The following is a 72,089-nucleotide window of genomic DNA, read 5'->3' on the forward strand; positions in this document are numbered from 1 at the left end:
ACAGCATGCCACCAGCTGATACATTTGATTTAGACTGCAACTCGCCTCCCTTGACTGTCATCTGTTAAATAGAGGCCTGAGTCATGGAATCGCAGCAGTGTGGTGGAAGTGTTCAGGAAATGACACGTTTAGTCACATTTCCTCTTCTTGTTGGTTAGGTGGGATCTTATGAACTGGATTAGCACCAGAGTCATCCAATTGCAATCCTCTGGCTTTGACAAACATCTGTTAAGTCCCCCCCACCACCACCACCCCACATCCACACACCCACGCCCCTCTATTCTGCCAACAGATTACTGTCAGAATGGAAAATCACAGTCATTTCTTTCTTTAACTTTGCCTTACCATCAGAGAGTATGTGTATTTGAGTGTAACTAATTACTTCAGATTGTCACATGGTGAAGGGGGCTTTGTAGAGCTCCCCACCTCCCCCTCCCCACCCCTACCTCCACCCCTATAGGTCAGGATAAGGGGGCTAAGTCCCCATCACCCCAAGGCCACCGTGCTATAAATGTAGCCAGCGAGGACCATTTGCTGGGGCGTTAAACCCCATAGGACAGGACTCGGGTTGCCGAATGCCGACCAGCTGCGTGACACTCGTCCTGCTCCTTGTCACCGTCCCAGTTTCCCCCGTCTCGCCGGCCACCTCTGTCCGATCAAGGTCACCCATTGCACGTTTCGGGGGTTTTGGCCTCCAACAACAACCCCACCCCTCGCCCCCGCCACCTCTGCTGTCAATCAACCACCGGGGCTAAATTGGGATTGGCCTCTGGAGGGTAGAAGTAAGGATGCCTCGCACCGAGGAGTAAATAAATAAACACAGAGGCCTAAAAGTACCACAGGGCTGTAGACTGGAGGCTTACAGGAGAAGGCACCTGCTTCTGTGGGTCAGCAGAAAGCCATCAGTCTGGCCTGGGAGGTCCCAGCCTGTCGGGCATTTTTCTCTGTCCTGAGGGCCATCCATTTTACTTGTCAATCACTGGGAGGCTTGGGTCAACGACCCGCCTGTCATTCAGTGTCAATCCAGTGCCATTGCGAATGGTGAAATGCACACTGAAATGTATCAAGTGCTATTTTTTTTTAACTCCAAACCCTTCAGTCACGGTTGCAATTGTAAGGAGATATACAGTCATTATTGGGTCATTTTTTTTTTTTAGTTACAGAAAAAAACAGCATAGTCTAGAATGCCAGTTCAGTGACCAACATTTTGAGAGACAGATACAAGCAAGATGTCCCACGAAGGGATCTGAAATAAATTAGTCTGACTGCACTCTCATGTGTGATTGTGTTAGACTCTTTCAGATATAACATTTTTCCAGGTCTCATCCGGCGGAAAAATGATCTATGAGCCTGTCATTCTCCTTTAAGCCTAATATTTATGCCCTGTCTGTTTTACAAAGTTTAATGAAACTCTGCAGATATGACCATGAGCTTTGTAATGTTTCCTAGGAAGAGAACCATGAATGTTTTTGTTTTATTTCTCTATGACTGTGAAAAAACGTCCTCTGGGAAGTGTCTGGGAAAACACTGATGTCATTGCAAATGTATTCTTTCTTTTAAGAACAATGAAGATTTCATAATGCCAAGATCACCCTGTGCTCTCCTCCTCCTTGTTGCCATGATGCTTTTGAGAAAAAGACACCTGATCACAAACCATTAATCAAATAATTCAGCACAATCTGTACAGTTCCCACACACAGGTTGTTGTTTGAATTGTAAATGTGCTGTTTGCATACAGATTAGTTATGCGAATAGCAGAAGAAAACATGTTGCACAGTGTATTTTTCTGTCTTAATTACATTTCTGTCCAAACTTTGTTGTCACTTCCCAATAGAATCACTGATATGAAAGAAAGGTTCTTTTTATAGTTTATGTTATTTAAATAATTGTTGATTCCGTATCCTACCATGTAATTGCTATCTTATCTATGAGACTAAACAAGGATCATGCAGTGCATACCATTTCACGGCCGTCTGAGAGTATACCTGTGACCCATTTAGTCGGCATACTTTGTGAAGTTGGGGCAGATTCTGTAAATGTTGTGGTATGTGCTTGTTCAATCGCCTGAGGCGGTGAGCCTCGATAAGCAGATGCTTCGAAAGCATCGCATGTCTGTGGGGATCTGGAAGGTTCGGTCCATCCACTGGCCACCCAATCCACTCACCGAGGAGAAATGAGGTTAGACTGCATTATGCATGAGGTGACATAACATTTCCACATTGTTTATTAATCTGCTATTTAGTCCGCTATGATAGTACAAAGCTTTGTTGTTTTCCTTCTTCATTTTCGGGCACCACTGCAGTGTATCATTCCCTGAATAATTTACTGGCCCGGCTGTTTAGCTTTTTTAGTTGCAGCGTGAAGTTTGCTTTGCCACAGCACACGCCACATGTGTCTCTTTGAAGCAAAGTCTGCCGAAGGTGCATCGTTTGGTCTTTATCGTTCCCCAAGGGCAGGTTGTGGAGGTGGTGGTGGTGGTGGTGGTGGTGGTGTTGGGAGAGAGCGCAGTGTTGGATTCCACCGGGTCAGGGATGAAATAGCAGTGAAAATAAATGGAAGCGTGTGCGGTGACAGAGCGGCTTTGAGGCAAAGCCGGGGCCATGGTATCCAGAGGGGCCCTTGCTCTCTTTATCCCCCCGGGGCTCTTTGGCGTGCCCTTTTACCAGAGATAGAGGTGCCCTGACAAATACGTTACACCACCCGCCCACCGACCCCAACACCACCACCACTGCAACCTGTGCCAAAAAACACCACCGCCAAGTAATGTTACCTCTCTCCTTTCAGTCTGTGGAGCGGGCCCAGGCTCTGGGGGAACCAGAGGAAAAGCTTTTGCAAACATTTAATCTGCTGTGAAGGAATTAAAATAGACCAGCTCTTGGACGAGGGGGCGAATGGGGGGGCGTGAGAGGGGATAGGGGGTTCAGGATAGGAGGCTTCAGCCGTTAGTTGCGTGTCTGCCGGTGACAGACTGGTGCAATTCTCGGACAGTAACCGTGTTTTGGCATGGCATCAAAGAGGAGTGGACAGCGCTTGGCCGGCCTTCAAAGAAGAACGAGTGAGACAGCAGCGAGGCTTTTGAAGTCCATTCAGCGGCCCGTGGAAAAATCCACCATCACTCCGCTCAGCTCATCTGCACTGCCATTGCACATACAGCACAATCTCCTCAGTGCTATGCAGGCCTACCTACATATCTACATCTGTCTATCTATCTATCTATCTATCTATCTACTGTATCTATCTGCCCACAAGTGTCTATGTCTGTCTGTATCTATCTATTTAGATAGATAGATTGCATGATGGATAGATTATGTATTTGTCTATGTACATACATCTATCTGTCATCAATCTTTTTATTTATCTATCTATAGATACATGTACTGTAGACATAAATACAGTTTATGTCTACAGAGAGGCCAACATATCACAAGTGATATGTGATAACTAATTATATGAAATGCATATCTTGTTGTGACTGTAGGATGCTTAACATGTGCAGGAAAGTGAGCCCTGCTCCTAGGTAGTTGTTTTCATGGAGAAGGTCACTGCTCATTCAGCATGTTTGGCTAATACTCAGGGGTCCACATGCCCAGAGAGCCAGCCACGCCGCAGCATAGGCTAGCATGCCAGTGTCATGCCGCAGCGTAGGCTAGCATGCCAGTGTCACGCCGCAGCATAGGCTAGCATGCCAGTGTCACGTCGCAGCATAGGCTAGCATGCCAGTGCCACGCCGCAGCATAGGCTAGCATGCCAGTGCCACGCCGCAGCATAGGCTAGCATGCCAGTGTCACGCCGCAACATAGGCTAGCATGCCAGTGTCACGCCTGCAACATGAATGGGACCCACGGACAGAAGTAAACAGCACACCCCGCTACTGTTTGTCATGTTTTCTTACTGGCGATGAACACTTGGTCACGCTATTACAGCCTGGCGTTTAATATAGAAGTGTTTTTCCAAACTATGTTTAAAAGTCTACCTGCAATCATCAGGGAGAGACATTGATGTATATTTTCATTTTTTCGGTGTTCTCTTTGATTAATGTAGGTCTGTTCTTTAAAATTTCCAATCAAACAAGGATTAGTTCTATCTGTTGTTAACTATGAAAACTATGTCATAGTTATTCTAATTGTAAAAGTCAAAACAAAGAAAAAAGTAATTCTAATTGTAAGCAAACAAGAAACATCATGATGCCTCTCCCTGTTCGGATTCTCAAAGCTGTGTTGGTGTCTGTGTGAAGCAGGAAGGAGTTTGCCTGCATGACAGACACAGCATGACAGGGATCACAGGTCGGAAGCCTGCGAGGCCAAGAGAGAGGTTCCCAGGAGGGAAAAGCTTCAACAAGGATGTTCTGGCCTTAGTTTTGGGGAAGAGGGAGTATGGGGTGCAGGTGGTTTGGGGTTTGGGGGGGGTTAGGGTTGTGTTGTCTGGATCAGGAGTCTGCTTGTCCTCAATGCACTTGTCTCAGATCCCAGTTGGAAGAGGAAGCGTATGCAGACGCCTACTTCAAGAGTTGATACAGCCAAGAGACAACGCAGAGTTAATCAGTCCACTCAATCAGATTAAAAAGCATTATCTGGAGTATGTTTTGCCAAGATCAAGCCCCGGCTAATAAAATCTGTCACATGATGGTCAGCAGAATTACTGTAATCCAGCCTCCAAGGAAACGCTAATAAATTGATGGCTCAGTAATAAAGGTAATACAGTTACCATCACTGTGACATTGATATAAAGGAACAAAATGATTATGATCATAAGCTTAGCATAAGCGGTTATGTTTTATATATTATTCAACTATTAATAATTCAGTAAATATACCAACATTTCCATTTACAATAAAGGATGCACAACATGCAGGCGACAAGAACATTTAGGATGTTTATACTTTCCCAACTGTACCCAAAACTTGGATGTGGATGTTTGCTCCTCTTGTATACATTTTGGTCTTTAAAAGTTAGTGGGTGGAAGGGAGGAGTCTTAATGAATGAGTGTGGCTCAATATTGGCGAAAGGTTCCCTTACCATTCAGCGACATAGTGCAGCTACAGTCACAACACACAAGACTCCTGCGCGGCACACAACAATGTGAAAGCACTCTTCCTTTCGGACAGGAAGTCCAGCTTCAATGTGCCTTTCCTGGCCACCGCGTTAAAATTAATAATTCAATAAATAAATGGAATATTAAATGGTGTGAGCGGAAACAAGCCCCTCCCAGCTCCATACTTTCCCACCGAAATCACCGGCAGACTCACACACATATCCCCTGGTTACCCCCCCCCCCCCCCCAAATCACACACACACACACACACACAGACACATGCTCCCACCCCACCCGACTTTCTCTAGTTATTCATTGGTAAGGAGGCACTGGCAGTACCTTAGCATGAAAGGAAAGCAGCTCTTTTAATTCATCTCAAAACCAGCGCCGTGACTGTCAGTGTGAGCTCTGGAGCTCAGGCACAATTTTTATTTTTTTATTTTTTTATTATGCCACGTGTAAGTGGACTATTTCTAAAGCCTGTAATGACGTGTGCTTCAGGGAGAGAGGAAGCTTTTCAGGGTCCTGTTACAATAAGTTATTAACTAATGATTCTGGGGTTTTTTCCCTCATAATCATTTACTTTTCTTAATAGTTGTGAAATGCCATCTTTTGTTACTGCTGACATTGGACAGAAAGGTCTTTGAACATCTACTGTAAGAATGTGAATTATGCAACGGTTGTGGGAAGTCTTTTTCTGCTAATGTAACCAGAGAGGCTTCATCTTTAAATGAGAATAATTTTATATTAAAGATCCACCTAGAAGCCACCAAGTCCAATAATGCTCCCTCTCTCACTCACTCCCCCCCTCTCTCTCTCACTCCCCCCCTCTCTCACTCACTCCCCCCCTCTCTCTCTCACTCCCCCCCTCTCTCACTCACTCCCCCCCTCTCTCTCTTTCTCTTTCTGCTGTCTGTGCCAGGATCATGCGAGTGAATCAGATGATGACCATTAACTGACCACAGAGACCACTTACACACACTCTCTCACACACACTCTCACACACACACTCTCACACACACACTCTCTCTCACACACACACACACACACACACACACACACACACACACACACATGCTCATCACCTCCGCCATGTAGACCTCAGCTCCCTCCCCTTAATCCACCTTTCAAAGTCCAGACTCCAGAAGTTGACATTAGTGTCAATCTAGCCCCCTTTTGTAAATGCTGAAATTTTCCATGGACTTGGACTGTTTTCCAGCAACTGTGTGGACTCTCTCTCTCCCTCTCTCTCTGTCTTAAACAGAAACATGGGCCAGGAATCTTTAAGGGGAAGACCTTGCCGTCACTCCCCATAAAAGCCATTGCCATTTCCTCTTCCAAAGACACTGCCTTTACTCACAGGGACACTATGGTGTCACTCTGAATCACACCATGTCCGCTGTTTTTCCCCCCCCTGATAAGTAGCCCACAGCATTAACAGTGTAACTAAAAATGAAATACAGCTAAACTATACTGTTCTTGCGGGTGTGGTCGTCTAGACATACGCACACTCCCGTGTCATATACATCGTAATGTATAGGGTGTTGGCAATGTATGCGGTGTGAAAGCATGCATTGGAGGAGAAGGTGTTAATCCCCTGCTGGGTCAAATGCGGTTCCTGCGTTCCCTCAAAGAGTGGCGACTGCTCCGTCATCACTCGGATATCAGTTAGGCTTCATAAAGCACAGCTCTGTTCCTGCAACACTCCGTGTGACGCACTGGCGGTGGAAACGAGGCCGCTGTGTTCCTCTGGTCATCTGCTTCTGTGGCGGTGGCCGCTGCGAAACCAGCAGAGAGAATCTGCTGCTGTGAATATGTTGTTGGGAAGACGTGTTGCAAAAACTAGAACTGGTGTAAATGAGCCACCGATCACAAGCTGTCCTAATTAAAAGTTTTTTCCTGGACAGATGTGAATTCGGGTCAGGTGTGTTGTCTCATAGGCGCTTACACTAAAAACAGCCGTTTTTTTTTTTTGCGTTTATGTAACCACACAAGTGAGCAACAACCACGACAACCATTTTCCAATCATTCACTGATTTTTTATTGAAAAAAAGAATAAAATAGCACGTACAATAACAATTACATTAATAATAATATCAATAATATTAATCATTATATAAAAATCTGTACATTCCATTGTTTCGCAGTACAATAGGAAGGCTGATAAAAAAAGTGACTGCAAAGAAGACAAAGATATTTACAACAAAGGGGATAAGGGTCGTGTTAAAACGGAGCACTTCTACAAATGAAAAATCAGTCATCAGTCTAGGCTATAATGCTTCTGGCTACCATCTTGTATGCATATAAAATTCCTTGCGGTTGTCCGCATATCTAACAGAACCTGGTTTTTGAAAGCCTTGAAATTCAGATTTCAAATGTCGTCCACCAACTGATTAATTAATTTAATTAATTTATTTGTCATCTCCACAATTTAAAGAGCTATGGAGAGGGTATGCTCTGATGTAGCATAAAGCTATAGGGGATGCCTTTGACATGATATGACACAATATATACATGATATCTTGGGGGAGATGGTTTTCACGTTTCAGGTTTAGCCCTGAGGTAAGCTGTCTGATTGTCCAGGCAGGTAATGAATAAAATCCAAACTATTTCTTCTTCTACACACAGTCAATTAGTTTGTTTGTTATATTGCTTGAAACTAAGGCCATTCAGATTGTAATATTCGAACTCCATGAACTCTCATGAAATTCAGCAGGCTGTGGAAATGTGAGTGAAAGAATATTAGTTATTTGGAAAAAAAATTTCTCATAAAAAAAAGTCTACAAGTATTTTTTGGTGTTTATGCTCAAAACCCCTCCCAAACATTCCCAATTTGCTAACCACATATCATTTCGCTGTGTAACACTTGCCAACTATGCAGTCTTTATAAGTTAAAGAGACACAAAACAGTGTTTCTGGAGTGCTTAACCATGAACACTTCTGTCAGCATAAAGTACGATGTAACACTGCAACAGGGAGCAACATGTGATTATCAGTTGTTGTCATTTTTTCACTGAAAGGGAAGGAGAGCTAACCTGTAGCCTTCTACACTTTCACTGATTATTTTAATCCTATATACATTTGGCTTTGAATATGAAAATATTAGAATGCATACATGTATTAGACATTCTTTTAAAATCTTTCCATTTGGAAATAAGTTGTATTTTTCTGGACTTAAGATGTCTACTTCTACCTGTATAACAGTTGGATGCATTATTACGAGAAAGAAAAGTAATACTCTTTGGCTTCAGTCTTCTATATTAAAACCCACAATATGCAACATAGCAGCACTTTTTATAAAACATTCTTTCACACATTTTTGTTTTGTTTTTTTGTCTCTTTTTTACCCTATTGGGTTTGTTGTTATCTGTGCTTCGTTCACTCTTAACTTATGACCCTGTCTGATGCATCATCTTCAACAGGTATGTCTCTGTCTATTTGACCAGCAATAACCAATATCACCATATTGAATCTAAATATCTACGGATGTCGAACAAAATAACCAAGATCATCATACCTCCATGAATGATTATATTTTCAGACATATTGTTCATAATTTGACCTTTGGTCATGTGTAAAGACTCTTAGGCAGGGATACAGTGGCTATCTCAAGCTCAGAAACTGGCATCCCATCTTCCTGTTTAGAGTTGATACTAACATATGTGTTTAAGGTATTTTGTGTGCACATGCTTGGAAGCGTGTGCAGTGTCTTGCTACATTAAATAATGTACAGGTTTACGGGATAAACCAGAAAACCTTGTCCCACCTTTTTCATATATTTCAGTCCTTAATGAGACCAGCCCATTATAAGAACACATTTATGCAACCTTTTTCAGTTAAGTTTTTTAAAAAAAACTGATGATCTTCGATAGTACTTGCAGACACATGATTGTTTTCCATGTATTTCCTGTTTTTCAGGTGTAATGTTTATCTTTGAAAAAAAAAGGTTTGTTCCACTTGGCAATATAAGCTCTGCTAGGAAACTGGTTCTAATAAAAGGAAAAGGATAAAATTGCCTGTGTGTTTTCCAAACAATTGTGTCTTTTCCAGTATCCCTATTGCCCCCAACACGACAAACAAAACAATTCCATATCTGAAGCCCAGGGTCTTAGTCATTTGCACTTTCCCTGGAAAATATGGAGAAGAATCTTCCACCTTCTGTGAAATAGAACGCTGATTCATAGAACTGAATTGCAGCGTTTATGTAATAATTAATTATATGTCAGAGCTCTGTCTAGGGGTCAATAAATGTGCAAACATGCTACGTAAAAAATAATAATAATAATGATAAAACTGTCTGTGGTTTCATACAACTGTATGAAACATTCAAAATATGCCCCAGTGCCTGCTGACCACAGTGGATGCTTCAGCTCAGTGTGATTCAGTAAATAGTTCCCTCTGTAAAATTACCTTTTTTTTCTCCACAGTGACACTGAAAGACAACAAATTGAATGAAGTGATCATAAAATACTTATCTTAATTGACATTGTTCTGGTTGTTGCTGGTCAGATTAACAAGATGACATGCTTGTGTGAGTGTTGTTTTTTTTTTTTCAAGTTTTGCTAGCCATCTCTCACCTCTACCACTATCTGTGACACAGAATCAACTGTCTAAACAAAAGTAGTTTTACAGATTTTTTTATAACTGCTTTTGCTCGTTTGCATGCTCTTCTGTCATGGTGCCATGTCTCTGTGCTGTATTTTGTTTTGCCATGCGTTTTCCTGTGAACCCTCTTATGACAGATAGCTCCTTCTCAAAAAAACCTTTATCACAGCAGTACCGTCAGCTTGGATCTCTCCACCCCCCCTGAAGGGCCCTATATTCAGCTCTCATTGTGCCTTTTTGAACAAAGGGTGTCTGCTTAAAAAAAAAACCTTCATCAGGAGGTCTGGGAAAAGTCATATTTCAGATTCTCGCCGCAGTGGCCGCGGTTCGAGAGGCAGAGTGGCCTGGTTGTGCTCCGACTCTGTAATGTTCAGCGAAATCGTATCCGTGTGGGTGCCCTCCAATCCCACCCCACCCATGTTCGCCTCCTCCTTCTCTTCTTTGTTCAGCAGGGCCACCTCGTTCTCGTAGCAGAAGGAGTTGGAGTTGGACAGGATGTATTTTTTCTCTGCCAATTCCCGCGCGCTACACAGAGGGGTGCTGGGCACCTCGTAGGTCTTGTGAAAGCGCGAGTAGTCCACCTTGTAGTAGTTCTTCTCCTCGAAGAGGACGGGCTCGAAGCGGTGGCCCCACAGGATCTCGCTGGCCAGGTAGGAGCTGCGGCACTGGGTGGTCATGGCCGTGGCCTCCACCATGCCCTCCAGGATGACCACGATCTCGAACTCGGACGTCTCCAGCTCCTGCTTGCTCATGTCGTAGAACGGGCTGTCCTCGTCGATCTCATGGACGATGGTGATGGGGGAGACGAGGAAGATGCGGTCGACGCCGCTGTCGAAGCCCACGTCAATGTCCATCTGGTCGAGGGGAATGAACTCGCCCTCGGCCGTGGTGCGGGACTTGAGGAGCTGGGCACGGACATGAGCCTCCACCAGGTGGCTCTTGCGCAGGTTGCCCACACGCCACATCAGACACAGCTTGTTGTCCCTCATGGCCACCGTAGCGTTGTGGCTGAACACCAGCGTCTCGTTGCGCTTCTTGGGCTTGGCCATCTTGGCCATGACCGCGCCGATGATGAAGGCGTCGATGATGCAGCCCACGATGCTCTGGAAGACCACCATGAAGACAGCGACTGGGCACTCGTCCGTGACGTAGCGGTACCCGTACCCGATGGTGGTCTGCGTCTCGATGGAGAAGAGGAACGCCGCTGTGAAGGTGCTGACGTTGGACACGCACCGCTGGCCGCTTAGTTGACCGCTGCCGTTGTCCAGGTCGCCATGCAGGATGGCCACCAGCCAGAAGATGCAGCCGAAGAAGAGCCAGGACAGGAGGAAAGCCATGCAGAAGATGACGAACATCCAGCGCCAGCGGATGTCCACACAGGTGGTGAAGATGTCGGCCAGGTAGCGCTGGCCCTTCTCGCTAACGTTGACGAACTGCACGTTGCAGTGGCCGTCCTTCTTGACGAAGCGGCTGTGCGCCGGGTGGCGCGTGTGCACTTTGCTCTTGCCGTTGCCGTAGCCATTGGGCACGGCCATGGTGGCCAATTTCATGCCGTCTTCCTCGGATGACACAATACTGTAGCGGTTGGGCCGCGAGCTTCCCATCACCTCTGTCGGGGAGGGCTGAGCTGCTGCTTCTGCTCTGGAAAACAGTCTGAGTTTCTGGAAAAAGCGTTGGAGAAACAGTTTTGAAACGCTCCCGGGGACCAACACAAGCAGGAAACAGTGGCGCAAAAAGAGCCGGACGCTAATGGCGTCGCTCTGCTCTCGCTCTATTTTTTTATCGGCCTGCGGTGAGACAGGAAGGTCTGCGGGGGGGGCGGAGGTGGCCAGCTAGTCCTCTCTCGTCCGTTCCTTGGGCCTCATCAATTGGGTGTCCTGAAGGGGAAGGGGGGGCGGGTGGAAGGAGGCAAGAGAAGACAAGAAGAGACTGTCAGATATTTGATGGAGAACACAAGGAGAAAAGAGCCCTACTATGTGTGTGTAGAGTGTTGGAGTCTGACGGAAACCTAAAAATAGCACTGATGAAACCGACAACAAACGTTGCGGGTGGCTATCCGGTGTGCCACATGATGCCCTCGTTTGGTTCATCTTTAATTAAGGTGTTACTTACTCTCACTTACTGACATCATGTTGGGGTTACCGAAAGACATGGAACTACTAAATACTTTTCTGGATGCAGACCTGTGAAATTCTTGTTTTACACATGTATAAAGGATCCATTCCTATCCTTCCTACCATTAGAGGGTATATACACAGAGAAATATACAGAGCATCAAACACTTAGGCAATATTTCACTTAGTTTTGATGAAACAGACTGCATTTGTCCCTGTTCTGCCTTTTCAACCCCCCTGGTGGGAGAGGTCAACACAAAATTGGCTCCAATTTCTCTCTGATAGTAAAACGTTTTTGTTGGCAGAGTACTGCTGACAAGATAATTTCCCATCATACTAAGGGTCACAGATTCTCAATCTGACCCCAGAGAACTTAACTTCAGCATTAGACAATGTCACATTAGACTCTAGGCCTCCTATCAGGACCACACATCCCATTGCCAGCAACAGCCCAATAACTTTGGTTGTTGTTGTGGGGGCAGCCGTGGCCTACTGGTTAGTGCTTCGGACTTGTAACCGGAGGGTTGCCGGTTTTAACCCCGACCAGTAGGCACGGCTGAAGTGCCCTTGAGCAAGGCATCTAACCCCTCACTGCTCCCCGAGCGCCGCTGTTGCAGGCAGCTCACTGCGCCGGGATTAGTGTGTGCTTCACTTCACTGTGTGCTGAGTGTGTTTCACTAATTTACGGATTGGGATAAATGCAGAGACCGGGATCAAAAGAGTATATATACTATACTTATACTATACTAATATGTGAACCTCTGCTTGCAGTGGCCTTTGAGCTGCCCAGAGGGCAGGGGTGACTTTCCAATAAGGTGACAAAGCGCCACATTGATAAGACAGGCACTTGCATCCGTGCAAAGACTAAACTAACGCCACGGCCAGTGTGTTTGTCACAAGCTTGGCCAGGCACTGCCAAGCTTATTGCCCACTGGTGCATTGTTAATGCCCATTTTCACATACCTTACTAATAACAACCAGCAAATCGCAGAGGGAAATGTTTTGCATGACTGTCTCCTTTAACCAGTGCACTGGTGCAAAAACCTTTTCCCCTCACTCCCGGCAGAAACAGAAGGGGATCCGGAAACTTTCCTTGTTTCCAGCCCTCTTTAGCTCTAGCCTATAGGGCTCTTAATGAGGCGGTTTAACAGAGTGTCGGTGCGACAGACACATCACATTCCATGCACAGAGAAATAAACTAATTGTTCCGTTGGGGGGGGGAATGCCTTTCAGTCGCAACATTACAACTTTATGGAATATAACCTTTTTTCCTGTTCTGCTAGTGACCTTTCAGAGTCTGATGTATGTAATTCACCCCCTCTTACGCATTAGTGCATAGAAAGCAGATATTAAAGAAATTATAACACACACAGACACACACACACACACATACACACACACACAGGCTATGTTCCACTGCGAGAGAGAGCGTATGAGAGCCAGAACTTGTTGACTTTCTGTTCACCCCCTGGGACCTAATGGTCTCTGCAGCATAATACTAGTCCTAGGAGGATACCCTGGCAGGCCTAAAACACAACTCATTAGAGCACAGAGTCTGTTCCACATGTCCTAAATTCAAACTCTCCTAGCAACCAGCTCTGTGAACACTCAGTATTGTTATGTATTTTTACTTCATTTTAAATAACTGAAAAGAAGACACAGACAGACAAAGACTGACTGTGTGAAATCCCTTTAGAAGGCTTAAAGGTATCCAATGACTTGGTTGTTCTATGGCTGCGTTCTTCGCCTATTTAATGGTGAAAATGAAATTATAGCACTGGCAGCTCACATATCTTAGTTGCTGAGTCGCCCCATTCAAAAGGGTAATGTTAATGTTCTGCAGAGTGAGAACTTAAAATTTGAAAATCACAGCACACACCGCTGCAAGCCAAACAGATTCCAAAGACATTTGCTGCAGAGCTGCAAAGCATCCTTGTTCTAGGCAACTGTTATTGTGGTCATGGCTAGTGTACTAAGGGAGACTAAACAAAAGGTCATACCTTTGTGTTCCTATTAAGCATAACTATCAGATTTCCATTAATAAACAGATAGGCCTAAGCACAGCACTGCATCAGTGCAATTCCTTGATGTGAAATGCATTTGGTCCTGTTCTTTTGAAAGTCCGGAACACAACAGAACATTGACTGATGATTGAAGTTTATTTTGGTTATTCTGCTCTAGGAAGAATGCTGGGAAAACAGTTACATAAAACGGTTCTATTTTTGTAAATATCTGTTCGTTTTTGAGACAAGGACCTGCATGCTTTTTACTTGTGAGGCTCCGTTGTAATTCATATTTTGACTCTGGATTTGCATAAATATGTCAAAAATAGAAAAACTGCCAACACAGACTTAGAATCTGATTTCATTAATAAAGCCATCCCTTCAACATATTGTTAAAATATTAGCATAAAACAGCGTGTGCTTATAGGTTTCTGACAATCAAATACTCTTTGCGGCTTCAGTGTTGGAAGTAAACTGGCAAAAATGAATGTGTAGAGTGAATGGAATATTTGATTGACAACACAAGGCGCAGCTCTGCATGCGCGAAGCCAGCAGCGTCATTTGTGCACGACAAATGGGAACAGGTGCGGTGAACAGAAACTGCAGCGCTATCTAAGTTTTGACGACTTTTTTCCATTAACATTCACGCCGGTGGTATGCCTCAACTATGCCTGAACTAACGTGATAGCTGAGCCAAGTCCGTACATCAGTGTGCGGACTTTGCGCGAGGATTTACCAAGATCACTGTGACTCCATCCAACATTCGCAGAGCGCATCCATCCGGCAAGGTTTTCAGATACGCTTCAGTGGTTACACACAGAGATTACACATCTATCCAAATACTTCTGTTTTAATTGTCGAAAGAAAAATCTGTACCTTGATAAATATCATTGCATATAAATCCCAATAGGGTGATATATGCTTCTAAACAAATATTCCCCTTGACATATTAATGTTGCAAGTAATGTGAACAGATTGCTTCTGTGTAGTATATTCACTCATTGAATGTAAAAAATAACTCAAAATGCATTATAGAGAATGCCCTACCTGTTTGTCATTTGTGGATCAGTAAGGATCGATATCGAGTATATCCCACCAGTAGGGTTGTTCCGCTATCCACACTATGTTTACAGACGTCTCATATCTGCCGTATTTTGAACTGGATGTAAGAGAAAACTAACTTTCACGGTTCTGATATGACTGCGCTTGACAATGTGCTTAGCCGGCGGGGTCCCCAATGCCATTTAAAGAAGGGCTTGCCCCGCCCGATGGCCTGTAGCCAACCAATCAAGTGTGAGAGAGGAAGATATGAGCGTTTGTTGCTGATACATCAGCTGCAGGAGCACTGGAATTGATGTCAAATAGTTATCTATGGTAAATAAATGACTGAGGAAATTCACCCTTTGAACTACAAAGACACAAGGCAGTTAGTTTTTTTTTAAATCTTAGATCAATTTAGCATTTACTTCCTGTAAGAATTGTAGTCAGTGAGCTTCATAATGGTTAACGTGTAGCCTATTTAAACTCACGATTTCAATTCGCAGGTTCAGATTAACAGCGATTGGATCATTGCCAAACTCTTATCGGCGTTTTAGTTCCATAATTGCAATTTAATGCGCATATGATTCACCATCATAATATCCTATAAATTAGGCTAGATATGCGCAAATAGCTCTCCATTTACATCTGGTAATATTTTATTTCCTGGTAATCTACAGCATACTCATATGCTTCATTGGCTTCATACATTCTGGATTTTCGGCTGTGTTGGAACCGAATGGTGAACTCTCCTCATTCACGTAGCCGTTATTGGTCTCTTGGGCGCAAGTAGCTTTTCTTGGCAGTCTATAACCTTACAGTTAATCAGGGGCTTCAGGTTATTCTGAACTTTAAAACAGCAAACTGAATACCAGCTACTACTTTATTTCTGATGGAGTAATCTCTTCCTGAGTTTGCATCAGCCAAACACTTGTTGAATGTCGCAATGCATTTTCGTAGGATTGGCTATGTTGTGTCTGAAGTAGCGTCTTTTTCAAGTGAACGAGGAAGATCGTTTTAAACACAACATTTTGTTGTCCACAGTAGCCCTTAACTTGCCTGACATTGTCATACAGTTTTGAATTCAACAGGGGACTACTTATATTATTGTCGTGGATGATGTCTCATGTAGGTTATTAAACAGACAGAGAGACAGACCTTGAGGCATTTGATCCAGCGCCCCTCCACTGTTAAACCATTTCTGTGCCAAATTTCTGTTTGGACACACAGCCAGTCACTCTCCGCAGCTGCGTGTCTGAGGATGCAATGACAGACCGCTACTTAATGGACCGAAGCCGCTTTCTCTATGAACCTGTTCCGAAATGCTTATTTTTGTTACTTTTTAAAGCCTTTCTATAAATAATTGCGGCTATGTTGGTAGGGCCATGGTGTGTGACTTCGGCGCTCACACCGTGTGTTTACTTTTTATGCCCAATTTGAGGGAGTGGGCGGGTAGCGCTGCTTATGACCACAAGGTGGAGAGCTAGAGACTTCACTCTCTCACGAACGGTTCAGCTGTGAAATTAGTGGAGTGAAAGTCCTACTACCAATGACCTCTGCTAACTACAATTAGACATAATTTCTGCGGTGTTGACATTTTACATTCTCCATTCTCTCTATGTGTATGTTCAGACCTGACCTCCTGAAAGATTCAGAAATGAGTTCATTCACATTAGCCTTTGTATCAGTGATTGTCTCTTACCACCTCGGAGAGGTACCACTGCATTGTCTAATCATTGTCTGGCCTACTTGATATTTCATATCTAGTTTGAACTTAAGCTTAAGTCTGCTCTTTTGCTCAGGTACTTAAGCAAACATTCAGGTCCATCAGGCATTAGTGTTGCACCCCATTTCATTAGAAGGCCCTATCTATACTTTGAAAATGGTGGTTTAATCAGGGGTTTATAAAAACAATAATAATAATAATAATAACTTATTTGTTATCAGTTGTTTTAAAAGAACAGTTTGAAGTTTCATGTTCTGTCATCTAGGCCCATTTTATTACTTCTAGTATTGATATATAAAGTTATTTCCACGACCATGCCGTTTTTGCCATATTAAGATACTTAGGCGTGGCATCGGATTTAAGAGTGCCTGTATTTATTCTCCCTGTGTGTGTGTGTGGGGGGGGGGGGGGGGGGGGGGGGGGCGTGCGTGCGTGCGTGTGTGTGTGTGTGTGTGTGTGTTGTCATTCAGGATGACAGCATGTTATGGTCACTCACTTGTGCCAATCTCACTCAACTGTTAACATATTTACTGTTATAGTCTCACTCTGAACTCGCCACATAGTTATGTTTGGCTAGAATCCATTGTTGACATTTTTTGCAGCACACTGGGTGCCCCCTTTAATATTACAATCTCCTCACACATAAGCAATTAAAACATAGTATGCACCTTTAAGGAGATTGTAAAATTAGTTTTACTTATCCCGGATGTCTACATGTATGTGAAACCACAGATGAAAGTTTACACATGACAATAAAAGTGCAATAGAATAAAACTACATAAAGTGTGGCATCTAATCAGTTCCTTTACTGTGGATAAATTATTTCTGGTAGGCCTACTAACTTATTCCTGAAATAGTCAAACAAATCATTTGATGCTTGACACACTTGTCGTGGTTGTTAAGAGCACCCTTGAATGACCTCATTGTCCCTCGGACGCATGAAATGGAAAATTCATTAAAATAACCACTAAAATAAATCAGTACATGGGACATTTTAGAAATATTTTTGTACAGGACCACTTATAATTCGTGCAAGATGTAGCCTGTTAAATCACATTTTTGTTGTGAGCCACTGAAGTTTGTGGTTGTAGTGCACAGCCACGACACTGTCGCATGATGCAATTATCATGCAGAGCAAGAAGTAAATATAGCACTTTAAACTCATGGGGATATATTAAAAAATAAAACTAAACATGTTATAAAATATGTATAAAAAGGTGGCATGGCTTCCTTTTCCTGTTAGTGTAAAATTATCTACGATATGTGCGTGCACGCCAAACTCTAGGCTACAATGTTTCATGAGTTCAGAGTTCGGGAGTTGCACATTTTAGTCTGACCTGGGTACCACTGGAAGTTTTCAAGCCTTAGTTGAAGTAATTGATGGTAATAATGTAATATTTCATGGTTGATTTTTTTGTGTGCATTGCCCCATGTTTGTAGGCTACTTGTTTTTTGTATGTTGGTACAATTGTGTTATTATGTTGGTTATACGGTTCCTCCATATAAATGCAAATTTCATTTTTACATTATGTTTGTCATAATTTAATTGCCTCTCTCTCTCTCTGTCTTATGTATATTGATAATAATAATAATAATAATAGTAATATATATTGAAAAAAAATGAATGGGGGGGGGGGGCTCGGGGAGGCCTCTGCCCCGGGCCCCAGATGACCTTAACCTGGCCCTGCCTCCCAGTGTTAAATTCAGTGATTATGAATACTTCACAACTTGTATAGTAAAGTGACATTCGATGTAGACTTAAGATATTCATGAATACCGGTATCAATATGTAAGATATCATAAATATTTACAAAGGCTGGAGAGAAAAACGGCAATGCTGCTTTGCGATTGTTGGACTTTTATTTTGACAAATTGTCATCGTTCTGTCTTCCACATTCATAAAATGTTTGGTATGAATATTGAGTCATGTCTCATGAAACAGTCATGAATGCTTTATGTGCATGTTTATGACAGCTGCTATGAATGTGTTATGAACTCACCCATCAAGTAAAGTGTTACCGATGTTTTTATACAAACAGGAAAAGGAGTCATACCACCTTTAGGAAAATACCCTTCAAGACCTCCTACAATGTGAATGCTAAGATTGAATGGAAACAAGCCACAAGCCAAAGCTAAGATGGATTTAATGGAAACAGGCCACAAGCCAAGCAAGGTGACAAACATGAACTTTCTACAATATTACTTGACACATAATGAATTAAATCTAGCCACATCATGATCAGTGTTGGGAGTAATGCGTTACAAAGTAACGCGTTACTGTAATTCCACTACTTTTAGTGGTAACGAGCATGTAACGAAGTATTTTTGTAAATCCAGTAATGCAATTACAATTACTGAAATTTCAAAGAGTTCGTTATTTGCGTTACTCTGTTGATCTTGAATGAACGACTGCAGACAAGATGCACATTTGCTGCTTTGTCTCCCGACCTTAGCTGTGTTTCCAGCGATTGTGTTTCATGTTTAGATTGCAGCTATTCTTTACAGTTAATAGGAGCCTCCTCACATTCCTCCTTATTTCAGATTTATGCTAAAACACACAAGAGTGCATTACGCTACAATTTAAATGGGCATCTTAAAAGCCTTTTCCCTTTCGTTTCCATCTCGTAAGCTCCAGTAAAAGCGCATTGTTGTTTATCTCCGCTCTTTTTCGCCTATTGCACAAAAGCCTCGTTATATCAATTTCTCATTCTTACAACATAGCCACGCCACAACACCAATAGTCTACGGTAGCCTATATATAGCATTGGCACAATCAAGCACACGTTTAACTCGAGAGGAAAATGCAGATTTCACTTACCAGATAAAGAAACCTCCAAATAGCCTACCGTAACAGCGACTTGAGTTATTTGCACAGTAGGCTATGTTTACATCGGAATTGACGTCCATGGTGTTATGGATTCATTTGTCTGCGACGGAACATGCAACTTCTCTCTGGAACACCTTGTCAGATGAAGAGTAACCTTCTGCATAGTGCGCGACAATCCCAAACTCTCGGATGCATTAGAACTTATTTCGGTAGTTCAGCACTTGTGCAGCGCAGGCTTTTCCCAAACTGGTGGTGCTTAAAATGCTATATAATACAACTGTGTTCAAAGCAGGATGATGATAACCTAAGGTTATGTGTGTGTGAGCAGACAATAACTGCTTTGAAAATAGGCCATTTAACATTGTTTCACATTACATCCCATTGAACGAATTCCATGTAGCCTACAGAAGGATTGCAATAATAATGATAATAATAACTTATTACTATATTGCAGAATTCAGTGTCAGTGCACCACCATGCATACTAGAAGGCAAGAAGTAGGCAGTGTACTGTACATATCTATCAAACCACCTAGATGGTGAGGGTGGCGCAAAACAAGGTCAGGGAGGCCATGCATTGTAGAATGTTTTGTGGTCGGAAAAAGTTTGAGAACTCATGCACAAGGCTATTGATTTGAAGGGCCGTTGAAACTACAATAAATAGGTCCAAAAATTAGGTTTATTGTGTGTGTGACTGTTCAGTACTGTTCATATTGACATTTTAAAAGCAGACTTAAAATAACTCAAAAGTTACTTTCTCTAGTTGTTACAATGTATGTGTTGTACCCGGACGTTTTTAGAGGGAACACCGGGATGAGAGTTGAGAACACAGAAGTTACGGATAAATCAGTTAAATGCAGTCCAGTGTTGGCGTCTTTATTATTGGTAAAACCCAGCATAACATGGTGGCAGCGGTATGAAACGAACGTTGACTTATGTCGGATGAAGACGGTGACTTGGAGGAGGAAGAAGTAGGCCTACAGTCTGAACACGTAGACACGCAACGACCTGCAAAATAATATGGATGCGTTTGGACTGAAACCACCCGCCAGTTTGGATTGGAATTCTACGTGCCTGGCGAAAGCTTGGAAGACGTGGAAAGATGAGTTCTGCCTGTACGTCGACATTACACTAGCAGATTCAGATGACAAAACGAAGGTAAAAGTCTTCAAATATCTGATAGGAGAAACTGGAAGAGAACTTAGCGGAACGCTATGGGCTACACTCCCGTCAGGCGAAGACGAGACATTAGACAGAATATTAGATCTCTTTGACAAACACTGCAACCCAAAGCCAAACGAAACGGTGGAAAGGTACAAATTCTTCTCTAGAGACCAAGAAGAAAAAGAAACCATTGACAAGTATGTCACTGATTTAAGAGTGCTTGCAGACACATGTAATTTCGGAACTGTTAAAGACTCATTGATCAGAGATAGAATTGTGTGTGGAATCCAAAATTCGCACGTGCGAGAACGCTTACTGCGCGAGTCAGATTTGTCACTGGAGAAATGCATGCGAATATGCAGAGCAGCAGAGCTCTCTAAAGAGAATGCAAAGACAATCGAAGGTCAACATATTGAAGAGGTTCACGCAGTCAGGAAAGCAACAAGGGATCAGGGAGCAAGACCAAAAGAAATAAAAAACTGCAGATTCTGTGGCAAACAGCACGAATGGAAAAAAGAGAGTTGTCCGGCATATGGGAAGACCTGCAGCAAATGCAAGAAATACAACCACTTTGCTTCGAAGTGCAAAGCCACAGGCACACAGGCCAAGCAAATACATAGTGTGACAGAGACTGACGAGTTTCAGGAAATACTTAGCCTCTATTCAGATGGACATGAGCACACTCAAGGAAAACAACTATTTGCAACTATGCTACTGGGAGAGAGGCCAGTCAGATTCCAACTTGACTGTGGAGCAAGCTGCAACATCATTCCCATACACCTGTTGAACCCAGACACCAAATTAGAGGACACACAACAACTCCTGGTCATGTACAACAAGAGCACTTTAAAACCCTTAGGCAAATGCAAGATAAAAATACAAAACCCAAGAAACAAGAAACTGTACAAACTTGAATTCATGGTGGTCGAAGGACACTCACCTGTCCCCCTACTGGGAAACAAAGCAGTACAAGGCATGGACCTAGTGAGGATACAGAAGGAGAACATCATGGCCATAGACGACATCGTCACACATTCACATAGTGATGAGAAACCGCTGGATGAAGCACACATCAGACAGCAATATGCAGACGTATTTGAAGGTGACGGCTGTTTACCAGGGACGTATGAATTAGAAGTTGATCCAAGCGTATCGCCTGTAAAGCTACCAAAGCGCAGAGTTCCGGTGGCACTGATGAACCCGCTGAAGGAGGAGCTAAGAAGTTTGGTGGAAAGAGGAATCATTATGCAGGTTGAAAAAAGCACAGATTGGATCAGCAACATGGTAGTGGTCAAGAAGCCGTCTGGAAAACTGAGGATCTGTATCGACCCCAGACCTCTAAACAAAGCACTGAAGAGACAACATTTCCCACTACCGACGATCGATGACATACTTCCAGACCTAGCAAATGCAAAAGTATTCACAGTGTGTGATGTGAAGAATGGATTCTGGCACGTGAAACTGACGGAACACTCAAGCTACACAACAACATTTGCGACACCTTTTGGAAGATTCAGGTGGATGAGAATGCCTATGGGAATCAGCCCAGCATCCGAGGTCTTTCAGCAAAGACTGACGCAGGCACTTGATGGGTTGCCTGGTGTGCGCATCATTGCGGACGACATCCTCATCATCGGCGAAGGCGGAAATGACGAAATAGCAGTGAGGGACCATGATGAGAAATTAAAAAGACTCCTTGAGCGATGCAGAACACAAAACATTAAACTCAACTTTGACAAACTCAGACTGCGACAGAAAGAGGTGCCTTATATAGGCCATAGACTGACATCAGAGGGGTTAAAGATTGACCCTGAGAAGGTCCGAGCTATTCACGAGATGCCCAGACCAGCAGATGTGAGGGGCCTGCAGAGGTTGCTCGGAATGGTCAATTACCTCGCTAAATTCTGCCCTCACCTGTCAGACAGCTGTGATGTCCTGAGGCAGCTGACCCACAAGGACGTGATCTGGGAATGGACAGACACACAGGAAGAGGCATTCGCAAAGGTGAAAAAAATGATCGCCACAGCACCCGTCCTGAAATACTACAACCCAAAGGAAGATCTTACCCTCCAGTGTGATTCCTCAGAAACAGGACTAGGAGCGGCACTCATGCAAGCAGGTCAACCAATAGCATACGGCAGCAGAGCACTCAAACCCACTGAAAGAGGGTATGCACAAATCGAAAAGGAGTGTTTGGCCATACTGTTTGGGATGGAGAAATTTCACCAATATACATACGGTAGAAAAGTAGTAGTACACTCTGACCACAAACCCCTAGAGACCATCACAAAGAAGCCTTTGCTCAGCGCACCGAAAAGGCTACAGAGAATGTTATTAAGACTTCAGAAGTATGAAATAGAAGTGGTATTCGTCCCAGGTAGGCTGATGCACGTGGCCGACACACTGAGCAGAGCATACCTGCCAGAATGCGCACCAGAGGGATCAGTTGAAGCTGAAATTGAAACTGTGAACATGATTCATTACTTACCTATATCTGAAGAAAGACTGCAGAGAATTCAAAAGGAAACAGAGAAGGACACCACTCTTCAGACACTGAAACAGAGGATACTACAGGGGTGGCCGGAAGCAAAAGCACAGGTTGAAGATGTGGTAAAACCATTTTTCTCTATGAGAGATGAATTAAGTGTGCAAAACAATGTCATCCTCAGAGGTGAGAAAGCTATCATTCCAAATAACCTGAGAACTGAAATCATGGAGAAGATTCACGCCTCACATTTAGGCATTGAAAACTGTCTCAGGAGAGCAAGGGAATGTGTGTACTGGCCCGGTATGCATGAACAGCTGAAGACATACATAGCAAAATGCAGTGTTTGCAGAGAGGTAGACACTCTGCAGCAGAAAGAGCCGTTACACTCTCATGACTTCCCATTAAGACCATGGGCCAAAGTGGGAACTGACCTCTTTACCTTCAACAACAAGGACTATTTAGTGACCGTGGACTATTTCTCGAACTTCTGGGAGGTTGACCGTCTCCCTGACACCAGGTCAGTCACGGTCATCCACAAACTGAAGGCACACTTCGCACGCCACGGAATCCCAGATGTGCTGATCTCTGATAACGGCCCGCAGTACAGCTCTCATGAATTCAGACAGTTTAGCAAGGCCTGGGAATTTGAACATGTGACATCATCACCGACATATCCTCAGAGTAATGGAAAAGCCGAGTCGGCTGTCAAGACAGCAAAGAGACTTATGGCAAAAGCCATGCAAGCAAAATCAGATCCTTACCTGGCCGTACTGGCTCACAGAAACACCCCAGCACAAGGATTCCAGGCCAGTCCCGCACAAAGACTAATGAGCAGAAGAACTAAGACACTACTACCGATGTGTGACAGCCTGCTAAAGCCTGCAGTAGTAGACACTGAGACAGCCGTTCAGGAGAACAAGCTACGACAGGCTCACTACTACAACAAAGGAGCCAAGCAATTGAGACCACTACAGGAAGGAGAGCAAGTTAGGGTGCAGACAGAAGTGGGCCGCCACTTATATTGGACACCAGCATCCGTGATGGGGCAAGTCAAGGACAGATCATACACAGTCAAACTGGAGAATGGGACCATCCTGAGACGGAATCGGAGGCACCTGAGACCATCCCCTAGGGTCTCACCCAAAAAGGAGGCCATCAGAGTGGGTGACCCGCAGGCTCCCAGACCCATAAACACCACACCACCCACTCCAGCCTCACCTGACCCACAGACGGCGCAGGATGTTATCACTACAAGATGTGGCAGGGTCATCAAAAGGCCAGCACACCTCCGTGACTTTGTTTGAATGGACTTTGTGTTTACTGTTGCTCAGTGTTTAACATTTCATGTTTTGTTTGTAAAAAAAAAAAAAAAGGAAGGATGTTACAATGTATGTGTTGTACCCGGACGTTTTTAGAGGGAACACCGGGATGAGAGTTGAGAACACAGAAGTTACGGATAAATCAGTTAAATGCAGTCCAGTGTTGGCGTCTTTATTATTGGTAAAACCCAGCATAACACTAGTAACTAATTACTTTTGATATACAGTAATTGGTAACGTAATTGAATTACTTTTGAAAGAAGTAACTAGTAACTGTAACTAATTACTAATTTTCAGTAACTTGCCCAACACTGATCATGATGCATTGTAACACGCTGTCTGTAATACACTGTAACACGCAGCCCTAGCCAGCCACGACGTCAAATACATTGAAACACGCAGTCTAGCGCACACACACAGCCCAACCACATCAAATACAAACAAGGGGGGTGTCGTAGCCGATAACGGTAACGTTGTCAGGGACAGGGGTAGTATGCCTAGACGTGGACTTATCACTATTTTGATCCTCGTTTTGAAAAAAGTGGACAGGGCGCCTGCAGGAATGAATGCGATGGTACGCACACACCCACCTAACTTTCAACGCTTTGATAATATTTGTCCCGGTTAGGTTCCTGCATTGGTCAGTTAAAAAGTAGCCTACTGTAGTAGGCTAATAACATCCACATGCAATATCTTTATAACAACAACGCCTAACAACGACCTATTTATTTGGACAACTTTGTATAGCCCTATAAAGGCTAAAGTTACCTAATTTTGTTCTAGCGAAGGCTACGTTGTATGGCTAAACAGTGGTAATGCTAGCCTACGTTTTGACAAGCAATAATCTTGCCTACCTTGTGCTTGCGGCTTGCCCATTTGAAATAACTCCTCTCGCTTTGCTGTCTCCATCCTTTCTGTTTACGTTGTTTAAAAAAACGTGTTATATCCATGATGAGTCTCGAGTTATTGAATTAGCTCATACCATTGTGTGCTGATAACCAGCATAGATAGTAATAGAAAACAACAAGCTAGCCTACAACTTCTGTAGCATGCCTGTGTATCTCTCCTGCTCAAACAAAAGGTGCGCGCGTGCATAGTTCTGCTTTAAGTTGATTGATAACGTTACACACTTTACAGAAAATTGTAAATAGCCTACTGGCATGAAGTTAATGGAATAGGCTACTGTGCAGAGTTGAGAAGTTATGGTAGCCTAGGCCAATTTGGTGTGAATACACGCACACAGGGGAAATTCTCTGTCGTTGTTGAGTAGCCTGGCTGATACGCACAGTGCGTACGGCCGTGGTTTTGGCGCGCCTTACCTGAGAACGTCTGGCTGAAGCTCTCTCTTTTTTCGAGATCCGCTTTCATATTTCCTCATATATTGTCTCATGCGAAGTCATTGTTGTCTGTGATAGAATGCATTGTTACGGGCAAGGACAGGTGACGATAAGACACTTGTTTTCTTTTTTAAATGTCCCGCGCCGGGGCCCCCTAGTGGCCGGGGCCCGGGGCAGCAGCCCCTTTGCCCAATGCCCAAACGCGGCCCTGCTGGGAGGTAAACTAGCCTAGGGGCCTACTGTACATTCAGCTGACCCGTATTTGTGTAACCTGGAACGGTTGGACATTCCCAGTAGCAAAAGATGAGAAATCATCTGCAAAGGTATCATAAAACAAATACATTTTTAAGAAACAAAAATTATTTGCTTGACCATGTTCTGTCTTTTTGGCACTGGAGTAGCCCATTGACTCAGATGTGACGTGATCAGGTAAGAGGTTTGGAACAAAAACGGCAACGCTGCTTTGCAATTGTTGGACTTTTATTTTGACACATATTTGTCGTTATGTCTTCCACATTCATGAAAGGTTTGTTGAGTCATGTCTCTTGAAACAGTCATGAATGCTTTATGTGCAGTTTATGACAGCTGCTATGAATGTGTTATGAACTCACCCGTCAAGTAAAGTGTTACCAAAACATCTATATAGATTTTGTCACATTATGTGTCAAATAATATTTCAAGATCTCAAGAGGCGTTTGCTATGTCATCAGTCTATGTTTCACAGTGAAGGCAACGTGTGTAATTTTGTGAAGACAAAGTGTGCAATTGTCTCCCTTGTATCACATGTTAATCCCAAACCTTAAGATCTTAGAATGTATGTGAATCCCCAGTTAGGTTTAATTGTATTCTTAAGCCTGTGCTCTGTCACTTGTGGTTGGTTGTGTGGCAAGCTGCACTGATTAACCACACACTGTAAAGCACGTCCAGGTAGTTCACAATAACATTATAATATAATGCTTGTGTTATGTTCAGTGAAAGGTCTGAAGTGTATAGCTGACAGCAGGGCTCCACTGTGCATCCAACTGAAGGGTTCTGTTAGCGTATGCTGCAACAATTAGCTTCCACTATAATCAGTAGAACTGGTTACACCAGGCGTGAGTACACGTGAGATGTGAGCACATTCAAAACATGAACAAAAAATTGACCAGTCTTCTAAAACTATTTACGCTCCGCGAACGGAATGCTTCAGTTGCACTCCTGGTGTAGCCAGGCAGTAAAAGAGATACTATGGTGAATATTAGTTCCTTGTCGACTATCTCCTCCACTTACATGTTCTTACCTATTGAGGCAGTATTGGGCCATGAGATAAGATTGTCTGAGGTGTAAACAGGTGACTGAATGTCTTTTCATCTGTAAAACATGACACTTTCATTATCAGCTCTCTGGAAAAATGGTCTCTCAGGATCAGGAACCAGGCCTGAATGCAAGCCAGTGTTTTTATTATGGGTTCAGGTCACAAGCCCTCAAGCCCTCTGGTATCAAGGAAAACAACTACAATCTTTATATTGTGTCCTTTAAATACACATAGAAAAAGGAGACTCTATTTTCCATTTGAACTGTAATCCTCCTCTGTGAATTTTGGCGTATTGTCAGTTGGCACTGCAGTCACATGTCTGAAGTGTTGTGTTGAGCTGGTGGTAAGTCCCAGCTAGGCCAATGCTATTGGAGCACTGACTCCTGCTTGTCACAGTGGTTGAATATGATCTGAAGTTCTTAAGTAATTAAAATTATATTAAGTTAGACCTCATATTCAGCATATAGCTTGCATATTTATCCTTCATCATTAACTTCCCCTTCGAACATTCAATATGGCCAAGTCACCAGCCTTTTGACAAAAGAAACCACTCAAGAGGACTTGTGGCTTATCACTCCAGATTATAGAAAGTCTGCGTTTGTACTTTATAACCTGTTTATATCCTACATCTGGTTACTTCCAGCAGGCACATCAGCTTGTGCATGGTTTACATCAGAGATGTCTATTTGATTTTGGGAACAAAACACAGAGTGGTTGGGAATAAACCATATATCACATGTTCATTTTAATACAGGTATTTTGTAACAGAAAACATCGCAGCTGCTGAAACTGAATCCATGTCACGTCATACCAGAGCCTCTCTAAGACGAGGTGATGTGGTATGATGTGGTGACATTACATACAAGTCTAAGGGGTAAAAGCATCAAATTCATATACAGCACAGAAAGTAGCCAAAGAAACTCAAATAAAAATGTAGTGCCAGAGCTATTGTAATTTGGTCTGATTTGGATATTGTTGAATTGCAATTGACTCATCAGTAAAGTTATTTATATACAAAAGGCTACAAATATCTATTAATAACATGGACAGATCTGAACCTGGGTTGTGTTAAAACGGATACAATTCGGTTCACTTGTCCATCAATTTGGAGGGCGTGGGCTATGGCTTAAATTTCCCACTTACTTACATAATACACAAAATACACATACTGTATGACATCACTCACTCTATGACAGGTGCCATGAATTGTAGTCATGGATGAAAGAAACTCCTGTCTGAAATTTCTTCATCACAGTAATATCTCACTCCCCACTAAAACAAGTTACTGTCTCATAATAACACCTTCGTAGCCATGTTATATTACTGATAAATGTTTTCAATGTTTTCCTTCCATTTGTGTCCAAGCATCATGTTCTCTTAGCAAATAGAAGACAGTTGAGGACAACTGTTCACTAGTTACTCTTCAACCTTGAGGGTGTTAGAATCGTTTTTTATGTCTTTCTCGATGTCATTCTCGTTTTCGCTCGCATGCTCCACAGTAATCGTGGGCGCTTTGGGCAGTCGGGGAGAGTGCTTGAGCCTCGGGGAGCACTTGGCGCGGTGGTAGTCCTCAGCACTGATCTCCGGCACGTGCACCTTGCCGGTCTGGTTGAAGAGGGCGTAGTCCACCCGGTAGTGTCTACGCGTGGTCCTGAACATCTCCTGGAAGACGTGTCCCCACAGGATCTCGTTGGGCGTGTAGGAGGTGCGCGTCTGGTGCAGGATGCCCGTCGAGTCGTCGGTGTATGTGAAGGTCACCACCAGCTCGAAGGCCTCGCGACGCAGGTCTAGCAGGCTCATGCGAAACAGAGGGCTGTCGGGGCCGATCTTGTGGATTATAACGGTGGGCACCGCCAGGAGGATGTCCCGCTCCTGGATGCGCAGGTCCTTGTAGGCGATGTCCACTTTCCCCGTGGTGTGCACCGTGTGGCGGACGATCTGCGCCTGAGCTGTGCCCTCCACCATGTGGTTGTGGCGGAAGTCGCCGACGCGCCACGACAGGCACAGGTGCCCGTCGCGCAGGTTGATCACGGCGCAGCTGGTGAAGCCCACCGTCTGCGCCCGCTTGCGCGCCGACGCCATCTTGGCCACGGCGATGCCAATGACGAACGTGTCGATGAAGGCGCTGAGGACATCCTGGATGGTCACCAGCACAATGGCCTCCATGCAGCTCTCGGACATGCCCCGCGAGCCGTAGCCGATGGTGGTCTGCGTCTCCAGGGAGAAGAGGAACGCCGCCGTGAAGCTGCGCACCTCGTACATGCACGGCTCGTTGGTGGGGTCCCTGAGGTCGTTGTGCGCCAGCGCGATGATCCAGAAGAGGATGCCGAAGCCAAGCCACGACAGGATGTACGAGAGGGCGAAGATGAGTAGCATGACGCGCCAGCGGATCTCGATGAGCGTGGTGAAGATGTCCGTCACATAGTGGACCCACTCCTCCGGAATGTGCCGCAACAACATGTTGCAGCTGCCGTCGCGGCGCACGTAGCGACGCTTGGCAGAAGGCCACCCGTCCTCCGTCCGTACGCTGAGAGTGTCATCGAATCGCTGGACAGTCGAGTACTGTGTGGCCATTGTGTAAGACCTGCCAATGGAGTAGACAAGAGAGATATAAGATATAAGTGTTAACATATTACTGTGTGACCTTCGTGTAAAGCCTGTTAATGTACAAGACAAGAACAGCAACCATGTGTCTGTATGTTCTGTGTCAACAAAGTGTTTTGTGTGCTACAAGCTAATTTCACAATACATGTGAGGCATATCACGTCCTGTTGATGCACAGCAAAACATAAACATTTCCCATGAAATTGCCAATTGTAACAAATCACCATTTCCTTGCAATTCATTGCTACTCTCGTTTTCTTCTGTATTGGTTGTAATGCGTGCAGAAGGAGAAATGACTGTGTCCCAAAGGAAAGTGACATAAATGATTCAGAAAGAAAGCAAAACAAAACAAGCCGGGAGGAGAGAGTAATTTTACGGTGGACATTATTCATGAATGAATGGATGATGAGTCACATGGCGACTCCCTGCCATGAGTTACTGAGTCCACAACACAGAAATGTTTGACATGGGGAGTTAATTAATACTCAAGAAGATACCCTCGCGACGCAGGTTCAGCAGGCTAGTGCCAAACAGAAGGCTGCCGGGGGCCGCCAATCTTGTGGATTATGACGGTGGGCACCGCCAGGAGGATGTCCCGCTCCTGGATGTGCAGGTCTTTGTGTCAGAACACAGAAATGTTTGACATGGGGAGTTAATTATTGCTCAAGAAGACACCCTTCAGTAACAGGTTGCAGGTTTTTTCCAGATCCCACTTAACTGCTTATACCCTGAACAATATCTCTTTTCTAGGAAGTTTCTAGGCTGTATCCTCTTGGATCTTCAAACACATATAGACTTTAGGTTTAAGATTACTGACTTTGCAGTGTTTGAGTTATTTGTTTTGTTCCACTTGATTGACTCATCTGAGCCATACCTCCACCCCATGATTCTCCTATCTCTTCTCTCTCTGCTTCCTGTCCTGTGCTATGAGCTGGTTATACACACATCAGTATGTCTGTAAGGATCTATGTTTCCACGCTGTAACCTCTTGGATCTTCAAACACAGACAGACTTTAAGGCAGCTGACTTGTGATTGAGTGATTGAGTTCTTTGTTTTGTTCCACTTGATTGACTCATCCCATACCTCCACCCCATGACTCTCTTATCTCTACCCCCTCTGCATTCTCTCCACACAAGGGTAAACACTCGGGCTGGTCTCGGGCCTGGTTATATCCTGATATAATCCGGTTATAATATGAGAGTAAAGGGGATGTAATACAACATTTTTTATTTAAACTGTATTTCTGGAAAACCTACTTTCATAGGTGCTCAGATATGGTAAAAACACATTATATGTGTGTATGTATAGATGGGGAGATGCTGGTGAGCCTAGACTATGTTTGGAGTCTCAATGGGAGTGGTACTGTGGTCTCAGTCCTACAAAGTCCCGGTCATAGAGGACACCATCCATGAAGTAAATCCACATGGTGACATGATTCCTATCAATACAAACACACCAGATCCCTTCGGGATCAATAACAAATTATTATATTTTAGCGATACACATGTAGAAACCTTCATTTACTCCCAGTGGAACATTTTACAAGTCATGCATCACTGGTTTTGTGTTAGTCTAGATACTATTGCATCAGAAAGTAGGAGTGTTGGAGTGTTATGTAGTAGCTAAATCAACTGTCATGTAGTAGTGACATTCCATCAGCACTGACACATACGGAAACAATGAGAATTCAAACTGCCTGTGGTTGTTATTGCCTGATCTAGCAGCTGTCAAACATCTCCATCTGACTCTGTTGGTGTACAAGTACTTTAAAAAGCCCTGTAATTGCTTAGTTTTTTAGTAAACACATAACCGTATCTAAGTATAGCATGCATCAGCCTGACTTTAATGACCAAAGACTCCGAACACCCACACTGTTTGACCGTTAGGCAGCTTAAACTTGTCGCTGTTGGGGCAGGGTTTTGTTTTTCGGGGTCAGGCCGGGATTCCGGCCAGAGGCTTTTTACAATTCCACAACGATGATCGAACGCCTACAGCATTCAGGGACCAACCCTCTCAGGGTCACCCACAACTCACTTGCCGTGGCCTCCAAAGAACAGAACACAGTGCAGCCAGGGAGCTTCCAAAACTACACCCAGCTCCACTTCCAGTTTAACACTGTCCCAGAGCTATTGGGATGTGTGGGGCCTGTCTGCGTATGTCAACCTGTCAGATATGACATCCGTCAATGTCAACGCCTCTTGTCAAAATGGGAGCTTGTGGCGTTCAGTGATGGTTCAGTCTGTCAGACACACGTGTGAAAGGTTAAGGGTCAGGGAAGTGCGCGTGACAGCAGGGTTGGTGGGAGAATGTGGGGCAGGATTATCTGAGTGGCTCTGCAGATAAGTATATGCAAACACACACACACCACACACACACACACACACACACACACAAACAAACACTCATGCACAAATGCACACCCATACTCACAAACATACAGTATATGCAGAGGTTCTGCTAAACAGACCATGCAAGTATAATCCCCCCCCCACACACACACGTACGCACACACACACACACAAGCACACACACACAAAATCCATACTAACATACACTCAAAAACACAGTTGTTCTCTCAAACTCACATACAACAGAGGTTTGCACTCTCCCACTGTTGGGTATAGTCCTTCAGGGTGATTTACGCGGGCTGAAGAATAGGCTATATCCTGCTTCCATCTCAGTGATTTGTGGGCTTCGGAGGCCGCTGCCTTTTCAGTGGAAGAAGCACATTGGCAGGTTCACACGTTTTAAGGCACAAAACACACACACACACACACACACACTTTGAATAGAATAGAATGTTCCCCATGTTTGACAAGCACAAAGGCGCACACACACACACACACACTTGGCTCCTTTTCTGTGGACACACATACCGCCAAATTTTCCACCCTCACCGTAATGATAAGGAATTCCTTGTTTAGCATAGCTGGATTAGAAATGGATGCTTATGATTACACTTTGACGCGCTACTTCTGTTTTGTGTTTGAAATGTATTCCTCGGCCACCCCTGACCTCGTCTTGCATGTGTCTCTCGCCTGGAAGAGAAGAGAAGACCAGACAAGAGGAGGGAGGAAGGGAGGGGATCATATGCTGGTCTGGAGGAATTGAAAATGGAAAATACAGTCCGATGAACATGGGAGGGAGGGGTATTTTGCTTTTTTGTTTGTGTTTAGTTCTCTCATCATTCGGAGTGAGCCACACACAAAAAATCTCACACAAGCACTCACACACAGATCACACACACATACAAACATGCATACACACAAAACGTACAAAAAACACACACAAATAAACATCATAGCACATAACACAGCTTTTTTTTTTTTTTTTTATCAGCACACCCCATCAGATTGACTTTCACAGCTTGTTTGGTTTGTGAGTAGAACTGGATGTCTCATTGTAGCTGGCAGTTTCCTCTCGCTCCTCTTTCTGATAGCAGATCCTACTGACTAACTCTGAATCAGATCGGTCCCACGTCCAGTTCTGTGATGGACCCCCTTAGGGACCCGTGTTTACCCCCGAACCGGTTCTTACGAAAGTCAGTCCATGTGGCTGTGCAGTGTCCGCCCGGAGACTCGCTCCCAACACTCGCCCATTTTCCGCCTGCTTTTTTCCCGCCGCTTACCGGCAGGCGGAACCGCCCTATGCCAAACCGTCTGCTGTGCATCACACAAATAGCGCCCCTCCGTCCACCCTACCGGGATCACTGGAAATCTCCAACCTCTCCAGTCCTCTCCTCTCCTCCTCTCCTCTCCTCTGCTCTCCTCTCCTCTCTCCTCCTCTCCTCTCCTCTCCTCTCCTCCGCTCCCTCCGAGTCCCCCCGTCGGCAACATCTTTAGGAACGCTGCCGGACGGAAGTCTCTTTTCTGTTGGCTGAAGGGGAAAAGTGGCAGAGGGACCAAAGGGAAAACGAACCGGAGAGAGAGACAGAGACAGAGATAGAGAGAGAGATAGACAGAGATAGAGAGAGAAACAGAGATAGAGAGAGAGAGAGAGAGAATGAAAAGATGAAGCGAGCTGGCTCTTGTTCCCTGTTCTTTTTCCACAGTGGGTTTTTGTTGTCATATTCGTTCACATAGTTCTGTCATATTTTCATGGGGCTACGTCTGGGCTGACGGTGCCGCTCCTTTGCCTGTTGTGTTTTCCCCCGTCTATTTTAAGAGGTCAATCTGGGAATGTTTATCGTTTGTGATTCGGTTTCTTTCCAGCTTCCCTTCATCCACTGTGTCAATACAGTTTATCATAATGGGGCAGTTGCTTAGAGATGCAAACCCTGTTTCAACAGGCTGCTGTAGATTGTGTGTGTATGTGTGTGTGTGTCTGTGTATCTGTGTGCATATGAATGTGTGTTTAAAGGTGAAGAACAGATTCTTTTTTCATTATTTAAGAAATTCCCACAACCTTGTCATTTGATATGCCACTCAGAAATACTCCTAACACATTGTGTACTTGTTTGCTTGTTTACATCTTCCGTTCTTCATTTTGAAAATAAACTACCACAATGCTTACAATTTACTCCCCATTTCTTCATCTCAGACATAACAAATATGGAACGAATGTAAAACAAGCCTGAGAAGAATACTTAAATGCCTTTAATCACTTTAAGTGACTTAACTTTCTTTCAATGTCTTCACACTTGGAACTGACCCCATTGCATTGCCTGTACATTGCTGGCACCACACTCTGCATGTTGAATGGCATCCCAGACGTCAGGTCAGTCTGGAAGAGAGACGGCCCTAAGTTGGCCCAGATCTGACCCAGAGTCACACACGGTGTCTGCTGCTGACTGTGTCGTCTCCTTCTCTGTCTCTACCTGTAACTGAACTCCTCCAGCTTTGCCTCTGTGAGCTGCCTGACTGGTTGTCTGTCTCCACTTTCCACTTAAGTTAACTGCTTCCTGTCTCTCATTCACTCTCTCTCTCAGTCCATCTTTCTTCCTCTCTCTCGTTCTTTAATTTGCATTCTCTGCCTCCCTCTCTGCCTCTCTCCCTCTCCATCTCTCTTTCCCTCTCCCGCTGTCTGTCTCTGCCTTCATTTCTCTCTCTCTCTCCCCTTCACCTTTCATCTCTCTCTCTCTTTCTCTCAGTTCATCTTTTTCCCCCTCTCTCGGTCTTTGATTTGCATTCTCTGCCTCTCTCTCTCTGTCTCTCTGCCTTCATTTCTTTCTCTCTCTCCCCTTCACCTTTCATCTCTCTCTCTCTCTCTTTCTCTCAGTTCATCTTTCTTCCCGTCTCTCGCTCTTTGATTTGCATTCTCTGCCTCTCTCTCTCTGTCTCTCTGCCTTCATTTCTTTCTGTCTCTCTCTCCCCTTCACCTTTTCTCTCTCTCTCTCTCTCTCTCTCTCTCTCTGTGGTTAGATAGGCAGTGCGCTGTAATGGCTTGGGCCTGAGGTTAGTTGGACGGAGCGGAGCATTTGGCGGGGCCCACTGGTGACGGCTCTCTGGGCGAAGGCCAACCAGAGTGCTGTCAAAGCTCCAACCCGAGGAAGTGCCACTGTGCTTTCCCCTGCCTGCCCTAAGGTTAGCAGAGGGGAAGAAAAAGAAGAAGAAGAAGAAGAAGAAGAAGAAGAAGAAGAAGAAGAAGAAGAAGAAGAAGAAGAAGAGAAGGAGTAAAGAGAGTTGAGAGAGAAAAAGGTTGAGAGGGGTTGGAGTACGTTGGAGGAGGACGTGAAAAAGGAGGAGATGGTGATGGCGGTGATTGTGATGGGGGTTGGGTTGGGTGGAAACTTGAAGGGCGTCTTCATCGTGTGATCAGTAGCAAGGATCGCCTCGGTGGCGGCCAAACCACTGAGTGCATCCTCCCTGTGTACGGTCACCCCCCCCCCCCCCCTCGCCCAGGCCAAATGGGCTGTCGAGTCAAGCAAGCGCCGCTATCTTACACCGAGAGACCGGTGTCGGTTCGACAGAGCCCACATCCTGTCGGCCAAAACCCTGGCCTCTGTTGCCTAGCACGTGGAACACAATCCATGATTTCATAGAAAGAAGAGGAGGAAAAAAAAGAGGGCTGAATAATTGTCCCTCCACCCCTCCCTCGCCCTACGCTCCATGATACCCAATATGTAAGCAGGAAAGAGTGTTGCGATTAAGTCCTGATAACATTGTTGTCCAGATGACACCATTCCAAAACCTACATGTACAAAGTCTTTTTATGTGCCACCAAGGCTACTATAGTCATGCAAAAACATGCCTATCTTGCATGCCTATTGCCTACCCATTAGCTTTACATTCAACTTAGAAATACTCTATTTATCCTGATTTGAACTTCAGAGACACCTGTAAATACCCAAGTGGAAAATTCTATTGTTTATCTCTAAGGTCGCAGTGACTGCTTATCTAACACATCTGCCATATACTGCTGTGTAAACTACTGTAAAACCTTGGCGTTTCCCACTACATGAACTTCATCCTAATCGTTTATTGCAGGCAACAGAATGCATTCATTGTCAGTGATAAAGAAAACATTTCCTAATTTTCTTTAAGTGCTCAATGATTTAGTGTTTTGGTAATACTATACTAGTGGAATTATTTAGAGAAATCATTCACTGAGAAGAATGCTTACATACATCTCACATGCCCTATTTTGGCAATGAATACACACATGAGATTTGAGGGAAATAATATGCTCTTAGACAACAGTCAAACCACAGGATCTAAATTGATTTTAATTGCCCAGTTGACTTTGATTTAAGGCAATGGTGGACCAGGGAATATGGATGCAGCCTAAATATTTTTTTGTGTTTGTATCACCCATACGTTTGGTTGGGAGAGAGAGAGAGAAAGAGAGAGAGAGATGGGGAGGTCAGTAGAGCAAGCATTCCTAATTACACACCCCTGAGAGCCTGAAGGAGTCAAATCCAATACCAGCTAATGAAGATGCATGCCTTCCTGGACACAGAGCCCACTTTATGTCCCACAAGGAAAAGTTTGTCAAGAAATTCACAACAGCCTCCTCTGATGCTGTAATGAGAACCCATTCCCTGCTAATTCTGCGCCTCATCCACCCCCACCGCCAACCCCCTTTTTGGGCTTGAAAAGTGCATTAGTGGCATAAAGCAGTTAACCATGTCCTGTCTCATGTGGTATCAGAGGGCCTCAAAAGAGTGGCTCAAAAATCCCCTGAGAGAGAGAGAGAGAGAGATAAAGAGAGAGAGAGAGAAAGAGAGAGAGAGAGACATTCCATCCGACTTGGATCTTGAGTGGCATTGGTATGGGGCTAAATCGATTTATTCATTTAAAAAAATAGAAATGGGCTTAACATGTTTTTGAAAAAAAAAAGAAAAGAAGAAATGAGAGAGAAATGTTGCGAGAATGAATTGGTAATGAACGGTAATTCTGTTGCTGGCGGCAGATGAGGGTTGGCAGACGCAGGGTTGGAAGACTGGGAGGAACTCCGATGTCCATCCTAATGAAACACAGAGACGCACTGTACTGAGGATGACCCGCCGTGAGGACATTATGTGTGGACCAAACAGTGTGTGCAATACATATTTGGCCAATTCTGTCATAAAAGTGCTCAACTGTTACATCATGTAGCCCTAACTTTCCTCAGTCATGGTCAAATCTCTACACACCATCTCATTAGATATCAGACCTCTGTCAATATCTGACGTCAATATCAAAATCAATCAACTTCTCCTGTTAATTATATCATTTGAATCATTACATTATTTTCTACTGTGGGGTGCTGTTAAAGTTATGAGTAGCCTCTACAATATTCTCGTCCTGTGTCTTCTACCTCATTTACATAAGCCTCACCAGCAACTGATGTGATTTTGCTGGTTCAAAGGAACATGGCCACTTTTTGGGGAAATAAGCGTATAGACTACCTTTAGGCTAACTGGTCTAACCCACTTGCAGTGAGTTATGCTAAGCTAGGCTAACGGCGTCAGACTGGGTTGTTGCACATACATAGCAGAGAAGGGTATGTATCATCTTATTATGACCGCCGCGCAGCGAAGCGGCGGTCATATAGGTTTAGTCAGATTTTTTTCTTTTTTTTTTCTTTTTCGCATGCCCAAATTTCCGTCAATGAGTCCCGGGACACTGAAAGACCGGGGTACACGAAACTTGGTGGGCATGTAACCCCACATGGATAGCATGGAACCGTCGTTTTTCGTTTTGATCTGTAGCCCCCCCGCTGGACTGGACCCCCGAAAGGAGGGTAGGGCAGACACAGTTCTCTGTGAATATCTTGAGAACTGTAGGGACTAGGATGACCATTTTTTTCCGTATGTTTGCCTCCAGGGGTCATGTTAACCCATTTCATGTACACACATGTGCACAAACAGATACACACACACACACATACATTCACAGTAATCATACGTATGACACATACTCACACAGTAGACATATGTACGCTTGCACAGGCACATACGCAGGCACACACACAAGCGCACGCACACGCACACGCACGCACGCACACACACACACACACACACACAACATAAACATGAACATGCACACATGCACACAATTCAAGAATTTCTCAGAATTATGAACAGGCAAGATGGAGGTGGGGTTGTATAAAATGAATTTTACATGTGAAATCTATGAACTAATCATGTTTTGGTACTTGTTGTCTAGCAGATATCAGTGAGAATTGAGTACGTGTGGATAATGCAATTTAGTGAGACAGTTAGAATCATATAGGCCTTTCAGCGTGATTTATTTTTGTGGAAAAAATGTGCTGGACTGGGCGGCGGTCATATTTTGTACCGCTCTGCGGTACATCTAATTTAACTCTGGGGTTGACGGCAAATCAGGTAATTGTCCAAAAAGTTGCCGTGTTCCTTTAAGCAGTGGCTGTAGTTCGTGCTCTGTTCCACAGGTCTGGGAACACAAGATGGCAACAGGCGTTTGTACTAAACACCTCAGTGCCTCACACCAACATACCCTTCAGATTAAAGCTTTTGTATATCACAGAGCCCTTGACACTGTAAACTTTTATGGGAAACTATCTCAGAGAAGCTCAAAGAGGATCTCCAATAATCTCAAAGCCATGACCGCACGTTGCTATTAAAAGGAGATAATACGTAAGAAGTCTCTGTCGGGAATACATTAGCCTACTGCTTGGTGGCAAACAAACTACGTACGAAACCAGAAGAAAAAAACAAACAAACAACAAAAGGTCGACCTCAACCCACCAATCACGTAGCTTCACAGAAAAACAGAGAGAGGCCGTTTCACCTGTTTTAGAACTTTATAGCCAAACTGGACAGACACAGCCACCGGGGCCTGGTCTTATGACCCCCATCAACACACACACACAGGCACACAGCCCACTTTAACTGCCTTGTGTACTAATGGAATGACCTAAGAGTGCTCATAGCAATGTTTTCCACATTACACGGGCTCTGTTGCGGGTGCGTCTGCCCGAGAGCAGACTGCGCTGTATACAAAACAACGCATTCTGTCGAGCATCAACAGAGGCACACTCTCGCACACCACCACCAACAGAGGCGGCCGGGGGGGCCACAGTCTAGCCCTCACTGTCTATGCCAACCGCAAGTAGGCATGCAAACACACACTCACTCACTTTCAAAAGAGTTCCACTTTGTCACAAGTAAAGCAGTGAAATAATGCTTGTCAGTTTAGTTAGATGTTAGTCAGTTTTGTCCTCTCAGACAAAATACAGCATTTGCTATGACCCAGGCTACTGCTTGTAATCCCTTCACAAAAAATGCAATGCACCTGTCAAACGAACCAGTCTACACAGGATGAGGAAGCAATGGGTAGCATCCAGCCAGTGCCCAGTCATGCACCGTTTCTCATGTTTTCAGTTTCACTTCTGTTTATTTTCACTCGATTAACTCCATCAAAACGCACAACGGCACAGACAGACAACAACACACACACACACACACACACACGCAAGCAGGCACGCACGCGCACACACACACACACACACACACACACACAGGAAGCCCTGCTTGTACAAATTTGTAAGTAACCTCTGCACAGAATGAGAGGTGACACCCAGTCATCCGTAACCCATTGTGACTCTGGCCCCAGCCCCCCACCGAGACCTCAAAGCAAGAAGGCATGTTTCCTGCATAGCCCCTGGGCCCATACAAAACCATTACATGGCCACTTACTGCAAATAAGCATTTCTGTTAGCCATGCGAGGATCAGTGACATGAAACCATGTGCTCGGGTGAGGCCAGGCTCGCCCTCTCGGTTCACCTGCCATAAGCCACTAGTCTCCTCTGCTGACCTTGTCTGCAATCACCCCACTCTTCTATTTTTAACACTTTTCCTGGTTCCAGTAGCTGCTCCCTCATTCAAAGGGGTCATCCCTATGTTCCCCGGGTCCTACAGTAGGTTCCCCGCTCGGGGTTAGGGTTAGGGTTATGGTTAGGGTTTTAAAAAGGGTCCTATGCTCTCCGGTCCCATACAAAGCGGGGAACATAGGTACGCTCCCCAGTCAAGTCAGCAGAGTGCTGGTTTAGCAATATTATGATATAATGGGTTAATGGGGGTAATTTGGTGAAAACATAAAAATTCTGAGTTAGTTTTTTCGTTTTATTTTCTGCTTGTGACTCGTAGACACATAGGTGCCAACTCTCACGCATTGGCCGTGAGACACACGCATTTGATTAGTTTCACACGCTCACACGCCACACCCCCGATTTCTCACGCTGAAGTGTCAACCCGGTAGGTCAGATGCCTGAAAAACGAGTTTAGCCTATAGATCTACCTGTTGAGCCACGATTATGCTTTCAGAGACGGTGAGAGGGTTCAAGAGCACCCCCTGTCTGTGGAATTTTCTAAATTTTCTCTCATTTGCGATGCTACTTCAGAAGCCATCCCAGGCGCACCCCCCCCCCCCCCCCCCCCCCCCCCCCCCCCCCCCGCATTTCCCCGGCTTCAGGTATGCTTTGAGTATTATTGAGTATTTTTCACGCTGAAGTGTCAACCTGGTAGGTCAAATACCTGGCAGATGAGGTTCAACTAAACTAAACCTATACATATGATATCACACATCATGTGAACGTGCGGAATCTAAGCTTTCCAATGATATTAGCGCCAAGTTGATAAATGGTTCGCGAGAGTTCGTGCAATTTAGGCTAATCATATTTGCATTTACCCATTACTCTCGGTTTAATATTTCACTAACCCTTCACACAACACATGGAAAACCCTATTTCACAATAAACAGCAAACCTACCGAATACGAGGATATAAGCATGCCTCTGTGCAATAAGTGGTTCCTGAGTAATCCGGTTTTGAAATTGCAACACATTTCTACATAGCCTCATTGGGGCGAAATTATAATGTATTCTAATGTTAACTATTTGTCAGTAGGCCTACATACATTTTTGTAAATTGCTCAGCCATAGATTATCCCACTATCATGGTTCTTATATTGTCAGGTTCCAGCCAATCCCATTACAGATAAATGAATATATTTATATTGGCATATGCTTCCTAGTGACATTAATGCAAAAATATGAAGAAAATCAAATAACGAGACACAAATATTGATATAAAGCCTGACATAAGCCATATGCAAACATTCACATCATGCAGATATGGGTACATCCTGAAAAAGGAATATCATGTAGGCTATAGGCTATGGCCATTACAATGACCAATATATTATCTTAAATAAACTAGCTGAATAACACAGGTGACCACTTCTGCATAATTTCATGGAGTGCTGAAATGTACACACATTTCTGAACTGTGAAATGTAGCATATGTTTTTGTGGTTGTGAACTTATTGCAATATCACCATAACTATTCCACCTGTGTGTGCATGGTTATAATTCTGAAGTGCAAAATAGCTTAGGCTACAGCACAAATATTTCCATAAAAATAAGCAAGTCTGACCTCTGAATTTATTTTGAAAGTGCATCTGATTGATGCAAAATATACAAACATTTCTTAAATTCTTACAAAACACCCACTCTTTAAAATTGTTAGTTTGGACCCCCCCACCCCCACTTTTGCCGTGTGAAATACCAGTGCTGTTTTCAGCATCTGTTTAGTGCTTCATTGTCATGTTCATTGGATTCTCCCATTTTCACGTAAATCGCTCAAACTTTTTTTTTTTTGTTACACACATTCTCCCATTCCTCTTCTGTCACACACACAGTGACAAGCGCCAAATCCCCCGCAGTGTTGAAGAGATCAGTCATCCCCCTCACTTTTGATAAGGTAAAAAGCCTTATAGGTATGCCAAATAAATAATAACCTATAGGTTTACGCTAGGCTATGTAAAACTCCCCATTAACAGCATCACGTCACTAACCACAGCTAAGACTGCACGATCTCTATTCACTCTGTTGGATATCTGAAGCCAGTTTGTCTACTTAGATACTGTAAATCCTCAAATTATGGCCGGGGTCTTAAGACAGTACAGGCCTTTAGGGGCAGGATTGTATTCGAGACAGCCCTTTATTTCTTATGCGAGTTTTATTTTGAGACATGCGTTTCTTGGAGCGGCATACTGGTAGGCCTTCTAAAGCATGACATTTTCGGTTTAGTTTGATATTTAATTTACTTTTGGACTGTTTGATTATATTGTTAAATGTTGGGACTGATGGGCACTGAAATCTGGGGAGGTATTTGATGATCACTATTACGTTCCATGTGTCGGGATTTCAAACAAACCATCCGCTTTCATACGTTCATTGAACGTCCGCGGTGCTGTAATGGAAACCTTATTGCGTAGCCAAGTAGCCTATTGAGTTATTTTTAAATTATGCATGATTTACTTTTTATTAATTTCGTAGGCTGGCTTTATTTTGTTATATAGAAGTATCTAAATAACCTTTTAAAATGTACCAGAATTCAGGAAATTGCATCTAGTCCAAAAAAAAATTTCTGGGGGAGAACCCCCATACCCCCCGCTGAAATGTCCCACCCACTTTCACAATGCCTCCGACGCCCATGGTCCTAGTAGTAGGCTAGATCCCTTTGATACCAATGTTCATATAACTCTGGGACCCTGGTCCCAGGGATGGATTACTGCACGGGCCTTCCGGGCCCAGACCCAGGGGCCCAAGGTGTCAGGGGGCCCTGAAGCCCAAGCCTTTGCATGGAATCATTGCCTCAATATCAACACATCAGGATGTAGGCTATGCCCATCCCCAAAATGCACCAGAATACAGGAAATCACATTAAACTAATTAAAAAAATTCTGGGGGAGTACCCCCAAACCCCCCTTCCACATATACGACAATTAGTGGGGAGCCCTTAATACATCTGGGCCCAAGGGCCCGAAAGCTCATAATCCGTCCATGCCTGGTCCCTACACCTGAGAACCACTGATGTGTGTTTTTTTTACTGTACGGTATAATGCTGAATGAGCCAAACAAAAATTTACGCAGCAAAATTTTGGTTGGCCCCACCAAATCTCAATCCAAGGTTTTTTGAAAAGTTGGCAGCCCTGTAGACACATGGTCGCCCATTCCATGAGAAGGCTTGTCGGCTTAACGGCTCGGCCTGAAATTAGTTGGCCAGAGAAATGAAAGTGACCAGTTTCTTTCATGGTGTAGAGAAACACCAATCCACTAGGAGAGACTATTTTGGCAAACTCCTTTGCATTCCACCAAACATCAACATAGGGAGCCTAGTGACAATCGCTGACAATCAACTGACATGTGGATGAGGAGATGATGACAGAAATGGTGTTTGGGGGAAATCTATCTTAAGGACACCACTGAACTACTCTTTACACTTCATTATCCCTGGCCAGACTGACTAGCAATCTACAATATTTTTGTCACACTTTTTTGGGGTAAAACTTGAAAGTCTAATCGACTTGTCTTAGAGATCACTTTCAGCATTGTGTTAAAAAAATATTATATTATATATGAGACATTTACATTATATATATATATATATATGAGACACTATTGAGCTCTTTTCATAACCAGAAGACCATTCTGCCCTACAAAGGCAAAATGCAGTCTATGCAAACACTGAAACAGAGAACAATGCCTTTAAAGTTTCCACAGTGGCCAGTCAAACATGTTGTGGGTAGATTAGTAATAATAAATGCATATGATGCCTTTTTAGGAAGATTTGTTTTGTATAGATAAAAAACATGAGCACTGATGTGACCTCTGACCCCAAAACGTGCAGATAGTCTACTATGTTGTTGTTCAGCAGCAACATTATTATCAGCAGATCACGATCCTATGACAGACAGTGCTGATTGCAACAGACCATTCCATAGTGTGCTACCAACCTAAGAAGATAAACCAACCTGGACCAAAAGCTATACTATTAATTTAACACTTGTCAAACTACACATAAAAATATTGAAACATTTTGACCAATTGTGTTAAAAATATGTGAGGCGCCATTTAGCATGGCTTAGTCTTATCTGTAAAGAATTAGAACTAGCTAGGCTACTTGCCATTTGGCACACTCATTTGAATGCAGTTTTTAAATGAGATGCCCGAGTTCGTTTTCTTCTCTTTCATGCTAAAGCTCGAGATTCCCTGAAAGGGCGATACCCTGAACTTCAAAATGTAAACATAAAATGCAACTGTTCACAACTGGACTCAGTAACTTCTCAAGTTATTCTGTGGCCTATTATTCAGTTAGCCTCCGTTATCGTATTCACAGTGAAATCCTGCCCTTGAGAGAAGTAGCCTACATGAAATAACGACGCCATGAAATGGCTTGACAGCTTGCCACATTGGCAGCTTTGAAGATCAAATTGTCCTATCTTGATGCCAGATGTAGGCCTAACAGTTTAGCTTATTAAACAGCACGAGATTTGAAGCCCATATCAGCCGTCTCACCACTTTCTTCCAGCTTCAGACTGAAGCATCATTGAACGTTTTACCGCAGCAGCCCATAATCAGTGGCATCTCTGCTGAGTGCTAAGGTAGGTCTGGGCCCAGTTTCCCGAAAGCATCTTAAGCCTAAGAGCGTCGTAAAGTCCCTCTTACGAACGTCTTAAGATTTGCCGACTGTTTCCCGAAACCATCGTATCTTAAGAGCGTCGTGAAAACACTCGTAGATCTACGAGTGCTCCAGAGTTCTCGTTACCGGGTAAGAGCGTCTTAACAGTAGGCTACTTCTCACTGAGGTCACCAACAGGACATACAGAGGAATTACAACTTAGAATACATAATCCAATTTACGTTCCCATTCTTTATTGTGTTTACCTGTGATGAATTAGATTTTAGCGTGCAAAATAGCATAGCCTACATTTAATGGTCATAATAATGTGATTGTAGCACTGTTAGATTCAGTGCCACTAAGGCACCGCGCATGCGTGATTATTTCTCTCTTGCTTTTGCAGTCCGAGCACGGAACGTCACGTTCTTGAACTAAAGAAAATATTCGATATAACTACACATTTATAACGTCTAGAAATATCTATATTGATAACTTTTCTACTTCTTAACTTTAAGTCTCTTATATTGCGCACCAAGAAGATATTTTATTTTGTTTCAACACGAGAAGAGCTTCGGTGAGTTTCTTATCACGTTTGTGAATGATATGTGAATAGTCAATCTAATGGTGAATTGGAGACCATGAAAGCTCACAAAAAACCAGTCGAGGCATTTACACATACACTACACACTACACAGACACTTTTATTTGCTGAATTTGAGTAGGAGATCCACATTTTCTTTGGTTGTTTTAAATTAACGTTTGAATGTAACTAGACGCGAATCTGCGCAGCTAATCTGTTCATTGAACTCACCTGGTGATATTAGCTTGCTAATATACTTAGAAATGAATGTTAGGTTGACAGTTAGTCAACACTTTTGGGTGAACTATGTATTGTTGTACATTTTCCTTGATAATTACGGGTGTATAACCGAACCCTTCTATGTACATACTGTCTGCTCAAGGTTGGTTAGCCATGCTGGCTTACGGTTAGCGATCTGCTTGTTGCAGCTGAGATGTAGCCTCCGTTTATGGCAGTATTACGGCGTTATGCCTATTGATTTTTTGATGCTATAGCAAAAGTTTAAATGAGATCTCATAGAAAAGAAATGTTTGATGGTAACTGTTACACTGTTTCGCGTAGATTGTTTTTTTTTATACGGATAGAAGATTTCAGTTGATTCCAGACGAGCTAAGATGGCGAGCCTGTCCAAGATATTCAACGTGTCGACCGCCCAGCCTGCTGCAGTCTGATCAACTGCAGCAAGGTTTCTTCACCATCTGCGTGAACTTCAAGCAGCGCACACGGATTACAGATAAGCGTTCCTTCCCACACAAGGAGCTCAAAGGAAACTACGTTTGAATTTTCTGTTTATACCATAAGGGACATTTGCATTTATTTATAGTTCAACATTTTCTTTAATACCTAAAAGGACTTTTTCAAACTCACTAAACTGCACTGATTGAATTGCACTTGCTCTTGAAGGGTGATTGATTGATACTGGGAAAGTGTTTATTTGTCATTTTTACAATTATACTGCCTTACATACACCACCACATCCATACATCATACATTGCCACATTTTACTAATAATTACACACATTTATTTTCTTTCATTTACTAAACTAAGGGAAACTGTACAAAATAAAGTGCTTATAGTTGCCATATCTCAGGTTCAGCTTTTACTTATTACACGGCTCAATAATCTAGTAATCTCAGATGTGTAGCTTTTAACTGGTCCACAACACAAGTGCTACATGATGAAAAGCAGACAAAAATGCAATCAAGTTTTGAAACAAGACGTTGCCAGAATAGTTTGCCATTATCTTTGTTAAGTGAGGGCTATATTTTATTAGGCCTATAAGGGTACAAGCATGCTTACATGTACATGTGATGCTTACATGCAGATGTCAAAGTGTTTCTATTTTCGTATTGATGTGATTTAATATGTAGATCCGAAGTTTAAATGGTAGGCCTATAGCTGTGACGTGCAGTCACCTGACATCACCGTCAAATCAGAGATTTCAGAACTATTAACGTGGACAGCTCCCCATTAAGAGCATCTTAAGAGCAGTGCACGCGCGTTCACGATATACGAGCAACGTCGAGCATGTTCGGGAAACAGTCGGAAAAACCAAACGAACGATCGTAAGATGAATCGTAGAAAACCCTCGTAAGACCGTGTCTCCGTCGTTATCGGGAAACTGGGCCCAATTTCCCGATAACGACGGAGACACGCTCGTTTAAAGATAAGAAAGAAGTCGAGTAAGAAAGTGAGGAAATGTGTAGGCTTAGATTTTGATGCAGTGCAGACTAAAACACACGTTCCTTTCTCTGCTTTTACCTCATAGGCCTAATAAAATATAGCCTTCACTTAGCAAAGATAATGGCAAACTATTCTGGAAACGTCTCTTTTCATAACTTGATTGCATTTTTGTCCGCTTTTCATCACATTATTATGACCATTAAATATAGGCTATGCTGTTTTGCACGCTAAAATCTAATTCATCACAGGTAAACACAATAAAGAATGGGAACGTAAATTGGATTATGTATTCTAAGTTGTAATTCCTCTGTATGTCCTGTTGGTGACCTCAGTGAGAAGTACTGTTAAGACGCTCTTAGCCGGTAACGAGAACTCTGGAGCACTCGTAGATCTACGAGTGTTTTCACGGCGCTCTTAAGCTACGATGGTTTCGGGAAACAGTCGGCAAATCTTAAGACGTTCGTAAGAGGGACTTTACGACGCTCTTAGGCTTAAGATGCTTTCAGGGAACTGGGCCCTGGTCAGTGATCAAGCTTTATAAGTTTATGGAGTTTGCATGTCCTTGTTATGCAATGGCAGGCTACATATCCTGCCACTCAAAGTTCATCTGACTTCATCCCTGAAGTTTTATTGTGTTTGGCATACAGTGATCCCTGCACGATTGAACAGCCTATATCATCTTTAAACTTTAAATCCCCAAAATACACATTCTCACCCTAAGAATGGACACACAGAAGCACGCAACGCGCACACACACACACAGAGAGAGAGAGAGAACTTTTCCATCTCTCTGATAACTGTTATGAGAAATCTGTATATCAAGTCACTCATGTGATGTGCTACATCCCCCTGTTATCACACGCCTTAGATAGATCACACTGTGTTCTGTCTCCAAAAAAAAAAGTTCTCCACCCTCAGACCCACACACCCCTCTCCTTCTCCGCACCTCGCATACCCCTCGCTCCTGGGACCCGCACGTTGCGCAAGACACACATATCCTTCTGTTCCTAAGCCCCAGAGTTTGGGCTACTGCCCTTCCTATTCAGCCTCCTTCTCCAACGCCCAGGACTTATCTCTGTCCACACGCCTCACATCTGATCCCGCAGTGACAACTTCAGGAAGCCAGGAAAAACCATGCACACTAATGTGCACACACACACACACACACACACGTACGTACACATTCACTCACAGACACATATAGACACACTGAATGGGGTCGGACTGGATACTGAGACAAGTTTAAATACTCATACTTTTACTTACTGTACTCGTGTCACTCAAACCCCCTGACTCACACTTTAAAACACACACACACACCCTCTGTCCACTCTCCCATCTCTTTTTTTCTGATTCACACCCATACGCCCAAAAACACACTTATACCCATGAACACCCAGTTCTTTGCCCTTAAATTTCCTGTATCCTGCAGATTTGCTGAACGCCGGCTAAGAGTCCAGTCATTACTGGACCGGGGCCAAGTATTTGGTGACAAAATCAATGTCAAGTATATACAATAAGAGAAGACTTAACAAGAAGATGCGGAAACAAACAATATTGAAAAAAAGAGAATGAGGATAAAAAAAGACTCAATGATAGCGATAATGCATGACAGAGAGCGAGAAAGATTTCAGATTTCATACCTTTGCAGGTGAAGGTGGAGCACACAATCTGCAGGAGCAGTGGAGGCAACGCAACTGTGTGTTTGTGTGAGAGACAGAGAGAGAGAGAAAGAGAGAGAGACAGAGAGAGAGAGAAAGAGAGAGATCCAGCCCACCACCTGCAGTCCTACATGCGCACACACAGAGAAGAAACACCTTCTTGGAACACAGGTAGTTAAGACAAGGCCATCTGTGTACAGTTCACATTGTGTGTGTGTGTGTGTGTGTGTGTGTGTGTGTGTGGTGTTTGTGGTGGTAGTTGGGTGGGGTGGGTGTATGTGTTCCATCTTTTGAAAGAAACATGATGTGCTTCACTAAACAGACCTGAACACAAAGTGCGCACGGACGCACTCACACACACACACACACACATGAATATATTACATTTTCCCTCTGGAGTGGAGCTCTGTAGTTTTCTAAATACACATTAACCAAGTAGCCAGATTTATACAGTCGGTAACACCAACACCAATGTACTGCAATTGCCTTATGAACAGAATGAACAGCTTAAAGAAGAACCATATCATAGTCTCCCTATAGATACTATAACCTACTGTATGAATTTTTTATAAATGTATACTTTACAATGTGTTACAGACAATATTCATTACAGCCAGCCCCTAGATATGTCAGCAACCTTTCTCTAAGATCACTATGTAGGTATTTTTCTTTAGATTGTTCTGTTTACACTCTAGACAAACGCCTCAGGGATCAGGTTCAAATTCATTGTAGCTGCAGCCTCTCTCAGTTTCTTGTCCCCAGAGGGACAATGACAACAGCAACCCTGAAGAACTGTCCCTGAACTTTGTCTTTTTATGAGATTGTCTCCTTTACTTGGGCACACAATAAGGTGGGAGTACTAGGTCATTATCCGTCAAACTTTTCACCACAACCCACCGCCATCCTCAGTGGCCCAGCATAACACACTATCTCCAGTCCTTGATATAATACTGTGTCTACTCTCTAAATTTACAGAGGCTGGGGTCACATTACTAGGCCAAATGTGATTTATTCACTTGATGTGACACATAACTGATGTTGTCACAACAGTGAGAAACAGTGCAAGTCACATGGAATCTGTTTTTTTTTTTTTTTGGGCCTCTTCCATATATGCAGGGTTGGATTACTGCACGGGCCTACCGGGCCCAGGCCCAGGGGCCCAAGGGGTCAGGGGGCCCTGAAGCCCAAGCCTTTGCATGGAATCATTGCCTCAATATCAACAAATCATGATGTAGGCTATGAATCTGATTGAATTTAGTATTAGCCATCCCCAAAATGCACCAGAATACAGGAAATCACATCAAACAAATTAAAAATTTGAGAGTTGGAGGTTATCATGTCTACTACCGAGACATGTTAACCTCCCATTGTGTTCCTGTCTCATGTTTAATTATTCATTATCACATTATGTCTGTACAAAATGTGGAGAGAAACTGTATCAGTGACAAGCCAGTGATAATGGTGTATTGTTTGCAATTTGCTCCACCAGTTAAACCACACTAACATTAGCTAAATACATACATATACAATACAGTACATATCCTTGTTCTCTCAATAGCTAATTGCTAATACATCCTTAATATCTCAGTAGTCAATAGCTAATACATATCCTTAATCTTTCAATACCAAATAGCTATCCTCAATCTTTCAATAGATGCTAATGTCTTGGTTTTCAGTTTGCCCTGCCTTAAAAGCACTGAAAATCAGAAGAGTTACAAAGATCTGCTGACAAAGTCTTTCAAGGTTCCCAGTAGGCATGGTCCAGATATTATGTACTGTACACAGAGTTCTTTCCACAATAAACACTATCTGACAGTCACCTGTGTTTATAAGAGTAATGAAAAGGTGACATTAATGGTTGGATCAATAGTACTTTTTCCATACAGAAAAGTATGTATTATGGAAATTCCACAAGGAAAGTTAGGAAATGCTGTGTCTATACATCACAGGCACAAACATTTTTTTTTTTTACTTGTCCATGCTTGATGCAATACACATTGACAGAAGCATAACCAATTATTTTTCCTGAAATATAATGACTGAATGTGCAGGCTATGGATATGAAGAATGAAGTTTAGATGAGTACTCTTAAAGCTCTTTGGGTTAACCCTGTTGTGTTAAATGTGCTATAAAAAATAAATTGACTTGACTTGACTTGACTTGAGTAGAACCAAAAACGAATCTCTTTGGTCAAGGCATGGTTAAAGTATATGGTAGTTGGTGAGTTGGTTTAGCAGTATGGTAGTCCTGATGATGCAATCCCCATAAGAACACTTTAAGGTCACACTGGCGTCAGCCTATGTTTGCCAAACATGGGCAGCCTTTGAGTGTTAAAAGATGAATAGTTCAAGTGAGTGCCATCCAAGACCACTGATGGTTGTATGTTCAGATCTCTTAGCCACAATGAGGACTGGTGTCTGTCATAATTAGAGGAATAACAACAACTTAATGACCAGTAAAACCCATCTTATAAAAAGATGTCACTCTATTTTTCATTCTTTGCACAAATAACACCAGCATTGTATCGGTATTAAAACTACTTCAGTCTATTTCTTTCATGTCATACTCTGCAAAAAGCTCTTTTCATTCATAGAATGGACAAAATAGAACAACTAAAACCACATGTCCTCCGAGAGTTCCAGGACTGGAGAGACCAACAGAATTGGTTTTGGTAATAAAAATGTAGTCAAAGAAGCTACTATTTTTGTTTTGTACTATATAAGAATTGCACACTGTTAAAAGTTGGAGAGGGAGACCACCTCATGTGTGTTGGTGTGTGGTCTTAGTTTACTGAACTCTGGGATGCCTATGGTAGAATGCAACAGTCTAGATATGCCAAAAGTGCAGCACTTAAACTTACATAAGCATGTCATGAATGTGTCAATGTAGATGCTGTGATCTCTAATAAGTGTCCAGTGATGTAACAAATGTCATGTCGACCGTATTAGCTCTCAAGATGATGCTATGACATCTAAGTTAGCATATGGCGTAAGGGGTTATGCAGTGTTTAACATTTTGGGAGCTATGATGTTGTAGTTCAAAAAAAGTAACGTGACACTGTCAAATGTACTGTATGGACAGCAAGTGTCATGATGAGCAACGACAACAGGCAGCAGCATATGCCGCTGCAGTTATTTCAGTGTTATTACGTCTGAAGGAAAGGCTACCTTCTTCGTTATGTAAAGAACCTGCGCAAGCCTGAGCGACGGTATTTTGGGGCACAGTGTGAATTAATGGCCGACTGGAGAAGCCTTTAACTGTGTCATTACCTCATGTTATCCACAATTGAGAACATTTTCAAAAATAACTTTCATAGCCTTATTGCCTTTCCTTGACCTTTTTATAACTTCTGCTCAAAATATGCTGATGTGTTTTCAGCTAAAGAGCATTTTCCGTTATGCAGTCACAACTTTCACGTAATGTTCATGGTTTCTAATGGGAACAGGAACCTGATATCAGTAGAAACGGCCACGTTGAATGGATGTGCTCGGCCAAACTGGTTTGAGTGCCAGAACATCTTGTACGAGAGTCATTGTGCTTGAATTTAGCGAAAGAAAGGAGTCTGGAAAGGTGATACTGTGAGGAGGATGGATGAAGATAATGAAGTGAATGCCTTGAATGGGGACACAAAACAGCAATACAGTACAAGCTGCCCAACACCACGTCTAACATGCTTTGTAGTAAACCGAATCTTTAACCACCCCCCCCCCCACACACACACACACTTAAATTATGTGCATATGGGTCAAGAATAAAGTGGCCAATGGACATAATGAAAATTAAGTGACCTTGGGTTTGAGAACGGCGTTATATAAAATAAACATATTATTATTATTTATTATTATTATTATTATTATTATTATTATTATAAATAAAAAGCAAATTCTCATTTGTATATTCTAAAAATACATTTATAGTGTGTCATACTGTGAGATTACACAAACATCTTCTGCATGGTATCTTTAATTTCACATAATAGATGGAGTCCATGATGTTATCTGATAATTTTTGATAGTCAGCTAATTGCTCCTCATTCAATAAAACTCTGGTAGGCATAGATAATCCTGTCTCAGCAAGTATTCTGGCTCGGACTTTGCCATAATTAGTTTCACCAAATAAATGTTGCATCATTATTAGGGATAGGCAATACTTTGGTTGAACTCAAATGTCAACAACCTTTCATCAAGAATAACAGATTATACAGTACCTTTAACTGGGTCATTCATGTTCTACTATGAATGCACCTGTGGTTAGGTGAAGGACTGCAATGTATTTTAAGCAGGAAGATTGTGTGAGAGACTTTGGTTTATGAAACCCATGATGGACAAGATGAAGACCAGTATGGTTTTGGCCCTACCAAATGAGCCTGTTGGTTAACCGACATGCTTTCAATAGCGCAGTGGAAATATGTTGTCCTGTTCTTTATTGTCCTTGTTGCTAAAAATGTCACCCAAAGATTTGGGGGTGTACATGCTTTCAATGAGACAATATTAAATTTGTGGCTTGTTGTGACTTTTATATCCGCAACATACGCCCTCTTATGCCTCATTCATTTTGTCTCTCTTTGCATCACAACAGGGTTTTTACATAAAGCTGTTTTTGTTGTGTATAATTGAATCTTGATCCAAAATGCCGCGTACTAATTAAAGAATGAGCTTTCTAACCATCGGAGCAACATCTTTCTTTCTGTGCTACATTGTGGCGTCATAGTCGGTATGTTCTAAATAACTTACAGTAGCCTCTCCAACTTGGAGCTATCCTGACCATGTCCAAATGCCAACTAATACATCACATATTTTTATAAATTTGTCTAATTCCTTCCATTAGTGCTGCATGATTCCAAACTATGTGCTTTTTTTCCTCCCTTTTTCCTTTCCCTTCTCTGGGCTTCCTCTAATCTTCCATCGTTTCCATCTCTATTCCCCCACCCAACAGTCTCTCTCTTTCTTTTCTCTCCCTGCCTCTCTTCTTTCTTACTTTCTTTTTTTCTTTCTTTTTTTGTCTTTTCCGCTGGCCTACTGTAACAGCGGATGGCTGACACTGAGAATGCCTTGCTGTAACATTTGCCCTGCACATTTGACCCTGTGGTCGCTGTGGGTCCTATGGGTTCTCGGTGTTTTGGGCCTAATGGCTCAGAAAGCGTCCGTCCTTCTCCCTGATGCGTCCCAGTTGCTGACAAACAAGCAAACACGGAACTGCAAGGAGCTTGTCGGCCACCCTTGCTGCTGTATACAGACGCAGTACCAGGGTTGGGGGTTCACCGCGGGTCAGTGTAATGTCTCATGTGTAAATCATTAAGAAGACCAAAAGAAGGGTTTCTTCACTAGGCCTCGGCCACTGATGAAGAAATCACTAAATCCTTTTCATAAAACGAACACTGACTTATTTAACCTTGTGGAATGCTATCATTTTCAACATGGTTAAATAACATGTTAGTGCAATTGAGATTTTGTCATGGTCTCTGGATACATGTTGGAAGTCTCTTAAAGTAGTTGTGGCATTCAAAGGTTCCGTTGGCAGTTTTTCAACACGCTCAGCGAAAATTCTCATCAAATGCAGACACTCGAAGGTATGTTTTGTTTTTTCCTTTTTGAAGCTTACAAGGACCTACTACTTTCTGTTTGTGATTGATTACAGTGGAGGCCTCCCGTGTATCTTCTAGATGTAGCCTCTCCCAGCTATTTGCATGTCAGAGCTGGTGTGGCCCCTCTGTGATGCTAATGTGAGTTAGCAGCACGAGGGGAAACAGTCAGCAGTCCAGGCCTGGACCCTCCCCAGACAGACAGACCTGACGGCTTGGCGTGCCTCACTGCTTTCCATTTCCACCCACCCCCCCCCCCCCACACACACACACACACACACACCCCTCCTTTTTTCCATGTTGAATTTCATATTTCTGTCTCACTATCATCTACTGTCGAGTCTCCCCAAAGCAAAAAAATAATAAATTCTCATTTTATTTCCTGGCGTTAGCGGTCGCTAACTTCATCCCCTTCATCCTGCTGAAGTCTCCCTCCTGGTCTGAGATTTCATTTGGAAAGAGAGATTATTTGGTAGCTGAATGAACTGTGAAAACATCTAGGGCTGGTAGGTCATTATAGCATAATGTAAATGTGGCTCAAGGCTAGAGGCAAGGTACTAAAGCAGGGGTGTCCAAAGTACGGCCCGCAGGCCAACTGCGGCCCGCCACGCACTTTAATCCGGCCCGCCGAGAATTTATTAGTTTATCATAGATCCGGCCCGCCAAGCACTTTAATCAGGCCTGCCGTGCATTTAATTAATTAGGTTATCATAGGCCGCTCGCTATTCCAGCATAGACAACGTTGTGATTAACTTTAGGCTACTGCAAACTGCTTTACACTCTTCTTAGAGAGCGTTTACCATGTCAATGTCAAAACAGCTTGTTACATCAAGATACATAATATCTCTATTGCAGCAGATCTAACTACGTTATGCTACTCCATTTAATTGGGAACGCATTTGAGCGTGCACAAGAGGGAGATACTGCGACAGGTTCCAGCTGGCTTGTTATTGTTGATAATTGATATCTCCTTTTTATAAGAAACTTTTAAAAGGAAATCGCGATGGCAACAGTAGTTTCCACTACTGACCATTTATAAACTGTGAGCCATAGACACAGCACTAGCCATAGGCTAGTGGAGCTGACTTAAAGTGACAGTGCACCATTTATAAATGAATTAAACAACATCAAATGAACAGTATTTCTTAAGAAATTAATTTTCTACAACAGAATTACTTTGTCATTTAAATTATACAAAACATATATATAATATATATATATATATATATATATATATATATATATATATATATATAATTTTTTTGTTGTGTGGCCCGCCGGCCAATTTTCAAAACCCAATGTGGCCCTTGAGTCAAAAAGTTTGGACACCCCTGTACTAAAGTAAAAGTAAAGTCAAGCTACAATGCAGTCAGACGTGTTGATGTATTTTGAATATTCTGTATAGATAATCATAATTTTTGCAGTGGGACAATGTGCAATGGCTTTGACTAGGCGTGAGTCGCCATTAAATAATGAACAAAATGAAAAGCTGAAAAAAAGGAAAAACGATGGAAAAGAACTGAACAACTGTTCACTGGGAGTAGATTGTGCAGTGGCCAATTTACGCCTGGTTCCCAAGGCCACTGTTTTGAAGTATGATGTTGTCCCTCTGCATGGACATGACACTGACGATGACAACATACATGAGTTCAGATAAGCTGCACAGGCCAATGTGGAATCGGTGTCCGTTCCGTCTTCAGATGTTTTCCATTCTTAAATTCCATGGCGTGTTTGATGTGATTCCGCCATTCACTTGTTCTAATCGGCGCATCGTAATGACTTCTAATCCTAATGGGCGTTGTATTGATTGGCCCAATGTAGTCATCCCTTCCTTAAATAATGTGGATTAATCAGAACCATGAAGATTCTTTTTTTTTTTTTTTACATTTTTCTTTAAACAAATTCACACAACATGTTTTGCCATTGCGCCTAGTTTGAAGGTTAATCTGTTAGTTTTTCCTTCATTTGGATATGCCCTGCTGTTATTTGAACGCAGCTGCCCCTAAAAATACTATTCTCTTCTTGTCTCTCTGAGGCTTGGGTTTATTAGCTTTCCTTGGACGCATCATGTCAACCTCTGGTTTCCTAGAGGACCAAAGTGATGCCAGAGTAATGGTCCTCTCACAAATGAAATGCAGGATTCATTTGACAGAGTGCTATTTTTTCCAGCAATACTGTTTTTTTTCTTCTTCTGTCATTTAGGTCTCAGTTGGAAAATAATTTTCCTGAAAGACTATGGGCTGCGAAAGTGCTGTGTGTTCATTGACAGCACTGGTGAGGATTAACACTGGCTGATGCCCCATCACTCGGCGGGACCTTACTGTACGTCAAGTCGTTCAATAGGGCTGTTACAAATAAGGTAACTAAGAGAGAGAGAGACATTTTTATAAGACAGGCAGCAGGTTAATGGTTATCCCCCAATGGCCAGCAAAAACAATAGTGGTAGCACCACTCTCTCAAGTGCAAATGGAAATCTTTTTCCTGGTTACCATCAAGTCTTCTCTGCTTCATTGAGTTTTCATGAGTTTTTCCATATGAGAACTATCATTCTCATATGGTTCAAACAATTTGGCGTCACGTTAGTGTTCCAGTGTCAACCATTTTTCTGAAGAAGGAACGTTTCCTAGAATTGTCATCACAATCCATGAAATTGGTCACACAACAGTGACATCATAGCACAGTGTACTCACGCTAAATCACGACAGCCAGCGCTCAGCACTCCTTGGTCCTGCAAAGGAACCTGCAGCCAGCTCCTTTGTCTCTTGTTCTGGAGAAATGCAGTATACTGAATATGTGTATTGCACCTCACCGAGAACCTGTTGCAGTGTCTCGCATGAATGTTGTTGTGTCACATCAGCTGGGTTGATTATGCGTTTGATGGTCAAAGTCCCACGTCCGGTGGTGGCAAGGCATTCTTGGTTGTCCAGAGCAATTTTAGAATACTTATTGAGCTTGTAAAATGTACAGGACACAGAAGTTTGGACACTGTTTGTGTGTTGTTACAGTATGTGTTTGTGTATGTGTGTGTGTGTGTGTGTGTGAGAGAGAGTGTGTGGTGTATGTATTTGTGTAATCTCTGATGAGAGAATAATTTACTGTGCAATAGACCAATGGGACTTAATGAGGGTTTAATGATTTAACCACGTCTCAGATACTGATATTCCCCTGAACTGCTATCTTTGATCTTACACTGAATGGGTGTATGTGTGTGTGTGTGTGTGTGTAAAGAGAGAGTGGGAGAGTGAGAGGTTGGGAGGGAGCAAGTATGTGTGAGAGAGAGGACAAAAAAGAGCAAGAATGTGTGCATGTGTGTGTGCACGTGTGTGTGTGTGTGTACAGCATGTGTGGTAGTGGAACTAAGTGCAAAGCACACAAGGAAGGGAACAATAAAGAAGCGGCTGAATGATCAAGGGGAAGGGAATCTTCCACAGGCAAACCCATTCGGCAGCACTTCAGAGACAGACAGAGCCTGACATTATGTAATGCCTTGCCCTATTTAGCTGGAGCTTCACTTAACGGCGTGTTTATGAGGAAACAGAAGTAAACGAGTAGAGGAAAAGGAAGGATAAAAACAAGTAGTAGGACAAGCAGTTTGTTACTATTTATATCAATTACAACAAGTAGTAAACATTAAAGGATCCATTATGTTGTATCTTATTTTAAGGTGTATTGAAGGAATAGCAATTGGGAAGCATCACATACAACCGATAAATTGTAGATGATGGTGACCAGCCTGTTTCAAACTAGAAACTAGTTATCAGCTCTTTAAGCCTTAAATGAAGCTGACATTTCTGTTTCTTTCCATTCCCTCCATTTCTCTTTCTCTCGCAGACACACACACACACACACATAAACACGCACAGACATACCATCCTCCTTTGTCAGCTAGCATAGCTTTGGAAAATGTACTGGCGTTTATTTGTAGTTAGCGAATGGAGAAGAGGGGCCGTGTAAATGGTTCCAGCCATGTTTTTTCCATGCTTTCTTCTTCTTCTTTGAGTGTCTCTTGTGGTTGACTCAGCAACTTTATGACGATTCTCTCTCCGAGCGCCACTTTGTTGATAAGCCACTGACAGGCCCCACGCCGCCCCTTAAACGGATCTGAAGACATGTGTTGTGATCTCGTAAGCTTCGTTTTACGACAACCATTTCGGGGTGATTAATTAAGCGTATTAAGTAAGGTTGTCGCGTAATTGCAGTTTTGATAGAAGCTTTGAAGCTTGTATCGTGTTCCATGTTTCTCGTTGACTTTTTCGCAAGTCACACCAGTGAACACATTAAAAACAAAAGCCACAGCCTGACTTCAGTCTTTGACTCTTATGGGCTTATTGTGACAGAGCGTGAAAGAACATAACGGAGGCAAAAGGAAACACTGGCATCAAAGAGGCTCGTGTCTGGAAAACTTGTGAGATCCCATTGAGATAATTAAATAAAGGAAGAAAAGAGTGTGTGAGAGAGAGTGAAAGAGAGGGAGAGAGAAAGCGACGGAGGCATGCTCTCTCACACTCATGCCCATGTTGCCTAAAAGCATGCTTGGAGAGATGTTGATACCGGTATCTGTAAAAGAGAGAGAGAGAGAGAGTAGCTAATAAAAGTTGTGCATGAGGCTGCAACATAGTGTTGTCTGGGCAGAAGTTATGGCATGAGGGTAATGTCCAGATGAAGTTAGCCTGACCTCTGACCTTTAATTATGAATGGACTTAACAAAAGATAAACACATTAAAAAAAAATGCAAATTGGGATCATGAATAGGACAGTGGTAGCGTAGTGGTTAAGGAGCTGGGCTAGCATGCAGTAGCCAGAAAAGTTGTGGGTTCAGTTGACCAGCTTCCACAGTCGTGCCCTTGAGCAAGGCACTTAACCCTTAGTTGCAATGTAACAATGGCCTGGTAATATAATTGACATGTAAGTGGCGTTAGAAAAAGCATCTGCTAAATGAATAAATGTAAATGGACAAATTGGACACGGAGGGGAAAAGCAAACAAAGCAGCTAACATTAGCAGCAAAATTCTTTTTTTCTCTCCATGACACAGAAACAGCTTTTCATCAGTTTATGAGAGAGACACACACAGAGACAGACAGGCGTGGACGTTTGAATGCTTTAGGACAGCAACCACACCACACTTTCTCTCTCTCTCTCTCTCTCTCTCTCTCTCTCTCTCTCTCTCTCTCTCTCGCTGCCATGTAGCAGGCTTCATATGCAATGCAACGCCTGGCTGTTTGGGAACAGGAGGCCGTATCCTGGGGTGAACCGGCGTGGGACAATAAAAGAGAAGACCCGAGCCATCAGCACAGTCCCACAGCCAGACCAGGCCCAACCACACCGTCTGGGAACCTTCTCCTGTTCTCCCCCCTTCCTCCTCCTCCTCCTCCTCCCTCCACCACTCATTCAGGCCCTTCTCTGTGGGCGTTTCTCCCTCTTTCACGAGAGCATGAGTTTATACTTCAGCATTATTCAATGATGGAGAAAAATCCAGACCTCTGTACAGTAACAGTTCAGACTAGAGAGTTATAGTCATGGGCGGATTATGAACTTTTGGGCACCTGGGCCCAGATGTATTAAGGCCCCCCCCACTAATTGTCGTATATGTGGGAGGGGGGGGTTTGGGGGTCCTCCACCAGAATTTTTTTAATTTGTTTGATGTGATTTCCTGTATTCTGGTGCATTTTGGGGATGGCCAATACTAAATTCAATCAGATTCATAGCCTGCATCCTGATTTGTTGATATTGAGGCAATGATTCCATGCAAAGGCTTGGGCTTCAGGGCCCCCTGACCCCTTGGGCCCCTGGGCCTGGGCCCGGTAGGCCCGTGCAGTAATCCATCCCTGTCTACAGCCGATACCTCCCAATACCTTAGTCCCAGACAGCAGAGAGGTGGATGATTGTAATATTAATTCCAATACAATACAATTGTTGTGAAAGAGCCTCTCAAAAACACAATTTGCCAACTGCACTGGAGGAAGCTTCCTAGTAAAAAAGAGAAAGAGATCAGTATTTTGGCAGAGTTTTTAGTTTGAGTCTTTTATGTGATGTATTGAAGTCATGTGACGCACAATGTTATTGACAGGGTTTTAATGTAAGGAGGTGGGACATAGACTGATTGCCATGGAGACTGTTTGATTGGCAGTGTTACGGTTGGTTGTTGTAGAGGAGAAAACGTGTGTTCCCCTTAATGTATGTACGTCACATGATGAAGTTGTTGTATCTACACGGCAAAGGTTAATAAATTAAATTTGACATGTGCGTGTCCTAACAGTCTTACACATAATGACGTATTTACTATCAATGAAAGGTTACTGTATGAGTAATAGCTTGGAGATACATTCAGTGAGCCATTCCTGAAACTCTTCCCACATGTAAAACACTATTAAGGCTTCCATACAAAGGACAGAGCTCTCTCATAGCTACTTCACTAGTGTGTGCTTCACCTCACTGTGTGTTCACTGTGTGCTGAGTGGGTTTCACTAATTCACGGATTGGGATAAATGCAGAGTCCAAATTTCCCTCACGGGATCAAAATAGTATACTTACTTATACTTCACTGAACATAACTTACACTGCAAGTATCACCAAAGTTGTCAAAGCATCACATTTCTAAAAATGTGTACTTTTCTGGCCAAAGACTAACTTGTCATCTTGAGGTAACAATGTACAGTAGATCACATTCTGAGGCAGACAAAATGTCTGGGTTAAACATGCCCTCACTATCTCCGCCCGAGACCCCCACCCACACACTGTACTGTGCTGATATTGCACTGTAGTGCCTTGGATAAAAGCATACTAAATGTCTTAAAGGATAATTAGCGCCAGATTTCTGAGTACAGGGGACAAGCCGAGGTGAGCTATGAGACATACGTTCACACTCGGTATCATGTATCAACACACTTTAGGTCAAAATCACACCGGAATTATCCTTTAAGACATTTATTTATATAATAACATTTATTTATTTACGATACATGATACATTAAAAAATAATTGATGTCCTATTTTTTTTTAATTAAGGCATTAAGACAAAGGGCAAAATATGTTTTTTATTTCTCCCTTTAGTCAATTTCAGCATGGGTGTCTTTTGCACAGCACTGTATAAACTAAAGACTTCTCTTTCATGTCATTACACTGTATTAGTGCTGTCCAAGTCGAATTGAGTGCCTGTCACTTTAATGCCGTGAAGGCCCGTAAGGCTTGCTTGATTCTCACGGTTTAAAGCTAACTTAGTAGCTTTGTTGTGCATGGTGCATAAGAATATGTGGATGAAATGAATTATGTTTTCCATGTCATTTGGTAAAATAAATGCTCAAAAACTCAAAGAAAATCTATCTTGGATTATAGGAGATAAGTGTCTTGTATCATTTCTATAATTTTGGTGAGCTCTACAGGAATTATAAACTATCTCCAGATGTAAATGGTTGCGTATCCTATTACTCAAATTCAATTAAACCCACCGATAGGTTAGCTAGACCTTAGTTTCACAGCCTAGGTATGTTAGCAACACAGGGCTTGAAAGCATTGCCTGTATCACAAACAAAAACGAAACAATGCGTGGAATTTATCTGGGAATAGGCTACTGAAGGTAGGGGCGAGCTATCTCGCTGGCGTATTTAATTTGGTTCCTTGGTTAACATAATGTAGGCTACGTTTTTTTGCACAAAATTGCGTCTGCTAATAAACTTAAACATAAACACAAACAAGCGTGATCTCCTGTGAAATCCCTGACTGCACCTTCAACGTTAGCCTACTATTATTTGTTGACATCAAACCTAAACGAACGGTGTTCCAGTTTAGATGGTGAGCAGGTTAACTTGTGATATTTGCATAAAATCCGTGAATATTCAACAAGACCCTGCCTACTTGTTAACAACGCTTTGCTCTGCCTCCTTCCAGTGCTGGAGATTCACATTTTCACAAGCCTACAGTGCGTGACAGAATATAAAGCAAGATCTTGCCGAAAACATGCGGGAATCGCTATGTATAATGCATGTCTGCTTAAGCATCCACACAAAATGTTGTGCAAACAGGAAATGTGTCAAAGTAAATCAGCGAAGGTTTTGTTGGGTTTCGAACATGAGTCTCACTGAGGCAAAATGTTCTAGGCAGTAAGCACTATCACCACTACGCCACAGAGAGTAACACTTGTTATTAGTCTATTAGACTAGTCTACTAGCTTACTAGCTATCCTGATGTCCATGTTAACTGGTGATAGCCTATAACATGAGCAAACACAGCGAATGCATGCCTTGAATAATGCAGATTAATTTTGCCTCAGTAATTTTGCATCACAAACAGTAACAAATGACCCCATCAGACGTTGCTCGTTTTTTGTGCAGAAAGCAAAAATTATGAAGATCACTTAGGCCTCGAACTGCTCACTAAAATAGCAAACTAGCAGCAATAGTCCACCCTGCTAACCAATTGCACCACTGGTTGTTTTGTATCTATACAATAGCATGGTGTTCCTATTAAATGAATGTAGGTCTATGTTGTCTTGTGACAGCTTATTTGTCAATCGATCAAGATATTCATTATAGCAAACATCTAGGCTAAGTGAATGTTTTGCAACAGGCTGCTGAACGAGCAGTAAGTAGGCTAAACTATTTTCTAATTTAGGCTACGTGGGAATCTGAAACAGCAACATCTGTCATCAAACTCTCTCATCAAAGTTTTGTAATATATGCTACCATGATAACCATTTTGTGTCGTCAAATTAGGACCAACAAATTAAATAATATTTAACTCGGAGAAAATAAGTTTCATGTGTTCACTTCAAATCATTAGACAGCTCACTGCATAACTTCACCGAGACATGACACTAAGTTATGATAATTTTTGCACATGACTGACGTATTTCATATTATTAACCCCCAAAACGGAATAAAGTGTTAGTGGGACATGCCAGTTTGTTGTACATCAGTTAGGTTTTGGTATGTGAGGCAAAGATGAACCTATTTTGTTGTTTTGAGGCTTGCATATGCCCATGTTAAATTGTGATGGCACCAGTTAACATGGGCGAATATTTCTCACTTATGTTAACCTGTGTTAACTTTGACTAACAGTTCAATATATACATAGAAATCTGGCATCAATTTCAGCGGCTCATAGTGTAGTGGTATAGATGATGTAGAAGCTAATCCAATCAACTTTCTTGTCCATGCGTGGTTCGAATCCCAGCTAGATCGCTAGTTTTATTTTTTCCATTCATTCAGTATGTGTCATATTTGTGGATAATGCTTAAACGGACATGTATTAGACATACACTGGTGATGTTTTCAGCGATATCTGTTATATTGTCTCACTTGCAAACACTTCGTGAAAATGTAGCCTAATATAAACCTGCACTATCGGAGGCAGAGCAGATTAAGAAGTAGGCAGGGTCTTGTTGAATATTCACTGATTTTATGCAAATATCACCAGTTAAACTGCTCACCATCTAAACTGGAACAACGGCAGCTGTTCCTGAAGTTCACTTGCGTGTTTGCACTTTTTTTGCAGTGGCGCTTGAATTCCAGGGGCGGCGCTGCACCGCTGATGAATACATTGTAGGGGGAAACACTGAGGTTCTTTACCAGGCCATAACAACACTCACTGTGTTGTCCCTCCTGACAGATGCAGAGAGGGGGGATTGAACTGTGGATGGAAAGTATCAGACCCCGGAGTTGACACATCTTCACCTTCTTTCTCTCTCTCTTTTCACTCTCCCTCTTTCCCTCTCTCCTCATGTGGGGTCGAGGGGGCAGAAGAGAACAGTCCGACCAGGGGCCTCAGGCAGTTGCGCAGACGCCCCTCTTTTCCCGGTCGCCACCGCCGTCGGGTCCTTTTCTGCAGCTGTGACTCCAGCACAGAGAGGCGCTTTGCGGCCCCACCTGTGACAACAAACATCTTTTATTGCCTCCAACCAGCACGCTGACGCCTGTACTTGGGATCAGCCCAAGGACAGGAGAATCAAGATCAAGACCTCCTCACAAACAAATTCATACACTCACACACAGAACAACACAGACACTCAAACACACACACACACACACATATATATATATATATATACAAACTCATACACACATGCAACACACACACCCACCCCAGTGTTTCCCATACATTGACTTATTTGTGGCGGCCCACCTCAATATCAATATTGACCACCACATAATGGATTTCCTGGTTGTACTAAATTGTGCTTAAATCTGGTTAGAATCATAACCACACTGCACTAATTTGTTAAAAACTGATACATTCAAGTTAATTCTGCAAATCTACCACCACAAATAGAAATTAATTCTGTGGGAAACACTGCACCCACATATAAACAAACACACAGACACAAACATAGACACAGATCCAGACAGTATTTTCCCCTCACAGGACATCCCTGTGTTCCAAACGGACACATATTGGGGGACCAGCTGATGACGATGATGTCCACCTCTCCTCTCCTCTTTGCAAGAGGGTTGTTCTGCTGTGTTATGTTTGTGGTTGCTAGGTCTCTGGGTGACCTTGCCAGAGCAGAGATCAAGAACACACTCCAATAACCATCCCTACAGTGTGTTTGTGTGTGTGTACTGTATGTGTGTGTTGTATCTAGAAATGCATCTAATTTAGTTTTAAATGTTTTGGGCAGGTCTGCCCTGCTCTGTGCAGCTTGTTTTCTGGGAAAATGTTAAGTTAATGTTAAGATAGTTCAGACCAGTAGCCTCAAACACCCGGCCCACAATACAGTTTCTTAAGGCCTCTTGGGTTGATTTATATTTGTATTGTGATTCGGCCCGCATATCATATATACAGTATATACCCCCTTGGGGATCAATAAAGTATCTATCTATCTATCTATCTATCTATCTATCTATCAATTTTGCATTCCGTTTTTTCTGTTTGCTTCGTAAGAATACTCAACATGTTACTGTCTATGCGACCTGCCAGCCTACTCAACTAATGTTAGCTTTGGGACTGCAGTTGCATAGACCAACATCAATTGCATCAGTTAGTGTTGCTGTGGATGGAGCTAGGTAGTTGGATGTGGATGGAGGATGGTAGTTGTGATAACACTAGTCTAGACGAGTAGACGATGTGAGTCATTCTTCGTCATGAGGAAACAACCTCTCTGTCTGTTTCGCACAAGGGCAAAAAAAATGTAACGCACCATTACCATCAAACATGCAAATGTGTAGCCTGTGAGACACAGGAACCAATTTCTGTTAAGGGGTGCGTTGAAACGGATGGTATGTGCATGGCACCTATAGCGCACATGAGTGCACCCAGGTCTAGACCCTTAAAATCATGGTGAAACAGGGATTCAGGATTTTCTCCCCCCAAAAATCTTGAGACTTTCAGTTTGAGATGAACAGAAATACTAATGACTGGCCCATCTTCTGTCTGACTCACGTCAACATTATCCCATGCATTATTGGCCTACCACATTTCACTGCTTGACTAAATAAAATAAATAAATAAAAACATATAGGTTACCGTACATGGACATTGCCATAGGTTGCTTAACTCATGTTGACAATGGAGAAAACATTTAGCATACATGGTTTCTAAAAATGTGGTTTTGTGCCAACATGTTTGTAGAAGCACAACCACAAGCAGTCTTGTAAACGGAGGTGCATTTCCCCCTTCTTTGCTTAGCTGTAGCCCATGTTCCACATTAATGTAGACTGTCGATCACAGCAAGGACATGCAAAACATGTTTTTTTTCTTTCAAACTGTATGCCGTCACACAGACAGCAGACACTGATACCGGAAGAATGCACTTGCCACAAAGACGTTTTCAAATGCTGATTTCCTTTTATTCTGGTGAATATTTAGCTTCAAGTTTTATTTTTAGCTCTTATGTCCAGACCTTGGTGACCTCATAGCTGGCTATGTGACTACCGGTATGTCATAGATGACACAGAAAAAATTTAGGCCTACAGCTGCATAAGGTCACCTGAACTGAATGAAAGCAATGTAGCTGACATTTCCTCAGTTACTTGAACTACAACGAAGAGGAACCTTCAAGGAACGCTTTCATCAGGTGGTTCACAGTCCAGGATACGGAAGTCTGCATGGAAGTTTGGAATGCTTTCATTGACACAGAGAAATGTATCGCTGTGTTTTGAGGTTATCTTCAGAATATCTCCATTAGGCTACGAAGTGGTCAGGTAAGGTAAGATAGTGGTTAGGTAAACAATGGATGAAATAGGCTATCGGGCTATAGGATATAAGGCTCTTGGTGCGCTTGTCTGTTTCCGGTGAAGCGAGGTGTGTTTGAAGCTGCCGCTATTGTTAGTGTCATTAGTGTCCACACGTACGCGCTTGGCTGTTGCACTAGGGAATCAGCATGTTATTATAAAGTAAGATTTATACGTGTGTTAAAATTGTTATTAATGGGCAAGATATTCAGTGTCAGTGTGGAGATGTAAGGAGCAGAATATAACAGAAGATGCCGTTACAGCACAGTTAACGCTCCACCGGAAATAAATGGCCGTACAGGAAGAGCCTTTCGTGCGCATACTGTACTGAAAAATTGTGGCCCTTGATGGAGATTTAAAGTTGGTGAAGAAGCTCCGGTAAGCTTAGTGGTGTTAAGGAGCCACACACATGGTTTTCCTAAGCTGTAAATTTTATGGATAATTTCTGATGTGGTTACAGATTTATGCCTCAACACCCCCCTCCCCCCTTCAGCCAAAGCACAGCAGCTGTGGGTAATTACTTTCTCTCTCTCTCTCTCTCTCTCTCTCTCTCTCTCTCTCTCTCTCACTCTCCTTCTCTGTTCCCTTTGTACCCACTTAATTCACTCATGTTCTTCTTTCTTCTTTCTCTCTCTCTTCTTTCTCTCTCTCTCTCACATGCATTTTCTCTTGTAGCTTGGTGTACTACACTGGCATGACAAAATGTACATTTGTGTTGCCAGAGCGAAGCACATATGGACCATGGCAGCTATGAACAAACAAAAAGTCATAAACGAGTAATATAGCAATAAAACAATAAAATGGAGGATTAATAAGCGCAGGTCCTGGAGCCATGCGTCTGTGCGCTCTCTCTCTCTCTCTCTCTCTTAATATTCTAGTCTTTGTCAGTCTTTTCAGTACTGTTCGTTCAATTTCAAGGTATTTGTCTATTAGAAAAGATGAGCAAGTGGAGCGGTGGTGCCAAATAAAGAAAGGGAAATTAACAGAGAGAGGTGGAAAGCAGGCACAAGGAAGGATCTGTGAGAGAGACCAGAAAGAACAGGACATGCACTAAGTTATCTGTTTAAGATATGCTTATCTACTCAAACTCGATCATGCATGATAAGATACAACAACAACCTTCTGCTTGTGTGTGGTGCTTCATAATGGTCTGGTAGGTGGTGAGAATGAACTAGTAAGAACGCCATCCTCTGGTGCTTATCTGACTCTACACTCACTATGTCTCTCTCTCTCTCTGTCACTGTCCAGGCTGCGTTAGCTGGTGTGGCATGCCTGTGATTGATCACCAATCAGTCTGACTCATTAGAGTGTGTGTGTGCGTGCATGCGTATGGGTGTGTGTTTTGAGTGTGGAGTGTGTAAACTCACTAGTCTTTCTTTTTCATACATGGGTGTGTGTGTGTGTGTGACTGTGCTCTCATGTGTGTGTGTGTGTGTGCACTATGTGTGAGTCAGTGGGAGAGTTGTTGTCTATGTGTGTTTGTGTGTGTGTGTGTGCACTATGTGTGAGTCAGTGGGAGAGTTGGTGTCTGTGCGTGTGTGTGTGTCTGTGTGTGTGCGCACCTCTGTCTGTGTGTGTTTCAAGTTGAGGAGGTGGTCTCGTGTTTTTCTGGAAGTTTTGTCATTATGAATGCAGTATGCATTATATTACTACAATATCTTGCGGATTCCAACTGCCTGTAATATTTTCCGTAGTGCTAATATTTTCCATGATATTTTCCCATCCAATTTACTCAGATTCTCCCGCACATTATATCATTTAATTACGGCGTCCACGCTTGTGCAATGTTTATTTGTGAGTGTTCCATCTGTCTGATAAATCACTTTTTAAAGGATAATTCCCGTTTATATAACCTTATTTAGAATGATGTTGACAAGCATCACTTCCATAACACTCTCATGAACCCTGCTTATAACAATGGTTGAGAAAGTTCACCCACCGCAAGAGCTGAAGCTGGCAAGTGTCGACCAGTCTTTGAAAAATATAATGACTCAGTGAACAAGCTTGCAGATCCTTCTGTTTCTTCTTCTCCTCATTGAACTCGTGCAGCCATTCATGCGAGCGGCACGAAGCGGACCGAAGATCGGGGGGAAAAAACAATTACCCTCTTTCACACCTTTAGCGAAGCAAAGGGCCACGGCACGTTATGAGTTTGATATATCTCACACAGGCCCCAGACTCACACCTCCCCAGATCGGGCCACTGTGCTAATGGTATCTGGTTTTTGTTATAGAGCTCGATGCGATGTTGGGGTGGAATAAGAGAACAGGGTCAGCTGTAGGGAACAACATCTATTCAGGCATGAATATTTCCAAATGACCTTACAGGACACTGAAATCATCAGTTCAGTCCAGCTACTAGTATGTAAATGCTGTATATTGTATAATAACTGCAAATAAAGTCTAATTCATTTCCTGTGGCTCAACTGGTGAAGTTAAGCAAGTCGTAACAACACCAACATCATGAATTCAGTCCCCAGGTACCACACTTAAGCTACTGATGAAAATGTATATTTCTACTGTCAGACGCTTTGGATACTTATATTTACTTATAGTTAGAATTAAATGACAGAGACTGGTCTTTAAACATGTGAGGGTGAGAGGAGAGTATGTGCAGACTGTGTCTGACCGATGGTGCCCTCTCTCGGGGGGTAGAGTTGTGCCAAGACTGGCCTGACCTCCACAGACTGGGTACAGGCTGACCGCATGACATCACCTCATGACATCGGGAGTGGCAGGGTTGGCATTGGAATGGTTTATTGACCTTCATGGCTTCTTGAACTTCAGGGCCCTCCATTCCAACACACACTTTCTCTCTCTTGTCCACACACACACACACACACACACACACACAAAACCTCACCTTTGCAGCACCCCCATCGGCTCCTCCAGCCTTGAGTCGAAGAGGCTGCGGCTAGCGGCAAATGTCCAACATCCCCCCGGAGCTCATGATTTCGTTTTTTAAAAATTTGCAAAAACGCAAAAGTAATATATTTATTTATTTTAGTCCTAGCGTGAAGTACAACACAATCTCTACTCCGGCTTTGAGGGTGTTCCAGTGCTTGTCCTATTAATCCTTCGGCAATAAAAGTAAGGAAAACACACACACAGAGACACACCACGCACACACATACACGCACAGACACACATTTCAGTTGGTAATAAGGGCACAGTTCACTTCTCCTGTCCTCTTTTCTTAAATGAAGAATTTACTGCCGTGGCTTTGAACTCGCAACCAAACAATAAATCTAATCCTCTCAGGGAACGAGAGACAGAGACATACACAGAGGGAGAGAGAGAGAGAGAAAGCGGGAGACAGCGCGGGGTTTGCGGAGAAGTTAGTGAGCGCCCCTCATTAGTCTGGGGCCTTTTTTAGTCATGTTTCTCGTTAGACCTGCAGCCATGTTATTTGTTGCAGGAATATTAAGCAGGAACGTTTGCAGGACAGCCGGCTAAGGGGGCAGCTATAATTGATTCCTTACCTTCCGTTTTGGCTGGCTTAGCGATCATTCAGTAATTATAGATATTTCATTCTATAAATCACTGTGTCTCTACAGTCTCTCTCTCTCTCTCTTCCTCTCTTTCTCTCCCTTACTTGTTCTCTTTCTTTCTCTATCCTCTCTTTACTGAACACTCACTCTTTCCCCTCAGGACTGGAGTCAATTACAGTATTCTTAAATCAGATTTTGTCTCAACTGAAATGTAAGTACAGTGGATGTCAATCTAGCAGAAAATGATTAATGCCTTTTGGATTATGGCTGTCTGACTATCTAAGTTAAGAAATCAATGTGATATCCAGATCTATTACTAACTATACCATGACTATATCAAGACTCTTTCTCTCTCCCTCTCTTTTTCCTCTTTCTCTCTCTCTCTCTCTCTCTCTCTCTCTCTCTCTCTCTCTCTCTCTCTCTTTCTCCCTTCTCCTCTTGCCCACTCATATTGTTATGTATTTCTTGGCACGGAAAGAGCTGAACAGTGAATACTTCATTGGTGAAGTCACCAGACAAATAAAAAAATAACTAAAAAATAATGAAAATAGTTCTTGTTATAGTCACGGACTTGAATTGCTGGCTCAGTGCTTAGAGGTACTTGGTACCTGTCTCCTAAAATGCCCCAGCAAGGTACTGGCATGACAGTCCAGAAGCATTTCTACACCCCAGTACTTTGAGACAGTTTTCTCCACTACAACATTTTGTTGTCTTTTTCAAGCATCCTTCTCTTATGCAAAATATTATTGTAATTGTAATACTATTGTAAGATATATATACATACATATAAATGCCTTGATTTTGAGTATGTTAAGTATCAGTGTTTGTCTTTGTGTTGTAATAATTTCCCTGCTTAAATTGTGGAGGGGGTTGGAGAATAACTGTTTATTTGAGTATTTTTTACTCCTTTACTGTTTATTTGAGTATTATTTACTTCTTTACTGTTTATTTGAGTATTTTTTACGTCTCTTCTCCTTCTATCTCTATCTCGGGTTCAGGATGGAGTCTACATGGCTGAAGAGTTTGTGTTTGAGCCTCTGCATCCCAACTGGCTAGTTACCTCTTACCTCCCTTGTCTGATAGCAGGAGGCGTCTGGATGCTGTTTTTATGGTCTGAGAGAGAGAAAGAGAAAGAGAAAGAGAAAGAGAGAGGGGGGGGGATGTGGTGTGGTGCACTCAGGATTGGTTATGGTGCAGTCGGACTCAGCGTGGAGCTCGACCCCACTGCAGACCCCTCGTGCTGGCCCGGCCTGTTAAAAGCCATCATCCGTTTCCGCCAGAATGCCGAGGAGGTAGCGGCGGAGCCAGAGAGGGTACTGGTTTGGCCTGTTCACGCCAAAGAGGTGAACGATGGTGGTCAGTTGGCACCCATCCTCCAGCCCGGCCTACTCAGTGGACATTATGAGAACATTTTGGTTAGCAACTTTACTAAGTTTACAACTTTACAACTTTACACACACACACACACATGTGCACACACATGCACACACATAAACACACACACACACACACACACACACACATGTGCACACACATAAACACACATGCACACACACACACACACACACACACACACACACACACACACACATGTGCACACACATAAACACACATGCACACACACATGCACACACACACACACACACACACATGAACCAGGAACACACACATGGAGATAAGTAAGCATAAACATGTATACATCCGCATAGGAAAGCATATTCATAGGGACAGATTACACACACACACACACACACAAATGTATGCACACATATACACACACGCACACACACACACACAGAGTGCAGTCTAACTCTTTCACCCCATTTCAGAGCTGCTGCTGATCCACAGCTCAGGGCCTTTGGCCTCAGTGTCAGGAAGCTCATAATATGATGGACTTGAGCCAGCATCCTCAGACCGACCAGCAGCGGTGTTGGAGAAGAAAGAGAGAGAGAGGGAGAGAGAGGGGCCAGCAGCAGTATTGGAGAAGAAAGAGAGAGAGAGAGAGGGGCCAGCAGCAGTATTGGAGAAGAAAGAGAGAGAGAGAGAGAGAGAGAGGGAGAGAGAGGGGCCAGCAGCAGTATTGGAGAAGAAAGAGAGAGACAGAGAGAGAGAGGGGAAAATGAAATAGAAGAAGAATGCTTCTGCTGAGTCTCTCTTCTCTTCCCCCCATTCTCCAGTTGCATGTATTTCTCTTGTTTTGAAAAGTGCTGATCCAGTGCAAGCTGATGAAAGTAAAAAAAAAAAAAAGATACTGTAAAGAAGTAGGAGAGAGACTGTTTGGGGATGTGCCTATAGAACAGCAGGGGTTGTGCCAAATATCAAACACTGTAGGAGTGGGACACTGGCCTAGTGACAAAGAGAGACGGATACTGAGGGGAGAAAGAAAGAAAGCAAGGAAAGAAACAAGGAAGAAAGAGAGAGAGAGAGAGAGAGAGAGAGAGAGATGAGCAAGTATTAGGGATGCCTTCAACACATCTTGCAGTAGGAGGTCATTAAAGACACAGACAGATG

At 43.0% G+C, this 72,089-nt stretch overlaps 2 protein-coding genes across 2 annotated transcripts; both read right to left on the minus strand.

The window, feature by feature from the left end:
• Window positions 1–7,101: 7,101 nt before the first annotated feature.
• On the minus strand, window positions 7,102–14,952 carry kcnj2a (potassium inwardly rectifying channel subfamily J member 2a). Its single transcript, XM_076298067.1, has 2 exons — window positions 14,801–14,952; window positions 7,102–11,513 (listed from the first exon to the last, which is right to left on the minus strand). Exon 2 carries the CDS (start codon window positions 11,238–11,240, stop codon window positions 9,930–9,932), a length of 1,311 nt encoding a protein of 436 aa, XP_076154182.1. The 5' UTR covers window positions 11,241–11,513; window positions 14,801–14,952; the 3' UTR covers window positions 7,102–9,929.
• A 12,723-nt stretch (window positions 14,953–27,675) lies between these two features.
• Window positions 27,676–48,495, minus strand: kcnj16a (potassium inwardly rectifying channel subfamily J member 16a). Its single transcript, XM_076298930.1, has 2 exons — window positions 48,325–48,495; window positions 27,676–29,529 (listed from the first exon to the last, which is right to left on the minus strand). The coding sequence occupies exon 2, from the start codon at window positions 29,517–29,519 to the stop codon at window positions 28,362–28,364; it is 1,158 nt and encodes a 385-aa protein (XP_076155045.1). The 5' UTR covers window positions 29,520–29,529; window positions 48,325–48,495; the 3' UTR covers window positions 27,676–28,361.
• Between the last annotated feature and the right edge of the window lie 23,594 nt (window positions 48,496–72,089).

The sequence above is a fragment of the Alosa pseudoharengus genome, unplaced genomic scaffold (genome assembly GCF_046254945.1).
Source record: "Alosa pseudoharengus isolate Yale_2024_CS ecotype anadromous, Long Island Sound unplaced genomic scaffold, YU_APseudo_1.1 YU_APseudo_1.1_scf_21, whole genome shotgun sequence".
NCBI lineage: Eukaryota > Metazoa > Chordata > Actinopteri > Clupeiformes > Clupeidae > Alosa > Alosa pseudoharengus.

Bases quoted from the DNA above. Each gene is read 5' to 3' on its own strand.
- kcnj2a (XM_076298067.1), bottom strand. From the start codon at position 11,240: ATGGGAAGCTCGCGGCCCAACCGCTACAGTATTGTGTCATCCGAGGAA.
- kcnj16a (XM_076298930.1), bottom strand. From the start codon at position 29,519: ATGGCCACACAGTACTCGACTGTCCAGCGATTCGATGACACTCTCAGC.